The sequence below is a fragment of the Podarcis melisellensis genome, assembly GCF_964234715.1.
Source record: "Podarcis melisellensis genome assembly, chromosome: 3".
NCBI lineage: Eukaryota > Metazoa > Chordata > Lepidosauria > Squamata > Lacertidae > Podarcis > Podarcis melisellensis.
The window spans coordinates 101762213-101834301 of record NC_138530.1 but is presented as its reverse complement, the minus strand read 5'-3'; the positions used below and the strand labels follow the sequence as shown (position 1 = coordinate 101834301).

At 43.3% G+C, this 72089-nt stretch overlaps 1 long non-coding RNA gene across 3 annotated transcripts; it reads right to left on the bottom strand.

Moving 5' to 3' along the window:
• Positions 1-24180: 24180 nt before the first annotated feature.
• Positions 24181-65744, bottom strand: LOC309367314. 3 transcript variants are annotated; one of them, XR_014167026.1, is made up of 4 exons: positions 65659-65694; positions 62200-62244; positions 57722-57901; positions 24181-24389 (listed from the first exon to the last, which is right to left on the bottom strand). It is a non-coding gene; the product is annotated as an uncharacterized lncRNA (long non-coding RNA). The 3 variants fall into 3 exon arrangements; XR_014167025.1 differs by lacking the exon at positions 62200-62244 and having other exon boundaries at positions 65659-65744; XR_014167027.1 differs by lacking the exon at positions 65659-65694 and having other exon boundaries at positions 62091-62208.
• Between the last annotated feature and the right edge of the window lie 6345 nt (positions 65745-72089).

Below are 72089 nucleotides of genomic sequence, written 5' to 3'. Positions count from 1 at the left end.
CTTCAGGATGAGAACAGAAATCATGCTCCGGCGATGTGGCAGCAGCAGGAGGCCCCATTAGCTAAAGTGGTGCTTCAGGTTAAGAATAGTTTCAGGTTAAGAACGGACCTCCAGGACAAATTAAGTTCTTAACCCGAGGTACCACTGTACTGTACAAAGAGAAGAGTCACAACCATTGCCCCACCCACTTTTTCCTCTGGCCCCACCTACCACTGACGTGCGGCTTTTGTAAGGTTGCCCAATGTGGTTTCCAGGTTGAAAAAGGTTTCCCACCATGATACAGAGGGAGTGAAGAGACGGCATCTATTGTGTATAAATATTCCTCAGGAAGAGCAGAGGAAATCACTCTGCTGAAAAGCAAATGTTCTAAAACGTGGCGTTTGCTTGTTCACCATCTTGGATTCCCCCCCCCCCTTGCATGGTTCAACAAAACAGGAAGGGCTGGAAAGTTGTAGATAATTTTACTTTTCATTTGTGTGGCAATTTTTTTTTTGAAGGTAAATTGAAATTAAAAGATAAGGTTAGAGTTATTTTATTTCTTCCATTCATGGAAACTTTCAAATAACCCATTTGTTCCAAATGCTGGGAAAGAAATTAGACCTTTTAATCAATGGAATTGAATGCATCAAACAACTCACATTAGCAGCATCCAAATAGAGCACTTTATATTTCCACTTGTTAGAACCAGAGTTAGAAAGCCGTTTCAAGAAGATGGCAAAATGGTGAGCCCTGAACGTTCTGACAGTGAAGATTGTTAGTATGAATAATTGGCAATTTTGCTGTTTTAGATAGACACCCCTTCAAAAAGAAACCACCACTCTTCTTTTTATATAATGGAGTGTTTTCTAGCACTCCTATTTTAAAAGAATTTGCACACAAATACATCTCAGCTTTAGAGCAGGTCTGTACAACCTGTGACCCTTCCAGCCAAAATCAGCCTCACCGTCATACAGAACAGCCTGCTAAATGACCTGACAGTATTTTACGCCACCTAGGACTTGCAGTCCTAGCTTCACCAGAAGTATAAAAGGGTGAAATCCTTTTTTTAGCCTCTGCTAGGCCACCATACACGGTGGTTGGGCTTCCTTTAGCTTCGTGGCCTTGCAGTTTGTGCATCATAAAGTTGTTTGTAAAATAAGCTTTCCTAAAAGCCGGAGAAAGCATTTACTCCACTTCACTGTGATGTATAAAGGGACGCGGGTGGTGCTGTGGGTTAAACCACAGAGCCTAGGACATGCCGATCAGAAGGTCAGCGGTTTGAATCCCCGTGGTGGGGTGAGCTCCCGTTGCTTCGTCTCTCCTGCTGCCAACCTAGCAGTTCAAAAGCACGTCAAAGTGCAAGTAGATAAATAGGTACCGCTCTGGCGGGAAGGTAAACGGTGTTTCCGTGCGCTGCTCTGGTTCGCCAGAAGCGGCTTAGTCATGCTGGCCACACGACTGTACCCTGGCTCCCTCGGCCAATAAAGCGAGATGAGCGCCGCAACCCAGGAGTCGTCCGTGACTGGACCTAATGGTCAGGGGTCCTTTACCATGATGTACAGCAGTTAAAGACTAAACAATGTTTAAGAGATTCACGCAGGTCTAAAGCCCTGTTCAGGCATTGAAGGGACATGTAAGGGCATAAAGTGAGAAGCAGGTACTGAACTGGATATGGCAGTTCCATACCCCCACCCCAACATCCCCATCAGTGCTGGTTCCATCCCCGAATATTACTGCATTGAACGGTAAAGGGGATTTTTTGCCTGTGGAGCTGAGAAGCTTTCCCAGGGTAGAGAGTGGCCAGCAAGGGACGTGATTCCTGGGGGTGGAGCTACAGTAGTAGATATTGCCTCCTCCATACATATCCTCAATACTTTGCACAGGGCTTACAACAACCAAGCGGAACATTTATAAAAGCAGCAGGAAGTTTCATTTGCTCATAATTCATTTCCCTCTGCATTGAGGGTTGCACCCAGTCCTGTCAGTGTCAGAACAGAGCCTCTGAAAATCAAAGTGCTTAGGTTTGCTAAGATTAATTTAACATCCTTGATTACAGCTGGGCTTCCTCTGGGTATGACTTAGCTGAGAGACAAAATCTGGACGGCTCGAATCCAGATTTAAATAGCATTTGCTCTCGTTTAGTGGTGGCAAAAAATAAAATAAAAACAAAAAACACAGCTATGTCTTCAAGAATGAATGGCCTTCATTTGGAATTATAATCAGGGCAGTGGGCGACCAGATGGCATGGAGTTTTGTGCTGCAGGAAAGGTGGGCTGGAAGGGAGGAATATTGTAATCAAAGTACTCGCACCTTCCCCTGCTTGACATACAACACCACTTTAAACAGCAGTTTTCTATTAGAGAAAAGAACTACAGCACTTTGCCACTCGGTGATTTACATAATTTTAAAGAGCGGGAAATGTCAATGCTATTTTACTATAATTGTTGAAAATGATTAGCTGTACCATTTATACACTCCAGGAAAAAAAGAGAGCTCCATCTTTTACTCTTTAATATTAATGGGAAATAATTAAATGAGTGAGAACAAACATTAGGTGTAAAACTGAACGCACACTGCTTATCTACTCTATGGTAATTCTGAAGGCTTGACTTCGTATCTGGAAATGGTGGGCACCCGTTTGCCCCGTGTCTGTCTGTATTTCAGTTTCTACAGATTTCGAGGGGAAATCAGTCAGCCAGCACAAGGAAAGGCCATGTGGGAGTTGCTTTAAGGTTGACTTCTTGGGTCTGTAATCATGTATGAATGAACAGCTTAAGCTTCCCGTTGTGCAGTCAGATCCTTCTGCACACCGAACCCTGAAATTGGGCAACTGGATCATGCTGAGATGTACAATAATGTCATGAATTCCACCCCGCAATACCTTATCCACAGCAATTGAATTACAAACAAATGTATAGAGAAAGTCTTTTCTTCCTGGTCATTAGAGCTAGGGACTATCTGTGTTATTGAAGTTGCAGCATAATCCTACATGTGTCAACTCTAAAAGCAGGTCCTGTTGTTTTCAATAGTTCTTGCTCCCAAGGAAGAAGGTTTAGGATTGTAGCCTTCACATAACTATTCTAGACAAAAGCTTTCACTGTTGTGAAAAAGCTAGCATGATTTTTTAAATAAAATAAAAATAAAACCATGTTTTCAAGGTGCTCACATTTTTCATTTACCAGACTCATGAATTCTGCAGTTGTTATTGACAGCACTGGAGATAAGGGTTTATCTCTTGTGTTTTTGATCTTCCAAACCTAGTGCTTTTCCTGGATAAATCCTTTATGTTTCACTATACATTACTGAAGGGGGGAACTCAACTTACTCATCTCCTCACATCATCTTTTCTGTGATTCCTTGATCCTACCTCCAAACTTGGCTGTCGTAGGGTGGGTAGGAAACATAATATGGTGACATCTGGATATAGGGTAAGTCTTACACACTGTGAATTGGGAGGGTCAGAACGTTTATTATTTTTGTTAGTAGCAGTAATATGCCATTAAAATTAAAGGTGAGTGATTCTCTTCATTTTGGTTTCTTGTTTTTCTGATCTAACATTGAGCTCTCTACATATTTGTCAGGGAGGATTCGGAGGAGCAATGGACAGAAAAGGCGGAACAGGGGCTCGGGGATGCTGGAGAGCCCCGCAGTCACCCAGAGACAGAGGAAGCGGAAGAGAGGGCAGCGAGTAGCCAAGGAGAGCGGGGGCTCAGGGATGCTGAAGAGTCCTGCATCCACCCAGAGGCTGGGGAATGAAGTTCAGACTCAGGAAGGGAGAGGGTTTTCAAATCAGCACAGACAAGGAGGGAAATGAAGCGTAAGGCTCAAAGACATCTTGCGAGATTCCCACGCCTACTTTGTTGGTGCAGGAATCGTAGGAAGCCACTCCCTGAATCTGACTCAACGGGTTCGGACGCGTAATTCTGAACTGTAGCTGTTTCTTGCATACATGTAATAAAGACTGTAAATACCACACTGACTGTGCCGGAGTGTTACTGCGAAAGGAAAACGCCACCTTTACAATATTCACAAGTTTGCGAAAATTCATCAGCATTTTAAAACAAGTTTCTCCTAATATACAATTGTTTACGAAGCAGTTTTCTTTAGTACAATGCATTTTTGTATGTTACTTTCACCAATATATGCCTGCAAAATTCAGAGAAGTGAAATTTTCAAAGGGAGGCTGTGTTTTGGTTCACATACTGTTTTAGAAAGGTAGTGTTAGACAGATTCACCTTTAACTGTGATCTGATCCAGAGACAGACAAGTGGAACTCTGTGTAATGAGGCCTCCCTGGTTGCTCTTCCTTTCCCACTGCAACCTTCTGTCCCCCCACCCCCACCACCACTGCCGAAAAAAGACACTCTTGAGAGTTCAGGGACCCTCTGGAATGGCACAAACAGGAGCCACATTAGAAGAACTCAGAGGATTGGTCTTGCTCAAGAGGAAGTGTCATTTGGCTCATGCAAAATATCTCTGGATCCAAGCTACTATGTATTAATATTAAAAAATATCAGGTGTGCAATCAAATCTGAAGATGAATTAGAAAGGAAAGAAGGGGGATCTGTAAAAAGGTAGAAAGCTGGAGAAGGTGCTTAAATATAATAGGACAGAAGGTGTTTGGATATTAGGGGGAAAGGGATTCCAGAAGTTTGGAGCAACAATGGTGAAGATATACCAACAGAGAATGCAGAGGTTTCAACCTGGTGCCCTTCAAACATTTTTGGCTACAACCTCTGACCAACGGCCAGTGTCAGGATCTCAGGCAGACACAAGCAAACTCCCATAAGAATGAATGAGTCTCTGGCAGGTTTATGGTACATTTATTTACAAATAACACAAAAGGAGCAGCACCAAGCTATTCACCCTTGGTTGTAAGTTGCTCAGTCTGAATCTCTTCAGCGCGGAGCATGCCAATGTCCCGTCCTCCTTCCTTTGTACTTCTGTTGCATTTTAACCCTTTCAGCTCTCCTGGAGTGGGGATGGAATTCTCCTCCACTCTCAAACAAAGTGTCTTCTAAACTCTGCCTCTCTTCTGGTTGCATAGCAACCCCCCCAAGGCCATCTGTTCCCTCCCCTCCTGACTGCGAGCCTTCTGAGGCTACTTCTCTATCTGCGGCTGGAAACTCTGGAGGAAGGGTGGACAAACTAACCCATTCTTGCTGTGACTCTGACTGCATTCTCTCATTTCTTGAGTCAGACTCTTCCCAGGCATCTGACTCAGCCATGTCTCTGACAACCAGGGATGCTGGAGATGATGGGGTTATAGTCCAAGACAACTGAAGGTTACCATGTTGGGGAAAGCAGTGCAAAAGGACTGAATCTTGCAGAGCGATGTTTCTGGACTACAACACTCACTAGCAAAATAAGTAGTAATAGTAATACATTTGCAATTAATAAATTTGCAAATCATCATATTGGCTGGGACTGATTTGGAACCCAACAGAAAGAGGATCATGGGTGTGCCAGCCCTACAGGAGCACGGAGGTTAAAGGAGGAACATTAAGCACATGAGGAAAGAGGAGAATAATATGAGGGAAATGGCAGTTTGATATATGTAAGTAAGCCCTCTGGTCATTCCTTCCTTACATATTTATTTGTTTTAAAAGCTCTAGGTGACTAGAGCCGGTAAGTTAAAAACAATTAAAACAAAAATGACTGAAAGCAGCAAAATGCAAAAAGACAAAGAGCAGCCATTAAAAAGGAGAAGAAATCCCCCACAGCAATAAAAAAGAACTCAGGGCAGCAAGTTTAAGTGCAAAAAGTCCCATTCGTTTTCCCAAAGTCCTTCTAGACAGGAAGCTTTTAGCCATCTGTTGGAGGACTTTTTAATGGCTGGGGAGGCAGATAAACCTTCTTTGGGAGAGAATTCCAGGGCTTGTAACATATGGTTTCACTCACCTTGAAGTAGTTGGCATCTTTAGGCCTCAGTTCTCCATCTGTATAGTGACTTGTCTTACAACAGGGATGAGGAACCTGCTTCCCTTCCAGATGTCGCTGGACTCCAACTCCCATCAGCCCCACCCAGCATGGCCAATGGTCAGAGATGGTGGGAGTTTGAGTCCACCTGGATGGGGATGAACATTGGAGTTGCTTCAGAATCTACAGATAGCCTCATTCAAATAAAATAAAACACATAATAAATGAATATGTACCCTCTGGGCTCAAGGAGAGCTGTCGTCTCTTTGCCACAGCTGTTTGTGTGCCACCGCCAGCATAGAAATTGGTCTGGTGCACACTTCCCCCAGCACTACATTTCCATGTGAAAAAATGCTTCACTTGTTGGATCTCTGTGTCAGGCCGCTGTTCAGGAACAGGGCCAGAAAGAAGGGGAAAGGTGGTGCAGCCCTAAACTCATTTGTTGAATCAGTTAAATATATGCCTGCAGTAGAGTAGGGCCATTGCAATAACACAGCTTTGCCTGATTATCAAGTTTGAGACCACAACTTCAAAATCCTCATACAAGCAATGTCTTGAATTTTAGTGAAAAGTATACTTAAAAATAAGGACGCGGGTGGTGCTGTGGGTTAAACCACAGAGCCTAGGACTTGCCGATCAGAAGGTTGGTGGTTCAAATCACCGTGACGGGGTGAGCTCCCATTGCTCGGTCCCTGCTCCTGCCCACCTAGCAGTTCGAAAGCACGTCAAAGTGCAAGTAGATAAATAGGTACCGCTCTGGCGGGAAGGTAAACGGCGTTTCCATGTGCTGCTCTGGTTCGCCAGAAGCGGCTTAGTAATGCTGGCCACATGACCTGGAAGCTGTACGCCAGCTCCCTCGGCCAATAAAGTGAAATGAGTGCCACAACCCCAGAGTCGGTCACGACTGGACCTAATGGTCAGGGGTCCCTTTACCTTTACTTATACTTAAAAATAAGAATAAAGAAAGTCACCATGGGATAGTACTTACTACCGCTTCAAGACTCCACCTAATTGTGTGCGGTCAGTGGGCTAGGGGGACTAAGCTGCTTCCCGAAATGATTGCCTGGTGTCTGCTTCCCAAAGACTGGAAAGCTTCTGCTCAGCTTAGGAAGGGAGGAGTGATGCACACACGCAGAACATCAGGACATTGGAACATCATGCATGCAATGTTGCCCCCTCCATCACCCTCGCAAGCTGGCACCTCTGGCCCTGTTTCCCTACAAAAAAAATTCCACTGCATGCCACTGATTCAGCCATCTCATTCTGTGGCATGTTAAGATCAGCTCTTACAGAGTTTCCTGGGAAGAGAAGAAGAAGAAGAGTTTGGATTTGATATCCCGCTTTATCACTACCCTAAGGAGTCTCAAAGCCGCTAACATTCTCCTTTTCCTTCCTCCCCCACAACAAACACTCTGTGAGGTGAGTGGGGCTGAGAGACTTCAAAGAAGTGTGACTGGCCCAAGGTCACCCAGCAGCTGCATGTGGAGGAGCGGAGATGTGAACCCGGTTCACCAGATTACGAGTCTATCGCTCTTAACCACTACACCACACTGGCTCGCTGTTAAACCACTCTGTGAACTGAAGCTTTTAGTGGGAAACAGGGGTTTCCAAACAACTCTCAGCATCCTTAAACTATGTTTCCCAGGATTCCCTGTGGGGAGCCATGACTATTTAAAGCGACATGATCTTGCTTTGAATGTATAATGCAGTTGGGGCCTTACTGAAACCATGATATCTGCCATGCATGCAGTTTTAGTGTTATCATCCATGCTACTTCTCTGAAATTATGTCTTCTATTTAGGGAATTGTGTGTCTTCCATTCTAGCATTTACAATGACATTTAAAGTTAAATTTTGTCTCTCCCCAACTTTGGTGCGATTTATTTTTGACTGTAACATAAAGACCCTTTTGTGTATTTCAGACTTCCTCTATATTTAACACATAGGCCTTCATAAATATTGGTTTTTTAAGCATACATCACAGAAGGGCACTTGCATTTTAAACTTGAATCTCCACAAACACCCCAAAGTGGCCTGGTGCATCTCTTTAATGATTCATTCAGAGGTACAAAAAAATATTGATAAGAATAATATGGCAGTTCATTGTAGCGTGCTAATGCCCAAGGCTTAATTAAAACGAAAGCTGGTTGAAGGATAGAAAAGGGTTTGAAAGCATATCACACCGAAGTTCTTTCCTAATATATTTCCTGTCTATCACATTGATTATTGCAGGGTGGGATGACAGGTTAATTATGTACTTGCAAAAGAACCGATACAAAGGATATTACAGTTTCAAAAGCAAACCCTTATAATCATTTTATCTAAACAGAAGATAGCCTCACCTTGAAGAAAGTCTACATTTAGAGAACATTTCACAGACAGCAGCATGCCCCTCGCAGTGAGCCACAACACTGACTTTCTTGGAGCCTGGGGAAAATGCCCTCTGGTGGATTTTCCCCTCAGTTAATGGGCCCTGTTATCCAGCAACAGTGGCAGGCAGCAGCAGCAGCAGCAGGACTCCAAGCAGCTCCAGGTGGCTGGGGCCTGCCATTTTTATTTCCCACAATGCCCCAGAATGATGCTGCATTGGCAGTATGGTGTGTGTGTGTGTGTGTGTGTAAATAGATGCAGCTGCCCAAGGGAGCTGGGAGTGTCAGGGTGGGACCTGCCAGGGTGCTGGGCCCCAGAAACTAAGGATATTGGGTGTTGAAGCCAACCCCGAACCCTGCACATCAACATGGCTGCTGGCCACTACTCCTGTTGAGCACCCTCTTGTCACCTGCTCATCGATCATGTGAAGGGCTTTGCTGGAAAATTCTCCATGTGCCACTGAAGCATCTGTTAAGTAGAGCAGGTTCAATTATTGTTTCACTGGTACAAGATATGAAAACATTACAGTGGTACCTCAGGTTACATACGCTTCAGGTTACATACACTTCAGGTTACAGATTCCGCTAACCCAGGAATATTACCTTGGGTTAAGAACTTTGCTTCAGGATGAGAACAGAAATTGTGCAGTGAGGGCGCAGCGGCAGCAGGAGGCTCCATTAGCTAAAGTGGTGCTTCAAGTTAAGAACAGTTTCAGGTTAAGAACAGGCCTCCAGAACGAATTAAGTTCTTAACCCGAAGTACCACTGTACTTAGAAGACGCCTTCCTTTTCAAGTACTAAGTATGTGGTGTACACAAAGGACTTGATTTCATTGTGTGGCATCTTGTGCCTTTCAGACTCACTGAAACCATTACCATTATTTGATAGTGAGTAGAGTTACCCATGGTTGTGAAGCATGAATAGAACCTAACCATGAAGAAGAGCACTGCTGAAAATACCTTCCTATTCTTCATGTTGATGTCTAGCTTTATGGGAAGTATGTGTCAGGGACTGGCTGGATGAGGAAGACTAGTAGGAGCCACCCACCCAAAAGCCCCCCCCAGGGGGGCACAGAAGATGATGACTGAGATCCTAGATTCTGGTGGTGGGACACTGAAGAGCAGTCAGCAGAAGGGATGAGCTGGGAGGTGCTAGAAGCAGGGGGTTTGAGCAACCAAGAGGGGTCAGTAGAAGAAGGGTCTTCCAGAAGAGGGTGAGAGAGTGAGAGTCACAGTGTAAGCACAGACTCAACTAGAGAGGAGTCAGGGGTTGGTTCTGCTGCATAGCAGCAGGGCAGTCTCAGTCCCGCTGGCTCACATCCCCCTCTGACACCCCGATCAAGGAGAGTCCTGCACGCTGCTGAGGCCCAGAGGAGGAGCATGCCAGAGAGGCCCAAAGAAGGAGCTCACCCCTTTGACCCAGCCTTTATCTGCTTCTGTGGGATCCAGAGTCAAAGGCCAGAAGGGGAAGGGCAGAGCTAGTGCTCTGTTTCTGCAAAGTCTTAGCTGGATTAAGGTGAACCAGAGGACCCTGCTGTGTCATTTTCTTAACAAAGAACTAATTGCATTCCAGGCCTGCCATTTGTGTGCCAACATTGCTTGAACACATCGGCAATTCTATGCAGGGGTGCCGACTTGAATAAAATATTGGGGTGGCAGGTAAGCCCTGCCCCATATAATCGGTCATATGACATGGCACACACACACCATTCAATGGCAATGCCCATCAACTTGGGGGGTGGGGCTGGCCCCCTTAAATATTGCATTGGGAATGCGAAGGGACCTTGGCCCCTAGGAGTTGGCTCCTATGATTCTACAGGTGGAGGGGTGTCGCCTTCAAGCACAACCCAGGTTCTTCCTTCGAAAGACTCTTTACACCTTAGCCAGAGAAACAGGATAGACCAAACGAGCCGGGGAACATCCAACTCACTACTTAGCAAATGCCCCATTGTGATTTTTGTATTTGAAAGAAAGCAGTCGTATGCGGATGACAATATAGCAATATTCCGTTGCTTTTGCGGGCTGTGCAGTAGCAGAAAACACGGGCTATGTTCAAGAAGGACCTGAAGGAGGGGGCCCATTTTCAAATTGTTTCCTCTCTTCTAGAAGCATATCTGCTTTTGTTCATTGTGAGCTATTCAAGTGGTTAATCTGTACAACGGATGTTGCTGAGAGCGTAATGCAATGCCAACTGGGGCATTAATACGCTCTTGTATAATTTATTTATTTTGTCTTATTGTTAGTGTCTCATTCTCAGCTGGAAGACCAAATAGTATACTACTGTAAAAAAATAATAAAAAATGCAAGCCGTAATTTAATGGTAGTGCTGAAGCATTCGACATAAATAGGCTTGATTTTCAGCACTGAGCGGTTTCATCTAACAAACCTGTGAACCAATTCCACTGCAGCGATGTGGGTGTGAATGGGAAAATATGGGGGGGGGAGCAGTATTCTATTTACACTGAATAGAGGAGGTGGCAGTTCTTTATTTGAAACTGATTTGCATAATGCTTCCTTTAAATCAATCCAAAGAGCAAAGGTCCAGAAAAGAAATACTATTTGAGCTTAATTAGCCTGTTTTTGTGGAGAAAGGGGACAATTTTGATTAATTCATTTGAAAGCTTTGTCAGATCATAGTATCATTCCAAATCCCATAATTTCGAACATCTACAAACAAATGAGAACAATCCAGAACTATTTAATGGAATAACAGATTTGTCATTCTCCCTCTCTCCCTCTCTCCCTGTCCTTAAAAACTCTTTGCCAATCATTATTTGTGTCTCTCCCTATGCTGCATTTGACCAAAAGGGGGCAGCACCCCATCTGTCATTTCTAGATTTTGTTGTATGCATTAATGGCATTGCCCTCTATAATTCCCTTCCCTCCAAAGTGTGTGCAAGAAACATTAATTACAAATCAGGAAGTCAGCCATTTTGCATAGAAAAGCAAAGTTGCCTGAGCTTACTTCACTCCCATAGGAGAGATTAACTGGAATCTTTTGAAATTTGATCTTACAAAACACTGAACATCTCCTAAAAGCAGATTAGTCCTCAGTAATATTCATTTACACGCAGAAAGCAGAAAGTTATTCCACCCTTTAAGGTGGTTTAAGGAATAAATGGGATTTAAATGGTACTACACGAGCATTAACACACGGGGCTGTGAGTGTTACACGTTCCTCTCTAAGTCATTGATAAATGATGTGTCCCCCATCATTTGCCAAGTGTGTCCCCCCACTCATTGCCAAAGGCAATACCTTTGTATCAACCTCCTAGTCGAAACCAGGTACAATTGGTGCTGGCCTTGGTCGTGCAATGGATCTTGGCAGGAAAACAGGAAAGAGCATTGGGGCCCATCGCAAGGGTGAGAAGATGATGCAACTCTGCCACCTATCCACCACATTGCAAGGAAGGTGGTGCTGACACACATGAATGTTGACGTGACAATAGCTCTATTCGAGAATTTACAGGGCCAACATGAAGCATCCTGGTTGTCATTACTGAGTTATAGTGGATGCAGAACAGCAGATGAGATGTGGGACCAGAGAATGGTCTTTAAGAATATTATGTGGTTCAGAAGAAGAAGCTAAAGGGAAACCTGACCCTCATCAATGTCTGAAGGCCACCTGGAAGCCCTAGCTAAGTCACTCTGATCTTCTTGAAGAACAGAAAGGATGTATGTGTGATGCGTAGGGATGGGCGAAGAAGGCCAACTCTGTTCGCATTTAAAGGTGACGCTATCAAATTCACACCTTTCAAAACAAGATGTGAATTGAAAAACATCATAAAACATGTATTGCTGGATTTGCCCCTTGATCAAGCAAACCTTCTGAGTGTGCTTCTCCAATATTGCTAAATGCTAAAACATGCCATTCCAAGATTTAATGGCGGCTTCCTCTAAATAATTCCTCTAAATACTTGCTTCCATGAACAAGAAGCAAATTCATTGATGATGATGATGATGATAATTGTATCCTTTATTTGGGGCATTCCAGACTTTCTAAGGAACCAGGGAGGTTATAGACCAGGGATGGGGGTCTTGTGTCCCTCCTGACATTGTTTGACTTCAACTCCCATAATCCCCAGACAGCAATGACCAGGAATGATGGGAGTTGGAGTTCAATAACACCTGGAGGACCACAGGTTCCTCAGGCCTGGAGTAGGCAAAAGATTCGCCTTGTAATAAGATTAGGCTCCTCAACAATGTTACCCTAAAACTCACTGGGGGATATTCCCACCATAGTAATATGTTCCTTTTCTTGCCCTACATTTCCAGCTCTAGGGAGAGACTGTGTAAAAGAGCCTGACCAGCATGTATTGCCACCTAAAAACTATTTTAAGTGTCACTTCTCTGGTCTGGACAGAGACAGAGCATATTGGTGCTGTATCCCAAAGTTGGTTGGGAAAATATTGTACTTCGTTTTACATCTCTCTAAATAAAATAAGAATTCTTAACAATGGGGGGAAAAACATGTCCCCAGAGTCCCAAAAGCAAGGGATTTGTGTTCATAAAGAAGAGGATGTGCTTGCACATTTCAGCCAATTCCCTCCCCCCCCAAAAAAAAAATATATTTCAGAAAACAATTTTTACAATTGGATTACAGGGGGGAGGGAAATCAGCACAAATAACATTTCAGTCTCTCATATGAAAACATCCTTCTGCATTTGTTTTCCTTGGGAACAGAATGAAAGTAAATGAAGACAGATAGATGTCCTGCTGAGCAAAATGTTCAAACTATCTATGCATAAAGAGTGTATTATATATAAAATGATTGCAGCACATTTAAAATAATGTGTGGTGCATATGTTTCCTTAAAAAAAAGTACATCATTTTTCTTCATTTTAAAAACAAGCGGCTGTGTCCCTGCTCGCTCCCCTTATCAATCCCTACTTTCCACTCCTATTAACTGCTTAAAGTTTCTCCTTCCCACCCCATGCTACTACTAAATTCACTTTCCACCCCCTAATCCCATCTCTGAAGCTGCTTTAGTTTTTTTGTCCTGCAGCCCTGCTTTCATTTTCACTTTCCCCTCCACATTCATGCCTTTTCGTGCAACCCCACCTTGTAGCCACCTGCACTTCCTCTTCCCATATGTTGCAACTTCCAAGCACCATTTCCATCTCCCTTCTTTTTTGCAACTCCCTCTGCACCCCTTTCATCCCCCCTTTTTCCTCCACCATCCTCCTTACTTTCATCAGCCTTCTCTTGAACACAGACCACCTCTGTTTCCATGCCTCCCTCTCTCTTATTCTGTAGCCCCCTCAACTATGCTGGTATATCTTACTGTATATTGGACACGGGTGGCGCTGTGGTCTAAACTAGGGAGCCTCTTGGGCTTGCCGATCGGAAGGTCGGCAGTTCAAATCCCCAAGACAGGGTGAGCTGCCATTGCTCTGGCCCAGCTCCTGCCAACCTAGCAGTTCGAAAGCACACCAGTGCAAGTAGATAAATAGGTACTCGTGCGGCGGGAAGGTAAACGTCATTTCCGTGTGCTCTAGCTTCCATCACGGTGTCCCATTGCACCAGAAGTGGTTTAGTCATGCTGGCCACATGAACCAGAAAGCTGTCTGTGCACAAATGTCGGCTCCCTCAGACTGCACCCCATAGTCGTCTTTGACTGGACTTAACAGTCCAGGGGTCCTTTATGTTTACTTTTACGATGGTACCTCGGGTTAAGTACTTAATTCGTTCTGGAGATCCGTTCTTCACCTGAAACTGTTCTTAACCTGAAGCACCACTTTAGCTAATGGGACCTCCTGCTGCCGCTGCGCCGCTGGAGTATGATTTCTGTTCTCATCCTGAAGCAACATTCTTAACCTGAAGCACTATTTCTGGGTTAGCGGAGTCTGTAACCTGGAGCGTATGTAACCTGAAGCATATGTAACCCAATGTACCACTGTACTGTATATTTCAGATGAATAGAATTTTATGAGCAAACCTGCCAGTTCGCCGGTTCAGTTAGGATGGATGTACATATAATAGTGTTTGCTTGTTAATAAAACATCTCTTCTAAATGACCACATTATATCTGGAACTTCATGTTGAAGATAAGGCATGGTACTAGGAGTGAAATATGTTGTGTGATGGTACTTTGGAATGTTTGGGGACTCCAAATCTTTTGTTCCTCTCACATAATGAAGCCGAGGAATGGAAGAGGACTTTTTATTTCAGTGTCTGCCCCATTTCACTATACTCAAACCCTGGGAGAAGTTTGAGTAAAGTGGAAGTGGAGATACACTGAGGCAAAAATTGTGGTTTAAAACAACAGCAGAGGTTTGCATAAAGTAGAAAGCATGTTCTCCTTCAGGGAGAGCACGTGTTGCGGTGGGGTCTACTGAGCCACCCCTTTGTTGCTGGGTAAATTCTCCAAGATGGCCAGGGGGCATTGATTGGATTGCCGAGTTGCTGGGGCAAAAGTTATGTTGCAATTTTGGTGGGAGGGGTAAAAGGTTTAAATACTCTGCACGCAGCCTTGTACTTTCTCTTTTGCTGCGTGCAACGGATCACCCGCCCACCCGCCCTAGAATAAGGGGTTTGTTGCGTTGACCTTGCTATGCCTGTCATGGGGTCGTCTGCCTTTGAGCAGGGGCCTGGCAAATTTCCACCTGGCAAATTGGCTGGCTGGGTGGTTTTTGCCTACTGCGTAGCAAATCGTCACAACTTGTAAGGTTGTGGTTAGGCATTGGTTATAAATCTGGTGGAGGAGGGGTTAGGATAGGCTGGGCCTACCCCTCCATGGAGGGGTTCAGGATAGGCTGGGCCTGCCCCTCCATGGTTGCTGCGGAAAGGAAATTACGTTAAAGGAATCCTGGGGCTTGCCATCTTTTCGTCCAATCCCTGGAATGGGACTAGGGCCGGCAAGCCTTCGGGGAGCAGGCGGGTGAGAGTTGAGGGTCTGTGTCTCAGCTCCAATTCTTCCCCGACTTGCTTTCCCCCGCACTGTCTTTCAGTGGTGCCCGGAAGTCAGTTCTGTCCCCAGGCGGGGGGACAGATAGTCTTAACCAATGCCTAAACAATCACTCACAGTTTGTATTTTAATAAAGTTGTGGCCAAAATCATGCCAAAAATCTTAAACAAAAATTACGTGTCCGTTGTGAGTTATTTTGGGGGGTGGATTAGGGACCTCAACACGCAACTGGGATAACGTTGAGGGATTGTTTTTCAAAGATGCAAACATATAAACAAACACATTTTAAGAAGGAGAAATAGCAGAGATTGATACAACATAGAAGCTATTACCAAAAAGGTAATTAAACAGAGCCTTTCCCAATTCATTTCTTGTTGTACTCAAACCTTGTTTTAAACTGCCACTGCCCCCTTCAGTGTCACCCCCACTCACTTTACTCAAACCTCTGCCGTTGTTTAAAATTGCCTTCTTTTCTCCTCTCAATTTTCCTACATCCCTGGGTCATCGTCCCCCCAAAATCTCTGCTGTTGTTCCAAACAATTTTTATTTGCTGTGTGCAACATGTCCTCTCTGCTGCTGCCCCCCCTCTCCAAATCCAGGGTTGTGATGCAGCACTGCAAATTCTCCAATGGGGGGGGGGGCTGTGTGATGATCACCTTACATTTTTATGTACATACGAAGATATTGCATGTTTTGTCATGCAAACAGGAAAAATATATATATTCTGTTTTTCTGGGAAATTTGGGTGCAGGGTTTGCCGTGCATCCAAATGAACCATTATTAGAGGCGATTTTGAGAAACTAGGACCTTTTTTTCTCTCTTCCCCCTTGCTGCTTATTAATCACTTGAAGTGAGAATGCTGTTTATGACATTGCCTCTGATTGAAGATGTCAGGGCTGTCACAAACAAGATGTGAAGATGTCTAGTGTAGGAACAGAGCTTTCATGCAAATTGCCCCACAAAAGTGTTGATAAAAATATGCGGAACTGTCTTTTGAAAAGAGTGTTCTGGTTGTATTCTTGCAGGCTCAGCAGCTCTTTTGACTGCTTCTTATTCTTATTATTATTTTGGAAAGAAGCCAAGGAGAAAGACTACCCCAAAGGGGACTTCTCGATCCTTTTCCGCCTGTTCTGAAGCAGCCATTTTAGTGCTATCTCTGGACAACGCAAGGGGCAGCGTCAAAGTCATTGTCATATTCCAGTGTCCCTTCCCAGTGAATTCTGATGATCTGTTCAGAGTTTTGTGTGAGTGGAGGTAGAGAATACCAAGGGACTGCATGCTGCAGAATATATATATATATATATATATATATATATATATATATGGCAAAAATTCAGCAGAAGCAACCTGCTACACAGGACAGGACGGTAGTTTGAGTATATCACAAACACTCTCTCATACACGCAACAGAGTCAGCCTTTTAGTCATGCATACAACAAAAAGAGAACAGAAAAGTAGGGGGAGGATGTGGAATGGAGTGCAAGGAAGTCTAGTAAAGTTCAAAATTTTCTCATGATGACTACTTTGATGCTGTTTTTGAAATATCAAATGTCATATATATTCCTATTTTTTTTGTGCCCCTACTTTACTGGTCCCCTATGCTTAGTCTGTCTAATTGGTAATCCAGTATGGATTCTCTTTTGGCTCTTTACCTTTAAATTGTATTTGAATTAGACAGCCCTTCAACAGAGGACTGTGATCCACAACGTGGGACACATGGCCACCCTACGCTCACTCCTCTTGTACGGCTTCCCCAAATGCATAAAGGTAAAGGTACCCCTGACCATTAGGTCCAGTCACAGATGACTCTGGGGTTGCGGCGCTCATCTCTCTCTATAGGCCAAGGGAGCCGACATTTGTCCACAGACAGCTTCCAGGTCATGTGGCCAGCATGACTAAGCAGCTTCTGGCGAACCAGAGCAGCGCACAGAAACACTGTTTACCTTCCCGCCGGAGGAGCGGTACCTATTTATCTACTTTCACTTGATGTGCTTTTGAACTGCTAGGTGAGCAGGAGCTGGGACCGAACAACGGGAGCTCACCCCGTCGCGGGGCTTCGAACCGCTGACCTTCTGATCGACAAGCCCTAGGTTCTGTTATTTAGACCACTGCGCCACCTGCATCAAATGCATACTGGGCCACAAAAAAAGGGCTTTGTTTGGCTCAGTGCAGGCATAGGCAAACTTGGCCCTCCAGACGTTTTGGGACTACAATTCCCATCATCACTGACCACTGGTCCTGTTAGCTAGGTTTGATGGGAGTTGTAGTCCCAAAACAGCTGGAGGGCTGAGTTTGCCTATGCCTGGCTTAGTGGGTCACACATTGCTGTGCAGCAAAAAAGCCTAATTCAGGCAACTTTGGTTCTTCAGACTTCTGAGCTGTGCTGCTCTCCCTGAGGTCAGCAAAAGTTTTCTCACTAACTGCAGTGGAGCAAAGAATTCTCCCTTGGATTCTTATTTGCGCTGTGGATTTAGGCACCCAGCAGGCAACACAATATGAACAACAATAAAAAAGCACACTGTGGTTTTCTTTCTTATCAGCCTCTTAGGCTAGTCCTGGATGACCTGCTTTTCTAAGCAAGGTCCTGGGTCCAAGTCTCATTCCTCACAGGAGTTTCTCGACTGATTTGTCACAGAGGAAGGGAAAGGTTAAAAATGAGTTGATTATGTAAATCTGTCTTGATCTCAACATTTGCTAGTGCTCCAAACACGCAGTGGAAAAGGGAGATCCCTATCGGCAATGGTTTAAACATCCATTTCGAGCTCTTACTATATTTTATGAGATAGCAAACCTTAATCTTTTCACCGCCAAATGGCTGCGAGTATTTCAGTGCGAAAATATTCTGAGGGGGATGCCATTTCTTTAATAACAGCAGAACAGTATTGGTGGCTAGGAAACTTATCAAATGTAAGCAGTGATGGATCAGAAGGGAAAGTAAAGGTGAAGCAATCAAAGTGGCATGTTACGTGCAATATGTTGTGTGGTTATTGCCTTTCCCCCCAAGGTATCTGTTAAAAAACAATACAATATCTGTTTTCTCTCCGTAGCAAGAATAATGCTTAGCACGTATTCAGTGCTTTGGTGGGTTCAAAGCACTTCATGTATGTTATTGATGTAATCTTAGAACCCTGTAAGAGAGGTCAGCCTTATTATCCCCATAGTCTATCATATATTGGTTTCTCTAAATAGCACTATTTTTTGGAGTTCATATCTGTGGAAAAGGCATTAGATGTCCTCAGTGGCTTGCCTGAGGTCATGCAATATGTTCATATCAAAGGTGACATTTGAACTGGGTGCTTCCTAGAACCATAGCTCAGCCCACCATCTGCACGCTAGTCACATCAAGTTCTCAAGATGCAAATTTTTCTTCAGCATGGAGCTTACTACACTATAGCGCTACCTATTTTGGCCGGAGTGCACATCTGTGGCTCTTAACTTGAGAGCTGGATTTTACAACTTTGCTCTCATGTGCCAGTGTTTTATGCAAGACAAGAGACAAGATGGCCTATCAGCCCCAGTCAGTATGGTCAATGGTGAAGGCGGTGGTGTAGCATGGAGGGGGGCAGGGGAGCCATTGCCCCGGGCACACATTCGGGGGGGGCACACCAGGTGCCTCCCGCAGAGATCCCCATTGCACGCCCTCCGTACCCTGCCCCGTCCCTGCCTGGGATGTGAGTGCCTGCCTGGTGGTGAGGACTGGGTGAGCATGCTCTGTCCCTGCCTGATGCATTTCCAAATGCACCCATCTCGGGCGCTGGCAAACAGCACTATGCCACTGAGTCAAGGATGTTGGGAGCAGTTAACAACATCTGAAGGTCACAGTGGTTTAGCATGTGCAGTGGTGGCGTAAGGGGTGCAGGGGGCAGCTTGCCCCAGGTGTCATCTCTGAGGGGGGGGTGACAAGAAGGCACCCCACGGGGGGCTCGCCCCACTGCCCCTGGGCACGGCGGCGTGAACCGCCGCCATCGCCCCGCTGCAGCTGTGAGCAGAGGATCCTCCACCCGTGGCTGCACCCTCTGTCACCCTCCGTATAGCGCTCAAGCAGCGCCTGGTACTGTGCATGCGCGGCACTCCTCAAGCACTGTATAGACGGTGGCAGTATCTGTGCCACTAAGTACTGTGCATGCATGTGCCATAAGGACAGCAGCGGAATCCCGCCACCGCTGCAGCCGCAAGCAGAGAATCCGCTGCTGTATGTATGGTGTGTATTCATGTGCGGTGTGTAACAACGCATGCATATGCTCTGTGCTTACGGCATATGTGTGTGCACTGTGTGTACAGCACACACGCACATGCTGGTAGGTGGTTTGCCCCGCTCCCGACACCCTGCCACTGGTGCCGGTTCTCCTTCCTTTGCCCCTGAGCATGTGAGTATGTGTTTGCAGGGCACTTGTGTGACTATGCTAAATATTCACAACTGTTAGCTTTAGGGTTTTAGCGCCAATCCACTTTCCAAGTAGGTTTACAGCCCTTTTGGGCTGCTGCTCCAAACCTCTTTTTTTTTTTTAACCCACTTTCTTTTAGCTCCTAGGACTTAGATCTCATCCGATCAAAGACTATATTGTGAATGCTGTAATGGGACCATCCAGGCACTGCTTATTGGAGGAGAGAAGTGACTAGAGAGGGTGGGGCCAATGGCAGTCTTCCAAATTCCAAATATGCCAACAGGTTGGCAACCTTGGGGGCAGATCTACGCTCATGGTTTTTAAAGCTAAGAAAGAGTTAAGGAATAACCATATAACCACAAGGTGTTCTGTTCTTAACATTATTAAAATGTGGCACCAGAACGTGCTGCAGAGAAACCAGAAACCAGTGAGGCAGCGGAGAGAAAGCAAAAGAGAACATTTCCAGCTTTGACAGAGGTAAGAAACACTTTATTTTCAGGAGTATGCCCTGTGATGTTTCAGAACAATATTTCTATTATTGTTCTAATAACGTTTAAAAGGTCAGTGTAGATGCAGTCCTGAAGGCACATGAAGCAACCATCTTGCTGGGTCTGGCCTGGGTTTGGATGGGAGACCTCCTGGGAACCACAAGTATTTTGCCTCAGAAGAAAAGTGGGATACAGTGGTACCTCGGGTTATAGACGCTTCAGGTTACATACACTTCAGGTTATAGACTCCGCTAACCCAGAAATATTACCTCAGGTTAAGAACTTTGCTTCAGGATGAGAACAGAAATCGGGCTCCGGTGGCGCGGCGGCAGCAGGAGGCCCCATTAGCTAAAGTGATGCTTCAGGTTAAGAACAGTTTCAGGTTAAGAACGGACCTCCGGAACGAATTAAGTACTTAACCCGAGGTACCACTGTATATGCATGCAAGAAAGGAAGCGCACAAAAGGATAACCTCTGAGTAAATTGTCATTGGTCTTCTTACCCTAAAAGTTTTTTTTTATTCTCCCCCTTTTTTTGCTAAACTGACTCATAAAACAAGTTCGGTGAACTATTCCAGCAATTCAGGCATTTGCCTGGGCATGACAAGCTGGTAAACTGATTACAGTCTTGAATAACTGAGAGCTAGTAGATAATGAGATTTCCATGTGCCATATGGGCACACAAATGTTTTCTATTTCTCTCTCTCTCTGGATGCTATCTGCTCCACTTGATAACAACACATGATAGAAATGTTTTATATATTTTTGTTTTGAGGGGAGGGATACTTCCTGCAGACCCTGGCTGTGAGATAACAAAATATGCAAGGTTAAGTGATAAAAGACAATAGCTCCAATGTGAGATGTTCCATTACATTCATAAATCCAAAGCGAATGGGGCACTAATGTGATTTCAAGCACGTTACATGCTAAGGGCAGCACATCAAGAATGGAACAGAATCTGCTCAGGAGGAATGAATTGAAAAAGCTAGAAAGCTCAAGAGCTCTTACCCTTCCTTTAAGGTAAGAGTTCCACAAAGGCTATAAACATATCTAATATTTTCTACTTCAAACAGTGGTGCATGTATGTTTTGTGTAAGCACAATGTTGTTGTTTAGTCGTTTAGTCGTGTCCGACTCTTCGCGACCCCATGGACCAGTGCACACCAAGCACTCCTGTCTTCCACTGCCTCTTGCAGTTGGGTCAAACTCATGTTGGTAGTTTCGAGAACACTGTCCAACCATCTCGTCCTCTGTTGTCCCCTTCTCCTTGTGCCCTCCATCTTTCCCAACATCAGGGTCTTTTCCAGGGAGTCTTCTCTTCTCATGAGGTGGCCAAAGTATTGGAGCCTCAGCTTCAGCATCTGTCCTTCTAGTGAGCACTCAGGGCTGATTTCCTTCAGAATGGAGAGGTTTGATCTTCTTGCATTCCATCGGACTTTCAAGAGTCTCCTCCAGCACCATAATTCAAAAGCATCAATTCTTCGACAATCAGCCTTCTTTATGGTCCAGCTCTCACATCGTCATTTATCGTTTTTCTGGGTTCTCTTTCACTTCCCCACACACCCCAATTGTTATACGTTTAACAAAAGTGATCAGAAAACACCAAGAGACCTGTTATTATAATCCAGTCTTCCTCAGCCTGATACCCTCCAGGTGTTCTGAGCTACAACTCTCATCAGACCCCTGGAGCATGGCCAATACATGCCCTGCAGGGCACCAGGTTGGGGAGGCTGTTATAATCAATGTGCTGAAGACAGGAAACTGACCTACTGAGAGGGTCAATCCAACTAGGTGTAAGGCAGCCTTTTGAGATAGCACATTTTGGTTGACATCAAGGATGGCAAATTGTCAGAACGCAGACTTTTGTTTCATCCAGCCTATGGGTAGTTCGAAAGGTGCTGTCTAGACATTGACTCCAATTCCCAGCAGCTCCAGCCAGCATGGCCAATGGTCATGGATGTTGGAGCTGTAGTCTAACAACATCTGGATGGCAGCATGTTAGCACCCGTAGGCTAGTCCATGGTTTCTTGCCCTCTTTATTGATTACTATGGGGTGAATTGGGATGCGGGTGGCACTGTGGGTTAAACCACTGAGCCTAGGACTTGTCGATCAGAAGGTTGATGTTTCGAATCCCCATGACGGGGTGAGCTCCCATTGCTCGGTCCCTGCTTCTGCCGACCTAGCAGTTCGAAAGCATGTCAAAGTGCAAGTAGATAAATGGGAACCGCTCCAGCAGGAAGGTAAACGGCGTTTCCATGCGCTGCTCTGGTTCGCCAGAAGTGGCTTATTCATGCTGGCCACATGACCCGGAAACTGTATGCCGGCTCCCTCGGCCAATAAAGCGAGATGAGCGCCGCAACTCCAGAGTTGGTAACGACTGGACCTAATGGTCAGGGTCCCTTTTTTATGGGGTGAATTTAGATATACCAGAATTTTTGGTGTAAGTTACACAGAGATTTGTAGGTGGGGGCAGTGAAATAAGGAAGTTAGACTGCAGTATAACTTTGTTTATACCTCTCCCCAACAAACCCATTCCCCACACTTGACATGCCCCCTCCTTTTGCCCTCTACCCTGGAGTTACTTCTGCCAGCTTAATTTCTTAACACCATGTCATCCTAACATTTCCCAGCCACTGTATCTGGAGTTGAGGACTATACTGATATGTATTAATCACCAGTCACCTTTCTGAGTTCCCTTATTTTCTCAGGAGCTCTTCGGCAATTGCCAAGGTTAGATTGGTTTATTAAAACAAACAGCTCTACAGTCCAGACTAGAATAAAGGCAAGCATTATCTGTTCATTCTTTCTTGCAATTGGAATATTTCAAAGGCCTCCCTTTTCTATCTGAATTATATTTCCTTTTTGTTTAAGTTAAAAAGAAAAGAAGTTTGGGAGAGTTGGAGAAGTCATGATCAGCAAAAATTATAATTCATGCACTTTCCTAGTTAATAACCTCTTATGCACTTTAATAATTTAAGCTAATTATCAGTGGGACTGACTTCTGTGTATACTTCAATTATTGCTTTTAGTACATTTTCTCTCTTTTCTTTCATGTTAGCAATGCCACATGTCTTCAATGTGTCTCTCGTGCCCATTATTGCTGCTCTTCTCATATGATAAACTTATTATCTGTGAGAATATGACCTTGACACAGCAGAGGGGAGGGGGGGAGTCTTTAAAGGATAGCTCAATTAAAATCAAATACCTCTGCTTAGGTCTGCATGCCATTACTATTCATAAGACTGTGCAACATGATTCGAGCCAGAAGTGCTCATGCAACTTGAATGTTTGTTCTGAAGGAATCATTTTGAAAATGTTTGTGCTGCCATATGCTCTGTTCGTTTCAGTCACTTTGGTTGGCTTAACATAGAATCTGATGAACATCAGTTCCTTCTTTCAGATGTTCAATTAGCAGATGTGGGGCAGGAGAAGGGTTGTGCAGTCTGTTCCCATCTCTGACCCCCATATTATCATTAGGCTCAGCATCTGTTGTTCCTTCCTTTCCCCAGCCTTCTGTACCAAGCATGGAAGTCAAGGAGGAGTGGAGGAGGACCAAGGAGCTGGGACGCCTCTGAAGGCTGAATTTGGAGTGTGATCTGAAGGCTCCCTTTCCTTGCCAAAAGATGACTTGTCCTCAACCCATGGCCTTTATGTTTACTTAGGAGTAACAATACTCCTGGTAGGCATCTGATGACCACTGTGCGAGGAGATGTAGTGATGTCCACCAACAGGAATGGCTTTGAAAGAAGAGTTGATGCAGATTATCTAGACCCATTTCTTTCTGGATTCAGACAGAGGTATGGCCCTGAAACAGCCTTGGTTTCTTTGACTTATGAGAAAGGAGAAAGATGTGAGTGGGACATAGCAGAAGACAGCTTTCTCGTGTAGACAGCATAACCAGAAACACCATTCCTTGGATTCTCGATCTCAGTCATGCTTATTGCCCTCCACATACTGAGCTTTCTAAAATATATTAATCCTTTGTGAGAATCCAGTTTAAGGGGCAATTTATATATAACTGATATATATATTCGGAAGTACTTACAGGTGTGATTAATTTATTCTGTAATGCAATATGTGTAAAACAGTGCTGGAAGCCAAAGTTTAAAAAAGTAATTAATTGGTGGAGTACATAATTTGGAGTTGAGTAATTATATTGTGTTTGAATTCAGTATATGATGATAGAATGTCTAATTTCTTATTCCTGCAGCTTGATTATCCTGGATAATGATGTGCAATTAATGCTGCTGTTTCAACTATAGTTTGAGTTGTTTTGCCTTCGGATCAAGCTTAATTCCCACTGGTCATTCAGTTCCCCGGTTATCTTCCAGCAAGGCTAACTCACCTGTAGAACAGAACGAGTTTTATTAGCTGTGCGGATCCATCCCGCGGAATAAGAATGAGAAATACTGAGCCCAAATGGACAAATGGTACCAAGAGCAAGTGCAATGTTAGGGCTAAGAGCCTTGATTTTGAACCAGCCAACCAAATCTCACCTCAGCCTTAGGTAAGCTGCCTCTCCTCACAATGACTGGTGACTCTGCACACTTCATATGCTAGCACCAGCCAATACAACTGATAACAGGCTTACTCAAGCCATGCCTTCACCCCACCAGCATAAGTAGCTAAGCACTGTGTGAAGACACCCTTTCTCAACAGAAGGAAGCAAGGGCTTTCTCTGAAGCAATGCCTTCAGCCACACACACTGAGGAGAGGGCTGACAGCGATGGCAGGATGTTGGGGCCCCAGTGTAACACCCTGTACACCATAGCAGCCTCACCAAGGTCCACTGTCCACCACAAACCCATTATTTTGAAGAGGAGTGTGTTCGTTTCTACTTTTGGGGAATCAGTTTGAGGATGTTGCTTCTTTTCTTTCTCTGTGTGTTTTCTCTGAGTTCTGTGCATGTAGGTGGTTCTGACTATCACCTGCTTTTCTTCTGTGAAATGGCTACTTTTGTGCTGCCTGCAACAGATTTTTAGATTTCCAAATATACCCCCAGGTCCAAATAGGTTGAGCACCGCTGATAAAACTGGTGCTTAAGCCCAGTCAGGTCCAGATGCTTATTTAAGATTTGACGGACCAACTCTGAATCATTGTGCTCAAGGTCTGGGAGTTTCCCTGAGTGTTGGCTATGCAGTTCCATGAACTATGATTAGTGTCCTGGATGTGGATGAACAAAGGAGCACAACAGCTTTGGTTTTCATCTTTCCCCCTCTGCCATAGCATCAAGTTTTATCGGACAGGTGCTTTTGAGACTCAACTCTTTTGCCATGTAAGTGCTTCAAAAGCAGAAGCCCAAAGCTCCCTTGGAACAAGTCACCCATGTAATAATGGGCAAATCCGTCAATTTCAGTTTCTCTCCATTTCTTGCTTTTTCCAGTCCTAAGTTCAGGCCTCCAAATTTCTAAATTTGTGTGCTTTTTGTTGTTGAAAACAAAGTCCACATGAAAATTCACCAACATTTTAGCGCAGATTTATTCTAATATGTACATTTTTGTACACATTCTTGCAAAGCTGTATCCCTCAGTATAATGCATCTTTGTATGTTATTTTCTGGGAAAACCATAGCTATGGTTTTCCCAGTACAGTGGTGCCCCGCAAGACGAACGCCTCGCAAGACGAAAAACCCGCTAGACGAAAGGGTTTTCCGTTTTGGAGGCGCTTCGCAAAACGAATTCCCCTATGGGGTTGCTTCGCAAGACGAAAAAAATCTTGCATCCCCCCACAGGTTTTTTTCACTTTTTTCGCCCTTTTCTTAAGCCGCTAAGCCGCTTATCAGCTGTTCCGCTGATAAGCCGCTTAACAGCTGATCGCTGGAAGCCGCTTGACAGCTGTAGCGCTAATCCGCTAAGCTGTCAATGGGCTTGCTTCGCAAGACGAAAAAACCGCTATACGAAGAGCCTCACGGAACGGATTAATTTCGTCTTGCGAGGCACCACTGTAGTGATGTATGGAAGTGAGAGCTGGACCATAAAGAAGGCTGATCGCTGAAGAATTGATGCTTTTGAATTATGGTGTTGGAGGAGACTCTTGAGAGTCCCATGGACTGCAAGAAGATCAAACCTATCCATTGTTAAGGAAATCAGCCCTGAGTGCTCACTGGAAGGACAGATTGTGAAGCTGAGACTCCAATATTTTGGCCACCTCATGAGAAGAGAAGACTCCCTGGAAAAGACCCTAATGTTGGGAAAGATGGAGGGCACAAGAAGGGGCGACAGAGGACGGGATGGTTGGATAGTGTTCTCGAAGCTACCAGCATGAGTTTGACTAAACTGCGGGAGGCAGTGGAAGACAGAAGTGCCTGGCGTGCTCTAGTCCATGGGGTCATGAAGAGTCGGACACGACTAAACAACAACAACAACATGTTATTTTCACTAATACAGTACATACATTTTATGCACATTTGCACCCTAGTACACACACTTCTGGACATGTTGCTTGGCTGGAGAACTGCTATGCAAAATTCAGATAATTACAAATTCCAATGATTGGCCCTGTTTTGGTTCACATACTGTTTCAGTAAGCGCAAATTAGGTAGGTTCACCTTGGAATGTGAAGTGAATCAAATTTCTCCCTCACCCACGCACCCAATGCATGGGCTGTGATTCTGTCTGTGGTTCATTGGAGTTGTTTTTCTCAAGAGCAGAAGCCAAGCCAATTTTATACATTGCTACTGTCTTCCTTCTTCTTTTTAAAAATCTACTCTAGAGATTTTACTTGTGGAAGTATCAGTGCAGGGAGCAAGAATCACTGCTATGCTATAATGTTTGCTTATGAGAAAAGTCATTAAAAATCTTCTAAAGTCTTTTTAATGAATAATTTCAGCTTTGCTGTAGCAATTATCTGCACGGTTATTTTCAGTGGATTAAGACATGTTTCAGGGAGTTCATTTTCCTTGCTTCTGACCAAGGCCAATGTTCTACAGATTTTGCTATCCACTTTGCAAGACTTGGTTTCATTTCCCAAGAAATGAAATAATTTCTCTTGCTCTGGATAGGAATGGAAAGAACGCAGGGGTTGTGCCTTATTCTTTATTACAAGATGTCCAAGGCAATTGCTTTAGTAGGTCAGCGATCATAATTACATACAATATTGTAGTTAATAAAATGCATGCAAGAGATATATAGTCTATGAATATTAACTCCATTATGACCCATTCATCACTTTCTTATCTTGTACCTGTGAAAGTTGGCACATTTTACATGTTTTCAAAATGAATACAATTAATTTTTGTCCGCATGAAGGAAGATAGCTTTATTAATTTGTTTGGCCTCAATCCTGTGACTTATGGGGCAAGGAACAGATTGTGAACCTATGGATAAGCCCACTGACTTCACTGAAACAATTTCATGGTGATTGCCACCAGAGGTTCATGAATGCTTTGCCCCAGCTGAAACCAGACCAGCAGCAGGAGCAAAGAAGCCCTGTCTGGGACTTGCATTTTCTGGACACAGTAGGCGCAGAACAATTTGTAGCTGTGAGCTAATATATGAGTATTTGCTTCTGGATAAACTCACTTGCCCACAGATGTCTGTGCAGCCATTTGTAGTACATTGAAAGCCTAGATGAAGCTTTTCCCAGTCTATTTCTGTTACTTGGTTTGGTGACCTATTGGTGTTTTTTACTTGGTAGGGATTCAGATAAGAGAATATCATTGGAGAAGCCTGCAACTACGGTGAGAACTTATTATATGCAATGCATGTGCTCAGTTGTGTGGTTTGGGGAGAGTTCTGAGGGCAAGAGAGAAAGGACTGGAGCATCGCATTTGGCTCCCGAGCCTGAGGTTGCTTATCTCCACTTTCCTAACTTGCAGTCAGCCCTCTGTTTGAGTGCCACATGTCTCATCACTCAAACTGAAGGAGAAACAGCTCCTTTCCCTTCTCTCTCTCTCCCTCTCCTTCCCTCCCTCCCCCCTCTCTCTCACACACACGAGGCAGGCAAGTAATAACATTGCCTCAGTATTGAACATACTACGCATGATCAAGAGTTTGCAGAGGCAAACAAGTAACAACTCAGAACACAGTGTTATTAAGGAGCGGTATTCTGTGTTTTATTTTGTTTTGCCTTTTGATAGCACCTTTGAGTCTCGTTTAATTAAGGAATTTTTAATTCCTCCCAGGCAACAGTGAAGCTATCATGTCAGGCACAAATGATGTGTTGAGCCCAACATAATTGTAGACCTTTGCACATGGCATTTGTTTAAGGTTATTATCGAGAAATGATAGACTGCACCAACCTCTCAACAATAAAGCCAAACATTCGCAGGAGTTACGCTGAGCAGGAGGGAGGTGCGCCACACATAAAAGTGACATTTTTGTTTCTATTTAAAGTTCCCCTAAGCAGCGCCATTCCGGTGGAGATTTTCCAGCATTTATGCCTTTGTAACCTTTATTTGCGATTTTGGGGGGGGAAAGAAAGAAAACCCTTATGTAAACTGTCTCAGAAATAAATGAAAATTCTGCTCATGTGGAAATGCCACCAGCATCAGTGGGCAAATCTATAGAAAGTTCTTTTGTGTTTTGTCTTTTTAAAAAAATCCTGTTTGTGGTATTTGCAGAAACACTGGTTAATTATGAAGAATATAAAGTTTGTTTTGACAGGATGCTAAAGAAGGGGGAATAAAAACAAGAAATTACATATAAAGTAGGTACGGTAAAGGTACACTTGATTGTTACCAAGTGTTCGTTTTTGTGTAATACATTTCATCTCATTCGAAAACACCTAGTAAGGTCATGACTATAGCTGAATAAAGAATCATTATTTACACAGATCTTCAAATGGTAGGCCCAGTAAGGGAAAACAGAGAAGCTATTTCCATTAGTTTTATTGGAATCAAACCTACTCTCAAATATGGAATAATTCTGACTCATGAGCTTGCATATATAATTTGGCACTTCTGAAGCTGCCTTATATTTCATGGTTAATTGTTGAACCATCTGATCCAATATGGTCCTGTGGTCCTCCAACTCCCATTAGCACCAGCCAGGATGACCAGTGGTCAGGGATAATGGGAGTCAATCAATCAATCAATCAATCACCAACTAGAGCAGGGGTAGGTAAACTAAGGCCCAGGGGCCGGATGCGGCCAAATCGCCTTCTCAATCTAGCCTGCAGACCATATGGGAATCAGGGTGTTTTTACATGAGTAGAAGGTGTCTTTTTATTAAAAATGCATCTGTGGGTTATTTGTGGGGCCTGCCTGGTGTTTTTACATGAGTGGAATATGTGCTTTTATTTAAAATGCATCTGTGGGTTATTTGTGGGGCATAGGAATTCATTCATTATTATTTTTTTTCAAAATATAATCCAGCCCACCACATGGTCTGAGGGACAGTGGACCGGCCCACAGCTGAAAAAGGTTGCTGACCCCTGAATTAGAGGGCTGTGATTGTTTTTCTTAACAATCAACCATGTTTTGTGGGAGGAGGACTAAAAGATCTGGGAATTGGGGCATAGAGCAGTGAAACATGTGTAATACAATATTATTTCCCCCTGCCATCTCATAAGTGAGTGACCAGAAGACTGGAGGATCAAGTCCAAATACACCTGTCATTTGTCTATTTGTGGGACGCGGGTGGTGCTGTCGTCTAAACCACTGAGCCTCTTGGACTTGCTGATTGGAAGATCGGCAGTTCGAATCCCTGCAACGGAGTGAGTTCCCATTGCTCTGTCCCAGCTACTGCCAACCCAGCACTTTGAAAGCACACCTGTTCAAGTAGATAAATAGGTACCACTGTGGTGGGAAGGTAAACAGCGTTTCCATGCACTCTGACCTGCCTGTTTTGGTATTTGTTTTTGTGTGAAACACTAACAGACATGGAATTACAAAAGAGTGAGACGGAATAGGTCCTATGCTGGAAGTGAGGTGGTTGCAGCGATGGTCTTCTTGACTTCTTGAGCCTGTAACAATCCTCAGCTTGAGATCTTTTGACTTACCTGGAAGGCAAGTGAACTTGGTGGGGTGGCAGAAAGACTGGTGTCTTTAGACCCATGTGAGACCTGAGAACTCATTGGCTAAAGCAAAGATGGAGAACCGCAGCCCTGAGAGACAGATGCAGCCCCACCCCAGGGTTTCCATCTCATCCTTGGGACTCTGCCCCTTCCCTATCCAAGCTAGCTGTACCACCTTCCCAGCTCAAATCCATTTTGAGCAGGACAGTGGCAGGAAAGAACATTATCAATGGGCACAAAAGAACAGCTTTTGCTCTTTAATGTGCTACAGAATAACTCCAGGGTGCTCATCATACGGCTTCATGATTTGTTTAGTATTTCACAGTGTGTCCTCAGCATCTTTACCACAAAATTGTTATAATTTAAGGCAGTTTTACACAGGAGTTACTCTTTTCTAATCAGAATCTTAGATATGATTGTTTCTGGAAGAAACATCTTAGCAACTGTATTTTTAAGCTTAGGCAGCCATTCAGAATCTGATTACCTTTCCACAGTTTCAAACAAAATGGATTAACGTGTCTCAGCTTTTATTACATTTTCGACACCTGTCATTTGGCATTAAGCTGACACTATGCAGATCTATTGCAGATCAGTATGAATGGACAGAATGTAATGGTATATTATACATAGGAAATGGTGATGGATAAAGCGAGGGTAATTTATGTTATGTTCCTATTAGAGTGAAATATTTCTGGGAGAGCCTTACACGCTTTAGGCAAATCAACTTTTCTGTGGAGTTTAGCAGTAGGAAGGCAACTAATTAATAACTGTTGTTATTGGGTGAGATCCAATGTAGCAGGAGAAAGTGTCGGCTCATACAATAGGGCTTTCCCTTCTCCCCCTTGCAACCTTCTGAACACTCCCAAAATCTACTGTGGGGTTGAAGAGAAATCTTCTCATTGCAGAAACAGATTTCCATTACACAAGCAAGCAGAAATCATTGGATGTCACCCTTTAGCTTTATTTATTCATTGCCTTATACAGTCCTACCTTGGTTCGCGAACACCTTGCTAGTTGAATGTTTTCGCTCCCGAATGCCACAAACCCAGAGGTGAGTGCTCCAGTTTGCGAATGTTCTTTGGAACCCAAATGTCTGACATGGCTTCCATGGCTTCCAATTGACTACAGGAGCTTCCAGCAGCCAATCAGAAGCCATGCCTTGGTTTCTGAACATTTTGAAAGTCGTACGGACTTCCAGACCCGATCCCGCTCAACTTCCGAGATGCCACTGTAGCACAAGAAGTTTCAAGATGACTCAACATCAACAAATGCAATGGCATTATGAAATTAAATGACAGTTAAGTTGGTAAAGGTCAAGGGTAACCTGGATGGTTAAGTCCAGTCAAAGGTGACTATGGAGTGTGGCACTCATCTCACTTTTCAGGATGAGGGAGCCGACGTTTGTTCACAGATAGCTTTCTGGGCCATGTGGCTAAACCGCTTCTGGTACAACGGCACACTGTGACGAGTGCCAGAGTGCACAGAAATGCCGTTTACCTTCCCACCGCAACATAATGGCATTATGTTGGTGTTGGTGCTGACCTTTAAAGCCCTAAACGGCCTCTGCCCAGTATACCTGAAGGAGCGTCTCCACCCCCACAGTTCAGCCTCTGAGGTCCAGCTCCGAGGGCCTTCTGGCAGCTCCCTCACTGTGAGAAGTGAGGTTACAGGGAACCAGACAGAGGGCCTTCTCGGTAGTGGCACCTGCCCTGTGGAACGCCCTCCCATCAGCTGTCAAGGTAATAAACAACTATCTGACTTTTAGAAGACATCTGAAGGCAGCCCTGTTTAGGGAAGTTTTTAATGTTTGATGTTTTATTACATTGTTGTTGTTGTTGTTGTTATGATGATGATGATGATGTTGGGAGCTGTTTAGAGTGGCTGGGGAAACCCAGCCAGATGCACGGGGTATAAATAAATTATTATTATCATTGTTATTATTATTATTATTAAAAATTAAGTATAATAAGGGAAGACTGAAAATCTGCAACAATTAAAACACATCAACGGCCTCCCTAAAATGTCAGCATGATCAACACTAAAGTACCAGCCAGCAGCTAACTACAGCACAGCAGAAAGAAGAAAATTAAAAATTAAATGCTTGGGAGAAAAGGAAAGTGCTCAGAATATACCATGACTTTATGACTGAGCTACAAGTCTTTCAAACTAGTGTTACTTTCAGACTTAGGACACCCCAATGCACCACCAATCTCATTTACTGCAAGTGTCATTTATGTTGGGAGTGGTTTGCTTGCTGCCAAATTCGGAATCTCTATCCTGCCCTGGACCTTATACCTTCTCTGCAATTCATTTCTGTGAAAATGAGGTGTGAAGAAAACAAGCAGAAGTGCAATTGATTGCAAGCTTTCAGACTTTTAAGAGAATTTATTCATCTATTGTTTCAAAACAATAAAGCAGCCCTTACATTAAGCCACTCATTGCAAAACATTTCCCCTCTTTCTGTCATTTTCAAAAAGCATTCCAGACTGACAAGAATCTTCTGCTCTAGTGTGCAAGGGAACAATTGTGAAGTGAAGCAATGCAAGCAGCTGACTGGTGTTCTGCATTGTTGTACATCCCATTATTCCCTCCTTTTTTTGAATTTCACACTCAAGAAAAGTAAGTTTTCAAAAGATGACCTTAACATTCTTTGTACTAATACAACTGCTAAACAGTTAATTTCTATTGCACACATTTTTGTGACAGAAGGACGAGACACACAGCAGGCCTAGTTCTGACCTCAGACGTGTAACAAGACTGTGTGGCCCTGGAATAGAACAGTATTTGGCACCTAAAGAAATACACAGAAATGCTTTCTCAGATGCGGATTTTAGGAATCATGGTTTATCGCCGTGTAGGAGTTTAGGTGATACACGTAGCTAACATTACAAATTGTGCCTAAAAGTGGACCAGCAACTGGTGTAACTGAAACGATAATGAACCTGAATGCTTCCTTGACCAAATACTTGTCAAAACTCTTGCAAAAGCTTTTTGTCCTAGAGGAAGTTTACAGAATAGGATGGCAGCCTTCCTGACCGACAGCACATTTGTCCTGTTCAAATTAAGTTTTGTCCTGCTCACCTAACTCTGACATGAAGCAATTGTTTGATACCATTAGTATGCACTTTCCTAATCATGAAGAAGTCGACTCAGAACCAAGAGCACCTTGTCAAGAAAGTCTGGACTGGATTTTTCTGTCCCACTTGCCCATTCTGATGTACGGGTGTTGTTTTTGTTTTTGTGTGGGTAACAACACCTAGTAGGGGAGGGTTTATTTTAATGCCCCTGGATAATAGGAACTTTATACTGATGCATCAGGGCTCCTTGGCTTGAAACACCGGCTGAATTCAAGGGGAGATTTCACAGAGCAATGTAGGCAAATGCAGAATTAAATGAGAAATGATAGGATGACATTCTAAAAATCCTTGCTCCAAATTATTCTAAAAGTCACGGTGCAAGAGGTATAATTGGCAGGAAAGCATAGAGCTTGTCAGTCCACTGCACTAATTACCCAGTCAAGAGCTTGGAGTGAACTCCTACCAGCCTATGTCGCGGGTCTCTTCCGTCTTAGACAGATCTGCTTCTTTTTCACTTCAGCTCCAACACATTATTCTGAATTTTTAAAAACAGCATCTTCAATTTTTCAGACAAAGATCACCCCTCCCCTGCCGCCTGCTAATATACAAATGTTACTGAGGATTGGCTACTGGCCTCATATTTTGTTTGGAAGCAAGATGGGAGATTAAGTGCAAAGTATATTTTATATAAGAGAGCCAGACGTCAGTCTCTCTCTCTCTCTCTCTCTCTCTCTCTCTCTCTCTCTCTCTCTCTCTCTCTCTCTCTCTCTCTGAATGAAACATGCAAAATGGCATTAAATGTATTTCACTGTGTCACCAAGAATTCAGTGGAGCCAGCAGTAATGAATATGCTTTTCTCCTCAGCTGGATGAGTGTTTCATTTCTGCCTGACAAGATCATCCGACAAGCAGACCTTGCACTGGCAATGTTGTATATTTTCAAAGGCATGTAAATTAGGTTGACAGGCTCATAAACATAAATTGGCAGGCATCCCACAGCAATGCTCGTTAAGATGCACTAATGCCATATAATAAATACATACTGGTATAATATCTCCATCCATACAGGCACACACAGCTAGGCAGAACATAAGGTGACCTACAATGCGTTTTGTACACTGCAGCATGTGGTGGCATTTAATGGCAACTGCAGAATTACTAAAGCGGTCCTTAGCCCTCGTAGTCAGGCTGATCTGTTTTCCAAGTAAGAAATGCAAAGAGGTCACATTGGGCTGGTGAGCGCATTTGGGATTCCTCTCACACACATCTTGTTAGGAGCGTTTGTTTGTCGAATGCTACAAGCGTTGGCTATTATTTATCACTCCTGCTGTTATTTGTAGCACTATTACTTTCAGTTTTACACATATCTTTATGGTCTTGTGTTCACCTTCACAACAACCCTGCATCATTCTCATTCTCATTTTACGGACAGGGCAACAACTGCTGAGATATACAGTTTTGTTAAATGCATCCTGGAAAATTCCAAGGCTGAAGAAACAGGCCGCTAACATGTGCCCCTCAGGCTTATGCTCGCTGCAGTGGCGTAGCATCCTTTATTGGCACCCGGGGCGTTTGTCTGCATGCACACTAGGTAGGTCCAGGGATTGGGCACAAAGGGTGAACAAAACCCATTACAGCAGCTGAACCGTCACCACCACCACTGGGCAGGCACAGGTCATGGAGGGTTCACAGGGTTGTACTGCACCACCCGCCCATGCAGGGGGGAGCCCAGCCAGCCGACATAGCCCTTGGCGGGCACATCCCCCCAACACTAGCCAGGTGGCCATTCAGCGAGGGGGCAGGAGGCACTTTGGCAAGGCTCTGAGGCCCAGAAACCCTTGGCAGCAAGCAGGGCAGGGATACCTGCATAGGTGCACCTGGCTCACACACCCTCAAAACCGTGTGCCTGGGGTTATGGCCCCCATGGCCCTCCCCACATTATGCTCTTGGTTCACTGAGCCTTATCTAGTTTCCAAATATAGGCCAGATCAACTTTATTCAGTGGGCCGATCTATTTTTAGCCAAGGTCTAAGTATAAGTGCCACCTAACTGTGCACTGCAGGACAAATGCAGTTTCCCATAACTTCCCATAAGTTTTGCAGCTAATTTCAGAGTCAGACAAAAGGGTGCCAATTGAATAAAATATATGGGGGGGCCCAGGCAAGACCCACCCTGCATAATCGATCACAAGATGCAGCACATGCACACCATGTGAATGGCATGCCCATCAACTTCAGGTAGGAGTTGGCTCCTATGGTCAAACAACATTAGCACAGTACAGGAGAGGTGGTATCTCTGCCACAGATTTTCCTGCGCATATTTTAGCTGTAAGTCATCAAAAACAGTCCATCCAGTAATGGTTATGTAGTGTGCTGATTATAAGCAAAGCATTTCATAGTACAGTGGTACCTCAGGTTACAGACGCTTCAGGTTACAGACACTTCAAGTTACAGACTCCGCTAAGCCAGAGATAGTACCTCAGGTTAAGAACTTTGCTTCAGGATGAGAACAGAAATCGCACAGTGGCGGCAGTGCAGCAGCAGTGGGAGGCCCCATTAGCTAAAGTGGCACCTCAGGTTAAGAACAGTTTCAGGTTAAGAACGGACCTCCGGAATGAATTAAGTTCTTAACCCGAGGTACCACAGCATAATATAAAGCAAGCCATGTAGAGGCTGTATCCACTGATGCGGTCCTGTTTGCGCAATGACTCTCGCTTGTGTAATGAGACATCCCTTCCTCTCTGTGCCTCGCAAATCTACTCTGAAGGGTTAGGGGACACCCTCAGAAAAAAAATTGGGAGGAGAGGGAGTTCCATTGTGTGAGCAGTAGTCCTTGCATAATTGGGAAGACTTCATTGGATATAAGTACCAGCGGGGCTTTTTTCAGGGGGAACTTGCCAGAACGAGGGAGGTGTTCGTGGTGGGTTCCGGCACCTCTTTTTCTAGAAAAATAGCACTGAGAACCAGTCATGACAGATTAGCTCCAAAGGGGTAAAGGAGGAGAATTTAGGGCCAGAGCAGATGATATTGTTATTATTTATACCACGCCCATTTGACTGGGTTGCCCCAGCCACTATGGCTAGCTTCGAACACATCTAAAAAACATAATAAAATGTAGCTATTAAAACGCAAACACACACAACTCAGATTTGTGAGATGCAGCCACCCATTTCATGTATCGTCTAGTCTGGTCTTCAGACTTTGTTTCCTATTGTCTACTGCATCCCTCTGTACAAAATATTGTCTATGGTTGAAACACCCAACTGGAGCCATGTTTTAAGGGAGCAAAAGTCTCAACAGATTGGCAAGACTTTGCTTCGTAAAGTGTACACCCATACTAATTTAAGTTCTGCTATATACTGTATTGCAGTGGGAGCGAATTAAGCCCTATCTTTCTATAAACAAACAAAAAAACCTTAGATCAAGTAAAAACTAGATCTATACGGCAACAGCCTATGAAACTATCAAGAGATTTTGACATTATGTTTTGCAATTTTCAATAGAATGAAAAACAATAATACAACAAATGGCTACAACTCTCTTGTGTTAATCTTACAGCATATGATTGGAAAAAGCGATATGCATATAAAATAAAATAAAGAACAAATAAGACAACTATCTGATATAGCCACTGCAAAACCAAGCATGATTTTTTCTTCAAATTTAATTTCAAAGAACCTACTTTTTATCAGTTAGCTCTAGAATAGCCTTGGAAAAGCTCCTTGGAAACCCCTCAGTTATTTGGCCATTTATATACACGAGCCAACCAGGAATTTGCGTAGAGTCTATCCATCGCAACCATACCTGTCAAAAATAATTTTGGTAGGTTTATATCTTCTATAATCTTGTAATCCAAGCCAGTAACCAAAGAACATAAACCTAATTTCAGATGTCACTAAATTCTCTACAGAGGTTAGCGAATAATACAATGTGAAAACAGGCACTAATATGCCAATAAAAGTGTATATAGCAGTGTATATCCATCAGGTTTTTGAAATGAATTTTATAGCTGTGAGCCACTCAGAGGACTGTAAAGTCAAAAAGCACTACAGCGATGCTTAAGTGAACAAAAATAAGAATAAGTCTCCGGCACAGACTGTAACACCAGAAGTGGCAAATTTAGATTGTAATATCTGAGCATTCACTGCAAATGAGGATCAGGAAGAGCAGGCACCCCAGAAGCTGAGCAGAGGGTTCAGTAATACAGGGAAGGTGCTAGTGACACAGCACCCAACAGGATTGCACTAAAGAGGTCAATCCTGCTGACTGCAGGCTGCTGCTGTTGTGGAAGCATGTTCCCTACATTGAAGGTGCTTGCAAAGCAGCACCCAGCAGGATGGCACAGTCTGCTTGCCAGCTGGTGAGCGGAGGGTTCAATCTTGCTGGTTGCAGGGGTCTGCTTTGCAATTGTATTCCCTGCAGGGCTACCACTGCCGCACCCAGCAGGATTGAAGCCTCCTACTCTGTGCAGTGCAATTGAGGGGCGGAGTTGCAATCTATTTCTCCCCCTTCTCATTTACGTGTTTAACTTAAAATAAAACCTAATTATACATCAACCCCAAACCAGAATAGATTGGAGGCTGGATCTGGGTCAGGTCAAATTTTTCCTGGGCTGCCTACATTCTGGCACACCCAGAGTCCTGGGTAAAGGTAGATAAAGGACCCCTGGATAGTTGAGTCCAGCCAAAGGTGATGATGGGGTTGTGGCGCTCATTTTGCTTTCAGGCTGAGGGAGCCAGCATTTGTCCATAGACAGCTTTCCAGGTAATGTGGCCAACATGACTAAACTGCTTCTGGCACAATGGGACACCAGGACAGAAACCAGAGTGCACGGAAATGCTGTTTACCTTCCCACCACAGCGGTACCTATTTATCGGCTTGCACTGGCATGCTTTCGAACTGCTGGGTTGGCAGAAGCTGGGACAGACGTTGGCGGAAAGACCATAGCTCAATGTGAGAGTTTTCAAATTAGAGACATGCCTTCCAACGTAGCAAAAATTAATTGCATTTGACACTTTTAATTTCAGGACCACTTAAGAACAGTTAATACTCTCTGAATCGGGCTTGTCTATTTTTCTTTATATTGTTGTAAGTTTGGGGCCAGGTGTATGTGTGCCGAACCTCTCTAATTCCTGGATCCAGCATGTGTTAAAAGCTAATCAAGCTTTCTTGTTCCAGAAAGTAGCTAAACTAGCTTCCTGGTAAGGTGATGGGAGATTAAGGGGCTTGGTGCAAGAGGGCAGAAAGGTGGCAGGCCCTCCCTCAACAGGCAAAGATAGTTGGGAGCGGAGGTCTAGCAATGATGAGACCTAGAAGCAAAGCAGGATACAGTGGTACCTCGGGTTAAGTACTTAATTCGTTCCGGAGGTCCGTTCTTAACCTGAAACTGTTCTTAACCTGAAGCACCACTTTAGCTAATGGGACCGCCCACTGCCGCCGTGCCACGGGAGCACGATTTCTGTTCTCATCCTGAAGCGAAGTTCTTAACCTGAGGTACTGTTTTTGGGTTAGAGGAGTCTGTAACCTGAAGTGTATGTAACCTGAAGCATATGTAACCCAAGGTACCACTGTATTGGAGAGCGAGAGAACCAGTAGAAATGTTTGAGAGCAATGCTTAATTTCTGTTTGAATCCTAGGACACAGCCATGGGAGAAACAAGGCCCTTTTGAAGTGCTAAGGTTGCATATATGTGTAAATAAACCATATATCATAAAGACACCACAGTCTCCAATGTGCCTCATTTCCAAAAGGAAACATAAACCCTGGGCAAGCACCCTGGAAACTTGTACCGTTAGGAGATTGTGGTGGCATGCAACAATATTGTTCATTGTAAAAAGACAAATTTTATGGATTTGATAGTTAAATGTGGCTACTAAATCAGAGTTGTCTGAATGCCTGATTCCAAACAGAAAGGGTAGAGTCTGACAGGAATCCTAGGCATGTTTGTACTCAGAAATAAGCTCCATGGAGCTACCTCCATAGCGAGTTTACAATTTCACTGCACATAATGAAAATTATCCAACGAGTATGCAATAAGCATCTGAACTTATACCACTCAAGCAAAACTTTTTGACACTGTCAAACGTTCCCTACAAGTTTCCATTCACAGTTATTACATTTTTTTAAAAAAAAAATGTTCCAGGTTACACCATATGTATGCTGTACATAAATAACATATTTATTCTGTTCCATTGGTGTATTTTAATAAGCATTGCTTTGGGACACCATGCCTGACAATTTAGGTTTATGAGGCTGTCAACAGAATTTACATGGTTAGGAAAATGTGATACAAAGTTGCCAGAGTAAGCTGCTGTCTGTCAAACGTAGCTGTCATGGAGAAATGAAACTTATAGAAGCTTGTACAGGCAGGACCGAATCGAATATGACAGAAAGGGTTTCCCCTTCCTTAGGAAATGCAAAAGATGTGGGGTGCCTGTGATTGTGAGTCACATTGTATCATTCATTTTCATCAGAAACACTTCTTTAAATATATTATCAAAAAGCAACATATTCTCCTTGGTGGGACGTGTTGTGTCATGCATACTCTGAGGCAAAAGTCACCAACTCTTTTGGCACATTTGGAATTATGAGAGAGTTGCTGTGGGTATAAGTCACCAAATGGCTGTTGTGGAGGGTGTGTGGTAACATAAAATGGATGCCATGGAGCCATGGCTTAACACAAAATGGCCAGCTCATCTAAAAGATGTGAAAAAGCAAAATCAGAAACTGAAAAAACACAACTTAAGAACTACCGCCCCATCTCCCTTCTAAATGTGGATTACAAAATATTTGCTGATGTTTTAGCAGGCAGACTTAAAAGAGTTTTAAATGAAGTAATTCATAAAGACCAGGCCGGCTTTCTCCCAGGTAGACACATGTTTGCAAACACAAGGAACATTATTGACATTTTGGAACTTTTGCAAACAGATATAAACACTAAAGCAGTACTGATATTTATAGACGCGGAGAAGGCCTTTGACAACATCTCTTGGAAATTTATGAAGGGAAATTTAAAAGAAATGGGAGTGGGGCGGGGTTTTGAAAATGGGATTGATGCAATATATTCAGAACAAAAAGCTAAATTGATAGTTAACAATGTGGTAACAGAAGAATTTAAAATTGAAAAAGGAACACGACAAGGCTGCCCGATTTCCCCTCTGTTATTTATCTCAGTTCTAGAGGTGCTCTTGAATTTGATTAGAGGGGACCGGCTGGTGCAGGGGATCCAGGTCGGAGCGAAACAATATAAACTAAAAGCTTTTGCAGATGACCTAGTATTGACATTGCAGGAGCCAGAATCTAGTACGAAAAGAGTATTACAACTGATACATGATTTTGGTCAGGTGGCAGGATTTAAGTTAAATAAACAAAAAACGAAGGTGCTAGGGAAAAACATGACAGACACAGAGTCAGAACGGTTTCAGAGAGAAACAGAATTATCGCTAGTGAAAAGGGTAAAATACCTAGGGGTTAACATAACAGCCAAAAATCTGAGTCTATTTAAAGATAATTATGAAAAATGTTGGTCGGAAATTAAGAGAGACTTGGAAAGTTGGGCAAAGCTGAAGCTTTCTTTGTTAGGCCGAATTGCTGCAATTAAGATGAATGTGCTGCCAAAGATGTTGTTTTTGTTTCAAACATTGCAAATTGTGGACAAAACAGAGTGTTTCCGGAGGTGGCAGAGAGATATTTCCAAATTTGTCTGGCAGGGCAAAAAGCCCAGAATCAAGTTTAAGATATTAACAGATGCAAAGGAAAGAGGGGGCTTTGCCCTGCCAGACTTAAGGTTGTATTATGAAGCCGCAGCTTTCTGCTGGCTAAAGGATTGGCTACTTCTTGAGGACACTGATGTGCTAGATCTTGAAGGTTACAACAATGCTTTTGGTTGGCATGCATATTTGTGGTATGATAAAGTTAAGATCAATAAGGCCTTTAAGAACCATATTGTCAGAAAAGCAGTGTTTAATGTCTGGATTAAATATAAAGACTTACTGGAAAATAAAACACCAAGGTGGCTTTCACCTTTGGAAGCTAAGGCCCGAAAAGGAACCAATATGGAAGCCTACTGGCCAAAATATTGGGAACTGTTAGAAAAAGACGGAGATAATTGGAAATTGCAGAGTATGGAGAAAATGAAGGACAAAGTGCGAGACTGGTTACACTACGCTCAGATTAAGCAAACTTTTAAAAGCGACAAAAAGTTAGGATTCCAGGTGGAGAAATCGAAGTTGGAAACAGAACTGTTAGAACCCAAGACCAAGGTACTTTCAAGAATGTATAACTTGCTGTTGAAATGGAATACACAAGACGAAATGGTTAAGTCGGCTATGATAAAATGGGCACAGGATATTGGGCATAATATTATGTTTGAGGATTGGGAAAGGTTGTGGACCACTGGGTTGAACTTTACTGCATGTAATGCTTTGAAAGAAAATGTAATGAAAATGATATACAGATGGTACATGACCCCAGTTAAACTTGCTAAAATATACCATTCGTCAGATAACAAATGTTGGAAATGTAAGGAAAATTAAGGAACATTCTACCACCTCTGGTGGACTTGCCCTAAGGTGAAGGCCTTCTGGGAAATGATATATAATGAGTTGAAAAAGGTATTTAAGTATACCTTCACCAAGAAACCAGAGGCCTTTCTTTTGGGCATTGTCGACCAGAAGGTGCTAAAGAAAGATAGAACATTCTTTATGTATGCGACAACAGCAGCAAGGATACTACTCGCTAAGAATTGGAAAACTCAAGATCTACCCACACTGGAAGAATGGCAGATGCAACTGATGGACTATATGCAACTGGCGGAGATGACTGGCAGAATCCGAGACCTGGGAGAAGAAAGGATGGAAGAAGATTGGAAGAAATTTAAGATTTACTTACAAAAACATTATGAATTATTGGAATGTTAAAAAAGATGCTTAGTTATAAATAATTGGCCATCACTAAAATAGATTAGGAACTGATGACAAGAGAGATTAAGAAAAACAAATTTGCAGGAGAACAATTTTATTGTAACTAAATAAGCGGTTTTAAAATTTGGAAATAAGATGATAATTTGCTGGACAAGATTTATTAATGATGCAAATGGGAGTGGGAGGCGTGAGGAAGTCCAAAGAGGATATGAAATTTTGTCAAACAAAGTAATATTGTTTATTGTTATTGGATGCTTTTTTTTTTCTCTTTTCTGTAAAAACCTTAATAAATATTTATTAAAAAAAATAATAAAAGATGTGAAAAAGAAGAAGAACCACAAAAAGCATACCCCTATGAAGTGCCATATCCCTCAAGAATGGTGGGGGAAAGGCACCTACATCAACTACAGACAGAAAAGAGCTCTTTCCACTTCTCACCTGTTCAGAATGGAATGGTGAGTGGCAAGGATGCCAACTTGAATAAAATATTGGGGTGTGTGTCTGTGGCAGGGACATCCCATCCCATATAATTGATCACAAGACATACACACCATTTGAATGGCAAAGCCCATCAGCTTTAGGGCCTCCCTTCCCCCAGCCCCATCAAAATATTTTTTTTTGGGGGGGGGAAGAGACCTCAGCCCCTAGGAATTGGCTCCTATGTTAGGCGCATGTCCAAACCTGACATTCATTTAAATGTGGACGTGTCTAGGGAGGCATATTCAATGCAGGAGAGGCTGAGCCAATTCAAACCAGACCGGAGCATGACGACCAAACAGTCTTTCATGGATTTTTGAGGGGATATTTACTGAGAGCTTTTACAGGTGCCATATTGACAGGGGGTATTGGTGCTTGCTTGTGAGTGCCTGTTTGGTGACCCTTGCTCTGAGGCCTTCTGTTAACATATCGTTCTTCTGACCAGAGCCAGGTCCCAATTTGAAGGTCCTCTAAGTGCCCTCTGGATTCCCTGTCAGTGGTCCCTGGTACCTTCCCTGATGGTGGGGATAAACAGCCACCATTTACATTTTCCACAATGCCCCAGAATGGTGCTGTAATGGTGTGGGAAAACAAAACGATGACTATACTCAGTTACCAGCTGCTACCTGGCATACCAGACTTTTTTGTTAAGGATAGCAAAGGCTGGTGTCAGCTGGGGGCCTTGTTGTTGCTGAGGAGACCAGCAGCTGCTCCTGACATTTGTTTTACAGGTGAGTAGACAGTGGTTTGTTAGCAGATAGCAATTAGTAACACTGCGCCAAAGATTTTACCCACACACACCCTCCCTCAACCGTTCTCCATCAATTAATGAGAAAAAAAAGAAGTTGCATTTGAAAATGATTAAAGGAAAGAAAACAGCTCAGTGAACTTCTTGGTGGTGCTGGGAAGAGGGGTTTTTTGTGCTTCACCTATTTTTCAAGGCAGTCAGGGAGTGATCTGCAGCCTTTCTGGGTGCTTGCCTTTCTTGAAAACCATGTGGCATCCTCAGGCGGGCTTTCCTATAAGCACAGGAAATCTGGAAGTCTGTCTGCTGTGTGTCTTAAATCTGTTCACTATTAGTCACTATTACCTGTGTGTAAAAAGTCTTTTTACTGTTTAAGGTAAAAGGAGAGACTTCCCTTCGAAACAAAATCAGCAAGCACACCAATCTCAGTTGTCAAGTGTCGCCAGCATCCAATGCTTCAGTGGAAGACATCATGAGGGAACACATTCAATTTTTTTTGTTTTCTTTTTCAGACCAGGAAGCCAGGAAGGCTACAGAGTTCTGGAGAAATATTTATTGAAAAGAAACCACACACACATACCACCCGTGTCCACCATGCAACCATAAAATGGTTTCCCCATGTGGATGAATAGTTTTCTCCTGTGGGTTGCTGCTTTGTATTGTTTTTAATTTTGTCTCCTGCTATTCTCTGAGTTCCCTTTAACTGCTTTCTAGTCGTTTTTATTGTATTTTGAACATCTTCTTGAGACATGTATGTGGCAGGCAATAAGTAAGTAAGTAAGTAAGGTAAACTCGACCCCACACCCTCCAACATTCAATTAACTCTAAAGTGCTCTGACAATGAGGTGGAAAAGCAGAAACCCCTTTTAGGGGTGAAGAACTCTTTTGAGAAATTGGAGTACAGGTTTTAGCCCAGTGATAGCTATTATCATCACCAACTGACTATTTTTTTATTTTTACAAGCTATACAGTACTCAGGCTATTTTTAAACCTAATAGCTTGATGTACGAACCCTGACTCAACCTCCCTTGTCCTCGCCGCCCCCAATTGCTTATTTGGCAATAAGGACTGCATGGAGTCCAAAGAACAAGGAGAATCAGGATGATTCATTGGTCTCTCCCCCCCCCCCCAAAAAAGTAAAAGCATTATGTCAATCCCTCTACCCTGTGCCAAATCAGGGTCTCCACAAAGTCACAGAGCATTCTGCCACTCTGTTTTTAACCACTCTGCTTGGTTAAAGTTTTTTAAAATAAATAAATAAATAAATCCCAATTGCTCAAGCAAAAATCAGACACCCGGAGCTCTTTAGAACCCTGCAGGTGGTGTTCTAGACAGAGACATTTTAAGCCTGAACACCCCTAGAATCCCCTTTCAGACATCCCCTCTTGATGCGAGGATGTCTGAAATGAAGCCATCTAGTGTGTGGACATTGGAGGGAAGGCTTGCTAATTCACCTCTTCTCCTCCCTACATTCAGGGCACACACTTTTAGGTGATGACTGAATCAGACTAGTTCAGGGTCCCTTCGCCTAACTCAGTCAATGTGCTGGTCAGCTCTCACTGGAGACAAAACAAAAACGGTTCACATTGAACCGCATTGACTTTCTGCAAAGGCCCTTTTCAACTACCCAGGACAAATGTGTGTGGGTCAAAAGTGGGGTTGGGGAGAAATGCTGCACCAAATGGTTTGTGTGAAAGGCGCTGACACCACAGATCCAAAAAGTTAATGGAACAATTTTAAATATGCTGCTCCAACTCAACTTGCTAATCTACATTTAACTAATCCTCCCACTTTATAATGTGACTAAAAATGGCATTCTCTCCCTCACTTGTCGCAAAGGTTTAACAGGAGAGCCACTGAAATGAGAAATAATAATAATGCTCAGCTTCATTATTTTTTCAAAACCTATGTGCTGTGCATTGACAAGTGCAAAGGGTTATAAATAATTGAAGCGGAATCTGCATTGTTAAGCTAAATGTCACCCTACACGTTTGCTCACTTCCTTACTAATTCATCAGATTTGAGAAATTCGCATGGGGGTCTTTAATATGACTTGGATTGACAAAGTCCTACTGAAGTAATATTTTACCGAGCCAAGAGGGGGAAAGGAGTGTGGCGAAAGAACCAGAGTGGATTATTTTTTCATCTAAAGCAAATCCTAGTTTTGCTATTCTCTAGAGTAATCTTTCTGTAGGCATCATCATGTGACTTTTAGGCCAAACACTGAATGGGCATATGTAAGTCACAGAAAGGCCACTGTATCATGACATGGAGGAGTAATTAAAAATAAACAAATACATGCATTAATTGATTTTTGGACTATTGAGGAGATAAAAGGAACGGGCAGTGTCTGTATTGTTGGGCCTACTCTGATCCCATACCCTCCAACATTTCTCTGATGAAAATAGGGACATCCCTTTCCATAAGGAGAATTTTACTATTTACACCCCACACATCTGACTGGTTGCCCCAGCCACTCTGAGCAGCTTCCAACATCTATAAAAACATAATAAAACATTAAACATTAAAAAGCTTCCTTATACAGGGCTACCTTCAGATAGCTTGGGCACTGGCTAATTCAATTACCCTCCAACATTTCTCCAATGAAAATAGGGACATCCTAAGGAAAAGTGGGACATTCTGGGATTAAATCAGAAACCGGGACAGCTTCTCTAAATCAGGAACTGTGCCTGGAAAATAGGGACACTTGGAGGGTCTGAGATACTAATCTGAGGATTGGAGTGATCTCTTCTACTCCAATTGTCAGATTGTAAATTAAAACAGTATCACCTAAAAATAAGTGGTTTTTTTATATTGGTCATGTATTGGCTCAGATAGTATGATATCAATGTGTGTGTGTGTTTGTGTTTGTGTGTGGAATATAATGTGCTTCCTGAACTATTCCCTCAAGAGGAATGTTGCTCTTTCGCCAATGCAATAACCTCTATATGATAAATACACAAAGTCACTCTCTTTCCTTAAAAGTCAGGCTGTATGAAAATATTTTTGCCACCATTTGGTTAATGCTTAGTGAACAACCTTAGGCCCTGTAAAGTTATTTAGGAGCCAGATCTGGCAATGGCCAGCACTGCGTTAAATTTACAACAAGGATTTAAGATGCTGATCCAATATAAGAAACGTGGACTTTACCATCTCCACCTAGAATAAATCATAGAATCTCTGACAGCACAGAACCTTAAAAATGGATCTTTCTAAGGAGAAGCTCTCACATCTTCCTCTTCTTGAAGGCATTCTTTCTGGGACCAAATAATCATGTACCCCTTATTACTTTGCTTTCCTCTGTTCTGTGTGATTGATCCCTGGCTACCCTTGAACATATTTCATTTCCTGATGCTACCTGGAGCCTCTGTGCGAAAAGCACACCCAGCGCTTCAATTCTTGACCAGCTGTACTGGACTACAATTCCCATCATCCCTGGCCATTGGACATGTTGGCTGAGAATGATTTGCATTGGAGTGCAACAAAATCAGAAGGTCCATAGGTTTTCCACTTTTGTTCTAGGGTAGGTGCATGCATTTTTAACTCTAACATGCATTAAATAAATGAAGGCATACCTCTGAGTAAACTGTATGGGATTCTCATGCTGCGAGTCTTTCCTCCTGACCATTAGGTCCAGTCGTGACCGACTCTGGGGTTGTGCGCTCATCTCACTCTATAGGCCGAGGGAGCCGCCATTTGTCCGCAGATAGCTTCCGGGTCATGTGGCCAGCATGACTAAGCCGCTTCTGGTGAACCAGAGAAGCACACGGAAACGCCGTTTACCTTCCCGCCGGAGCGGTACCTATTTATCTACTTGCACTTTGATGTGCTTTCGAACTGCTAGGTTGGCAGGAGCAGGGACCGAACAACAGGAGCTCACCCCGTTGCGGGGATTCGAACCGCCGACCTTCTGATCAGCAAGTCCTAGGCTCTGTGGTTTAACCCACAGCACCACCCGCGCCCCTCTTTCCTCCTTTATTTGCTTTAAAACAAACAAACAAAAAACACCTTAGTATTAAGTAGCATCATCCAATCCAGAAGCAGACTTTAAAGCTATAACGCCTGCCACGCTATTAAACTGCCCCTTGTGTAGTGCAAAAGAAAACTGAATGTTCCCCGTTTCTTTCAGCCCAAGGTGACCAACATACATCAGCTGCTTTGATGTGAAAAGGAAAGCTGTAATATGTTTGCAGAGAATTTATGAGCTCAAAGGACTGTAAATTATCACAATCCTAGTGGGTTTCAGGCCCGTATTGCCCAATGTACAAAAAGGAAGAAGGTAAAATATAATGGGTCCCCATATTTTAAGCCTGTATACAACTAACATCTCACATAGCAAAAACTTTAATGTCATTTCCTATCTCAGTCAACAATCCGATACAACATTTTTTCCAAAACTTTCTGGGCACCTATTAGGGTTTTCAACTTGTATCTGAATTTCTTAAACTCTTTGTGCTTTTGTGGGTTGCTAAGTCATTACAAAATAGCAAAATTAACGGTATTTTAAAGGTATATGCAAGGTACACCAAAGAGAAATAGCAACAACAGCCAGGAAGAATATGATTTTTTAAAACAGTTTCAAATTCTGCACAGTCCTATGCATGCCTACTCAAAGGTGAATCCCGCTGAGTTCAGTGGGACTTATTTCCTGTTGTGTCTGTAGGAACACAGCTTTTAATCCTGAGAATTTTGCAAATAACACATCCCTTCCCTTTTCTGCATGCCTTTACTGATAGTTCTTCTTTCCTTCCAACAGCTAACTCAGACTGTAAGCGCCAACAGGCATGTAGTCAAAACAAGGCTGCTGAGAAACAAGAGTGAGGGGTCAGCATAGCTGCAGGAGGATAAGGTTTCCAAAGTTTGCTGGGGTAACAAAAAATATTAAAGGGGGAAAAAATCTTAAGGGGATAGCAAAATAAAACAAAAACACCCCCTCCTGAAGTGGGCAGTATGTTCATTAATTACAATCTGAAAACATATGTTGGAGGGGAAATGGAATGGAATATTCTGAAAAAGAGTGTGGTTGGTTGGTTGGTTGGTTGGTTGTCTGGCTGGAATACTAAACCAGAGTCTCCCATACTGCACCATTCCTAAAATAAAATAAAAACCCTGTGCTTTAGTCTAGTAGTTATTTCCCCAAGCCACAGAAGAACCTGTAAGTTAACTGCTGTTTTTCAGAGAGAGAGAGCGAGCGCACACAAGCTAAGAGGAAAAGCAAGCCGATTTCCCGTCGCAAGTGCAAGTCCCATCTGAAACATGCTTCAGTACGTTTCAAGCTTCATAACATAATGCTGCCTCAGACATATGAGCAAAACACTCTATTAACAGTTTTGCGAAATGGAGTGCTGAGCTAGGCTGCGATCTACACTTACTCATTTACTTGTATTTCTAAACATTTCAAATTCAAGTGCTCAGGTCCAGACCTTTCTGGTCTCTGAGACAGCAAAAAGTTCTGAAGCATGAAATGACTTGGTTGCAAGGCTGCAATTTTTGCTGAAATGTCATTTATTCTTACATGGTACAAGAACCTACAAGCTATTGATTTATTTGGTGTCCTCTTTAAGAAAATTTTAGCTTGAACGGCATGTTTAATGGGTTCATATTTTGTTTCGCATTTCGGCTGCCCCATATTTCTTCAGCCGCACGGCAGCTCACGGGGACTGCAGAGCTCAGGCAAACAGTTACTGTCAGGATGTGTGTATTCCCTACTCCCCCGCCCCCCCCCGATAAAAGTTGCTCATCTTAGCAAAATGACTTCTGCTTCCTTAAACCATCTTTAGCCATTTCCCCCAAGTAGGAGCCTCTAAATTCTTCCTGCAAATTGTTTTCTTTGAAAGACAAAATTCAGTAGTGAATCCATCCATGTCCCCTACTACAGGCTTCCTCACCCTCGGCCCTCCAGATGTTTTTGGCCTACAACTCCCATGACCCCTAGCTAGCAGGACTAGTGGCCAGGGATGCTGGGAATTGTAGTCTCAAAACATCTGGAGGGCCGAGGTTGAGAAAGCCTGCCCTACTGCATAGCTCAGAGGTGGGGGAGAATCCTTTTTAGCCCAATGGTGATCACATTGCCTCCTGGCAACTTTCCGAGGGGCATATGCCAGTGGTAAAGGTAAAGGTACCCCTGACCATTAGTTCCAGTCACGGACGACTCTGGGGTTGCGGCGCTCATCACTCTCTATAGGTCGAGGGAGCTGGTGTTTGTCCGCAGACAGCTTCCGAGTCATGTGGCCAGCATGACTAAGCCACTTCTGGTGAACCAGAGCAGCGCAAGGAAATGACCTATTTATTTACTTGCACTTGACGTGTTTTTGAACTGGTAGGTGGGCTGGAGCTGGGACCGAGCAGCGGGAGCTCACCCTGTCGCAGGGATTCGAACCGCCAACCTTCTGATTGGCAAGCCCTAGGCTCTTTGGTTTAGACCACAGCGCCACCCGCGTCCCATATGCCAGTGGTAGCCAAATCCAAATCCTAAGGTGGGCAAAAAACTGAATTTTATATTTGTACAGTAGGCTATTTTCTACACACCATCTAGGCCAGTTTTTGCCCCAAACTTTGGTCTCCAGCTGTTTTGAACTGCAGTTCCCATAATACCTGACCACCTATCTTGCTAGCTAGGGATGATGGGCATTATAGTCCAAAACAAGAAGAGACCCAAGTTTGGGAAACACTGGCCCATATGGTATGTAGAAATGAATACAAAATTCATTTTTCTGCTCACCTTTGGATTTGACTACCACTGCTTAGCTTCAGCAGGCCTTGAGTGCCTTCAGATAATACGCTGGGGCTGACATGTTGGTGACTTGGCAGCCTCTGTGTTTCAACTACCACATTGCAACACCCTCTGATAAGGGTGGTGGTACCCTCCTTCTCCACCCACTCCTTGATCATCACTCAACAATGAAATTATTCTTATTCTTATTCTTATTCTTATTCTTATTCTTATTCTTATTATTTATTACTAACTGCCCATCTGGCCAGGCCTCGCCAGCCACTCTGGGTGGCTCCCAACAGAATATTAAAAACACAACATTCTTTCACCTTTGGTGGACATGACCAAGGATTAAGGTTTTCTGGGAAATGATCTACTTAAGTACACTTTCCCTAAGAAACCAGAGGCCTTTCTTCTGGGCATGGTTGGCCAATTGGTGTCAAAGAAGGATAGAACTTTCTTTATGTATGCTACAACAGCAGCAAGAATACTCATCGCAAAGTACTGGAAGACGCAAGATCTACCCACCGTGGAAGAATGGCAGATGAAGGTGAAAGACTATATGGGACTGGCAGAGATGACGAGCAGAATCCGGGACCAGAGAAGAGATACGGCGGAAGAGGATTGGGGAAAATTTAAAGAATATTTAAAGAAACACTGTAAAATTAATGAATGTTAGAAAGACGCTGGATTATAAACTAAGGGGTTAATTGCGGCAAGGGAAAATTTAAAGAAATTAAATAATACTAAAATTAGGTTAAAAGTAAGGGAAGAATTTGCTGACAATCTAATTAGAAACTAGAATACAGAAAGGGGAGGTATAAGGAAGTCGGGAAAGTAAGTTACAAGAAAGGAAAATCTGAACTTATACGTGTTTTATGTTTGCATTTTTCTTCTATATTTCTTTACTTCGTTTTTTTTCTTTTGTTGGTTATTGTGTATAAATTTGTGAAAATTTGTGAAAATTTGAATAAAAATTTATATATATAAAAAACAGAATATTAAAAACACAATAAGAAACCAAACATTAAAAAATTCCCTAAACAGGGCTGCCTTCAGATGTCTTCTAAAAGTCAGATAGTTGTTGATTTCCTTGACATCTGATGGGAGGGCGTTCCCCAGGGCAGGTACCACTACCGAGAAGGCCCTCTGCCTGGTTCCCTGTAGCCTCACTTCTCGCAGTGAAGGAACCACCAGAAGGCCCTCGGAGCTGGACCTCATTGTCCAGGCTGAATGATAGGGGTGGAGATGCTCCTTCAGGTATACTTTCAAAACGTCTCTTTAATTCCAACAAATCACTTTTCAAGATGCCACTGACTTTACCAGCTACATGCATCAACTTATTGAATAAAGTGCTTTCAGAGTTATGTTTTTTTTCTGGAGGCAAAGTGATGCAAGGCATTCAGGGATGTAAAGCAGCAAAGGTCTAATCAATAGGACACTTTTGTTGCTGACAACCATTGTGAAAAAATGATCGGTGCTAGTTCTCTTTTACCAGAGAAAGCAAATAACCTGAGTGGCATGCTTCCTCAATGCATTCCAAGTATTTATGGGTTACTTAGAAAGAGAGAAAGAATCCATAAACAAGGCCAGAACAAAAAATAAAATAAAATGCAATTTTATTGATATCCATCTGATTTATGTTTACAGCATATGCTGTAACCCCATTTGTCAGAGAAACCATCATGAATACTAAGTTGGAGTTACTGAGTCAAAACCCAAACACCCTGCATTTTCATAGAGAGACCTTCTTGGAAGAAGAAATTTCACCATGGCACTTTAGCCCAAAAGTTTTGGTATATATTTTCCTGTGTGCATGGAAGTTTGTCTAGTGTCAAGGAAGCTTCGCGTAGACCGTTCTCACTGTTTGCTTACTAAGATCTAAGCTTAAAAGAAATATTTTTGTTTTTTGCCAGGAAGATCAATGACACTAGTTCTTTCTGAAAATACAAAGTGGGACCAGGTTTATGCATAAGCTCAGCAAAATGTAGCTCTAAACCAAGTCTTGAAATCAGGGCTGTCTTACGCATATGTGGCGCCGGGGTGCAAAGATCCACCTGGCGCCCCCCTCCCAGGTTGCCCTAGGTGCACCCTCCCAGTCCTAGGTGCACAGGAGGGTGGAGCTGGCTGGCTGCCTCAGCATCTCGCTGGCTCGGTCGCCCCTGAACTCATGGCGCAGAGCTGCCCGCAGCAGAAGAGCCCACCGTGGCGCTCCAACCAATGGACGGGCTCTTCCTCAGATTCAAATCTCGGGGCCCGGACTCTCGGCCTGGTGCTCCTGAGAGCCCGGCACCCGGGTGCCTCACACCCCTAGCACCTATGGGTAAGACGGCCCTGCTTGAAGTTACAGAGATGTTGGCAAATCCAACCACCTATGTGGTCATATTTAGTTCTCCATTTACTGTGCAAGCCAAATCCTGGATCTACTGTGCTATTGGTGATAGGTTACGATGCACCTGCCTCTGCACCTTGAAGCCCGTGATGGCTAAAATATACTCTGCTAGCACAAAACGCATTTAACAGGCAGAAGTCTATCCATGTGCACAGAGCTGCCATCAGATGGGCAGAAGGGGTAGGGTTTAGAGGAGGTCTAAGGCTACCAGTTGTCTAAAACCACAGAGCCTAGGGCTTGCCGGTCAGAAGGTCTGCAGTTCGAATCCCCATGACAGGGTGAGCTACCATTGTTCGGTCCCAGCTCCCAGCCTAGCAGTTCGAAAGCATGTCAAAGTGCAAGTAGATACTGTAAATAGGTACTGCTCCAGCAGGAAGGTAAATGGCATTTCCGTGTGCTGCTCTGGTTTTAGCAGAAGCGGCTTAGTCATTGTGGCCACATGACCCGTAAACTGTCTGCGGACAAACGCCAGCTCCCTCGGCCAGTACAGCAAGATGAGTGCTGCAACCCCAGAGTCGTTCGTGACTGGACTTAACTGTCAGGGGTTCTTCACCTTTACCTAAGGCTAGCAGGGGGCACACTCTCTTAGTTTCAAAAAGAGTAATTCAGACATTTTTTGAAGGAAGAGCACAAAACACAGACATAGCCCAAATGCCCTTTCTCCACGTCCAGATTATGTCATTCCCAAGTGTGATGCCTTTACAGAATAAAACACAATTGGCTGTTATTTGTATGTTTTACTTGGAAGTAATGCCCTTGAAATAAATGAGGATTCTTTTCTGTCCTACTGAGAAAAGATTGTGATATTGCATTCCCAGCACCCCCTTTCTGGTTTCCCTTGTCCTCCATGGTCTTTGACACCAGAATGTGTGTTTTTGAGGTCTCACCCTATTCCTGTAACTGTGACTGTTCTCGACACTGACTTTTAATTTTTCCCCAGTCCAAGGTACAAGAATAAGGATGTACAAATTAGGACCTTTTCTTTTCTGAACAATTCCACATATTCTATGATCCACTACTGAGCCAAGTCCTAAATTGAAACATCAACATTCCATATAGGACTGCTAGAAAACCTCTCCCCTCCCCAAAGCCCATGGATACAAACGAGTCAATTTTCAGGAACTGCTAGCATCTGTATGTTCCAACTGATCTCATCAAGAATTTCTAATTCCCAGAGGTTATGAAAATCACGCATCTTCAATTAAATTGACGAGGTAAACATTTCAGAGTGACACAGAGCACATTCTCTGAGTGAACTCCTTGTTGTTATGGTGCTTCGACTGAGAGAAATGGAATAAGTGTGCAATATGCCTTTCTTCCTACCAAATGGTACAATGCCTCCCCCCTACCCAACAACAAAATGCACCAAACTCAGTTTTGGAATCTAGCTAGAAGAATGTTTCTTTTATAACGTTAGGATATCAAGAGGCATTTTATTTCATTTCTGCATTTTGAGACAATGCATACTTGTTGTTTCAGGGCAATATGTCTCGGAGGCTCCAAAAATGCTCATCAGAAAGAAAGACAGCCACCTGGCTGATCTGAATTTCCCTTTTGAATCAGGTTCTACAATGTTGGAGTAACATTCAACTTCTGTCCATTTCCCCAAGCAGAAAGAAAGGACTACAATCTGTGCAAAGTGGGACTTAATTAAAGAGAAGAGCAAAACCACAAAGCCACCACTTCTGCCCCTGTCAATTGAAGTTTTGAAAATGGGAGTTTTGGAGTGCCCTGTTGCACTTGATCTTTTGCCAGCGGCGCAGCTTGCAGAGATGGTACAAGAGCAGGACCGTCATGCTGCCCTATTTCAGACCTACTGTGGTTTAAAAAGAGTCTGGACTACAAGTAGTGATGAACTCAGAAATGGTCATTCTGGAGCCCCCACGGGCAAATTGGAGTAATGGAAGTGTGCGGAAAGCATTTGTGCAAGAAGGTCTCTCCTCCTTCCGGAGGGGAGGTACTGTGAGTGGGAGACGATTCCCGCGTCATGCAGGGCTCGGGTGGCGGTTAGGCATTGGAATGTGTTGATGGTGTTTGGAAGGGCAAGGTGTGACCATCGCCTACCCCTTCAATTTTGGGTATTCTGTTAAAGGAATCCGGTGGTCGTGGATCCTGTCCGATGCCTGTGCGGCTGGGGGCCATGGCACGACCTTCGGTGACATCAGGGGAGAGCTTATAGTTGTATTGGCATCAACAGGCTCCCCCGACTGGTGGTTAACCCCTCATCAGACTCACCCCTCTCCAAGTGGGTGGAGTCAAATCTTCCGTGGTCCAGTGCCTAAGCCAATACCTTCTCACATGCTGTAATCAATAAAGTTGTGGCCTTTTCTTGCCCATTAACCTTATATACCATGTCCACCTGTCTTTATTCCCCAAGTGGGGATCGGGTCCTCAAATCACAAGCTCTGGACGTAATCCAAGAGTGCATAAACCATTTCTCCCATTTTGGTCTGCTTCCTGAACTCAGCAGAATCTCAAAACTTTTCCAGCCCAGAATATATTTGGGAGAAGGTGAGAAATGGAGTTTGCAGCATTTTCGTCCTCTCTATGCCCTCTCAGAGGTTGGGCTACCTCAGACCTCCAGGACTGACATGAATTTTCCATTATGAGCATCTTGCAGACAGTGTTGCAACATTTACTTTGATGGCCATTTTCTATTGATGTGCCAGAATACCTCCTCAGATAAAAGTTCTCATACCCAAGGCTCCCTAGAAGAAATGCCAAGCCTATTTTACAGTTGCATACTCAAACTTTAGACCTTTCCTACCCAGCTGTAAATGCCAGGCACGTTCTCCATCCTGTTCTTCTTGCGTTTTGTTTTCTATTTTGGCACATTGACATATTCCATTTTGTCATGGGCTTCTGAGTACATATTTGAAAATACCAAGTGCCTAGTTAATGCCCTGCAAAATTTCCACTCGCAACTCTGCGTCACCAGCTGGACTTCTGAAGCAGGGCCAGGGGCTGAGTCAAGGGTTGGCATTATTGGACAGCATCCAAGACCCGTTCCTCTACGGGTGTGTGTGTCCATTGGCAATCCCTGAACCCTGCAGGCCTGATGTTCATTTTCCTTCTTATTGCTGCTTCTTTGCCTGCCCTCCTAAGTGAATGAGAAAGTGCAAGAGAAAGAAAAAAGCAGAGCTGTTGCTACTGCTGCTCATCTCTCTCCCTGGACAGTGAGTCTCACTGGGCCCAGAGGGAGAGGAAAGGCTATTGAGCAGTAGTGGAAGAAGGAGATGATGGAGCCACTGACAAAGACCTCCTGAAACCTGGAGTGGATGTGGGGTGGGGAATGAACATAGCTGGAGAGGGGACCCCCCATTCTGAACTAATGGAGAACCAGTGTGGTGTAGTGGTTAAGAGTGATAGACTCTTAATCTGAGGAACCGGGTTCTCGTCTCAGCTCTTCCACATGCAGCTGCTGGGTGACCTTGGGCTAGTCATACTTCTCTGAAGTCTCTCAGCCCCACTCACCCCACAGAGTGTTTGTTGTGGGGGAGGAAGGGAAAGGAGAATGTTAGCCGATTTGAGACTCCTCCGGGTAGTGATAAAGCGGGATATCAAATCCAAACTACTACTACTACTACTACTCTTCTTCTTCTTCTTCTTCTTCTTCTTCTTCTTCTTCTTCTTCTTCTTCTTCTTCTTCTTCTTCTTCTTCTTCATGGATAGGGATAGCATGAGGATACAGAAATCAGTAAGAAACACTACCCACTGCCAGGAGGTCCTACACATGAGTAGGAATCCGGTAGAGACACATGCCTGACTGGCATGTTCTCTCCCTCCTGGTCGGTCGGGAGATTTAAAAGCTTTCTCCAGCCCGAACATCACAGCGACTGATACCAAGAGACAACAGCACACTTCAGAATCAGCAGAGTACAGACAGTCAGCATACAGTCTCAGTAGCGCAGCTTTATGGCTAAAGGTAAAGGTAAGGGTACCCCTGCCCGTACGGGCCAGTCTTGACAGACTCTGGGGTTGTGCGCCCATCTCACTTAAGAGGCCAGGGGCCAGCGCTGTCCGGAGACACTTCCGGGTCACATGGCCAGTGTGACATCGCTGCTCTGGCGAGCCAGAGCTGCACACGGAAACGCCGTTTACCTTCCCACTGGTAAGCGGTCCCTATTTATCTACTTGCACCCGGAGGTGCTTTCGAACTGCTAGGTTGGCAGGCGCTGGGACCGAGCAGCGGGAGCGCACCCCGCAGCAGGGATTCGAACCGCCGACCTTTCGATCAGCAAGTCCTAGGCGCTGAGGCTTTAACCCATAGTTTATGGCTAAACTATGTTTATTTACATATACACACGTGGAGCATCGTAACTGAGCTCCTTCCTCTTCAGCATCAGACAGCAAAGAGAGAAAGAACAAAAGGACAAATGTCCTATATCATGGAAACAGAGTAATAAAAACATCCTGTCTCCGTCACTTCCTACAATGCGGAATGAAAACATACACCGTCATGTGATAAAAACAATCCCATGACTGCAACGTGGGGAATGAATCCTAACATCCACATCCTTAAAGCTACAACAATTCACTTTCCATTTCTCTCTAATTCCAGACTGAGCTGGTCCAGGATCCATTGGGTCCCAAGCTCATCTCACAGCCATAGTGCAACAGCACCAGGCCTGATCTGAGCCTGGTCACCCTGCCCTCCTCCTTTCACTGGGGCTGGCATAACTTGCAGGTGTGGTGGTTTTCCTTCTCCTCTGCAAATCCCTGCTGGCGGTGGGTGGGAGATACGATTGTGCTATGTGTAACTCTCTCCTCGCCGCTCTGAGTCCAACTTTCTGAGAATTGAATTTTTTAAAACATGCTTGCTCTCATGCTTACTCACTTGCTTTTTAATTTGCTCTCTCTCTTTTGTCTCAGCCTGCTCACACAAATAGCCTCTGGTAGTCTAGAGAATATGTCACAAGACAGAATACATCACAGTTACTTTCAAAACCTTGATCAACAAAGGGCATTGGTTCTCTTAATAACGGTGTAGTTAATTGGCTTTTCATCCATTAAGTATGACTTCTCCACGCCCCTCCTTTTTTTCCACAGGGGTCTACAAAATTCAGGTGATCTTGCTGTCCAAGCTCAAAACCGTAGTCACCCCAATCCCCTCCCTTCCATCCAGGGAAGTTCTTCCCCAGTAGATTGTGGAAAAGGTATTGGGGTGCCTTTGCTATAAACCAGCAGGGCTCTTCTTATAAGGCCACACCTGTGGGTGAGTCTGCCATTATAATGGAAAATCAGCAGGGAGGGCAGGAGGCAGGGGGAGAAAGTGGATTCTGTGGCTTATGAATAAAAGAAAATGGTTCAATGGACTGATTTAAAAGTTGACAGGGTAGGAGAGGCAAGTCTGAGGATAGCCCATTCCAAATTAGGGGTAGAAGGATAAGAAAGGACTTACTTTGAAAGCAGTGTACAGGCTGATAATAATTTGTTTGCCAACTGGTAGCTTCCTTTAGTGGGCATGCTGCTACATGAAGAAATGGTTGTCTGTCTCTTTAGCATCTCATCTGGTCATCACATCAGGCATGCATTTTGACCGAACATTTACACAAAACCAGAAATCCAGGGAACCAGAGGACTGTTTAATAACAAACAAAACAAAACAAAGAACCCTTGCCATTTGGGAAAATGCTACAGTTTACCACCTACATCACAGGAACTGTGGCTAGTCATTACCAAGTGGTCAGTTTGTGTTCACCTCTTGTTATGATTTTGGTTTTGCATGCCTTTTAAACAAGGCTCTTGACTTGTAATGTTAGATGGTAAGATTCTGGGTTGCATGGGGCATCATCTCCACTGAATAGAGGTAAAGTAAAGGGTAAAGGGACCCCTGACTGTTAGGTCCAGTCGTGGCCGACTCTGGGGTTGCGGCGCTCATCTCACTTTATTGGCCGAGGGAGCCGGCGTACAGCTTCCGGGTCATGTGGCCAGAATGACTAAGCTGCTTCTGGCGAACCAGAGCAGTGCACGGAAACACCGTTTACCTTCCCGCCAGAGCGGTAGCTATTTATCTACTTGCACTTTGACGTGCTTTTGAACTGCTAGGTTGGCAGGAGCAACAGGAGCTCACCCCGTTGCGGGGATTCGAACTGCCAACCTTCTGATCGGCAAGTCCTAGGCTCTGTGGTTTAACCCACAGCGCCACCCGCGTCCCTGAATAGAGGTAGGAAGCAGAAAAACAAGAACCTCTTAACTTTAGATGCAGTATAAACCAAAAGAGCCAAGGATTAGCAGTAAGCACTTGTTTTACCTGACGGTAAGAATGATGATTGTCGATGCTACATTAACCAAGTTGTGTTGCTATTTCCCCGAGTTTCTGCTCAGTATGGACAACAAGAAAAGCTGCATCAGCAAAACTAACTCTAGAGTAAGCTGTTCAGTCTGAGTTTATTTTTTTCCCTCTTTTTTTTACCTTCAGGCATGACAGATTAAAGAGTTTATCTATAGACATGGGAAGCATATTTCTCCCTTCGTTTCTTTTTCTTTTTTTCTTTCTTTTGCCAGAAGAGTAGCTTTAAGAATAGAATAGAATTGCCAGGGGTGGGAGAGAGAGAGAGAGAGAGAGGGACAGTGAAATTGAAAAAGGCGTGTGCATTCACATAATAACCTTTGGCTGGTTGTTTGTTGCTGCAGCAAACAGAACTCAGCAAACCACCAATTGCACGTTGATATTTCCTGCACCGTTCGCAAAGAGCAAGAGATAGAAAACCACACTGAAAATAAAGTTATATTCTTTCTCTTTTCATCATAGGAATGGGAAGATAATGATATGAAGAGTTAATGTGGCTGACACAAACAGAAGCACAGCACACCCTTCTCCCTCTCCTCCTTCCCTGACACGAGTCAAAGAATTCCTTTACTTATTCTGGGCAACCCATGATACCTTTCCTGGGATGCTGCAACTAAAACAGCTGACATTTGGGTGAGTGTGTGCATACATTTAAAATAGTAGATCTGTGTGCTGAAGACCATATTCCTTATCTCCAGCAAATGTCAATGGAATTAATAGTGTTTTGTTTGCTTATTTATATTTTAATGTGAGATTAAGCAGGTTAGTGCACAGGAAACAGATTTGAAGAAGTTTTTTGTGTGTGTGGTGTGTGTTTTCATATCATGACTGCATCACTGGACGTTTATTGTTTGGTTAGTACCTTCCCATCTGGTGCAACACCAGTAATTTGGGAAAGACCTATGCAGTGATGTTTTTCCAGAAAAAGAGGTGCCCAAACACCTCCCTTGTTCCCTCAGCGCCCACCTGAGAGGTGCAGGAACTGAGTTCCGGTGAGTTCTGGCTGAAAAAAAAGGCCCTGGACCTCTGTGACTGGACTCTGCTTATGCTGATGCTATATTCAATGATTTGTCAAAGCTAACGTCATGGGGAAACAGTGCCCTTAGTCCTTATAATGTGTGTGAGAACTACTTGAAGCAAAGAGAACACGTCTACAGCCCAAACCATGTCGACTCAGAAGTACTTTTTCCTACAAAAGTGGAGTTACGACTAAATCCTATGATGCTATGATTCCATGAGGGTATTCAGATGATATTATTATTATTATTATTATTATTATTATTATTATTATTATTATTAACCCATTCATAATATGATTATGCTATTATGCAGAAATGTTCTTCCTACTAATAGTTAACACTTTTTATTTTATGTTTAAATCTACCAGTAAATCACCATGTGATGAAAGTTTCAGGTAGCTTGATTATCAGTAGAATTAGGAACCATTACCTGAACATTACAGTTGTCTGAATGTCCCTGGCCTGTGCGAGGAACATGGGTGCATGAAGTTGCCTTCTACTGACACAGAGGTACATCTAGATAATATTTTAATGGTCTGACTGGCCATGATGGCCCAGGGTCTCAAGCCAGCATATTTTCAGCCCTATCTAAAATATATTTTTGTTGAAGGTCTTTATACATCGAAAGCATTTGCTATGGCACTGAACTATGGTCCTGCCACTGGCTTCCTACATTGGTTATGAACTGTTGTCTTCACTGGTGACTAGAAGTCAAAGATTACTTAAACTTACGAACAACAAAGCATTTGTAACATAGAATAATAGAATCTTAGAGTTGGAAGGGCCCCAAGGGTCATCTAGTCCAGCCCCTGCAGTGCAGGAATCTCAGCTAAAGGATCCACAAGAGATGGCCATCCAACCTCTGCTTAAAAACCTCCAAGGAAGGAGAGTCCACTACGTCTCGTGGGAATCTGTTCCACTGCTGAACATCTCTTACTGTCAGAAAGTTTTTCCGAATGTTTAGTCGGAATCTCTTTTCTTGCAACTTGAAGCCATTGGTTTGAGTCCTACCCTCCTCCAGAGCAGGAGAAAACAAGCATGCTCCTTCTCCATGTAACAACCCTTGAGATATTTGAAGATGGCTATCCTATCTCCCTCTCACACTCCTCGTTTTCAGGCTAAACAAACTCAGCTCCCTCAAGTGCTCTTCATAAGACTTAGTTTCCAGACCATTGATCATCTTGGTTGCCCTCCTCTGCACATGTTCCAGCTTGTCAAAATCCTTCTTAAATTGTGGTGCCCGGAACTGGACACAGTATCCCAAGCGTGGTCAGACTAAGGCAGAATAAGATAAAGGTAAAGGGACCCTGACCATTAGGTCTAGTCGTGTCCGACTCTGGGGTTGTAGCGCCCATCTCACTTTATTGGCCGAGGGAGCCGGCCTACAGCTTCCGGGTCATGTGGCCAGCATGACTAAGCTGCTTCTGGCAAACCAGAGCAGTGCACGGAAACACCGTTTACTTCCCGCCAGAGCGATAGCTATTTATCTACTTGCACTTTGACGTGCTTTTGAACTGCTAGGTTGGCAGGAGCAGGGACCGAGCAACAGGAGCTCACCCTGTTGCGGGGATTCGAACTGCCAACCTTCTGATTGACAAGTCCTAGGCTCTGTGGTTTAACCCACAGCACCATAGAGTGCCCTAGGCTCTGTGGTTTAACCCACAGCGCCATGGAGTGGTACTATTACTTCCCTTGATCTGGACACTATACTTGCATGATCAGTTGCAGGATGAAGCGGACGGTAGGGAACTTAGATGTACCTAATGAAGTGGATTCTAGTCCACAGAAGTTTATGTAGTTCATATGTAACAGACTACCATGGCTCCCCCTTCGGGAATTCCCAAGTAAGACACACAAATTGCAGAATTGTCACCAGGACAGTTTATTAGTTTAACTCTGGCTTGTGAAGTCTGATATATGTCACGTGTTTCTAAATAGCAGTCAGCAAATTAGAAGGCTGTTGTGGAGTAACCCAATAATCCATCCAACCAGCAAAAGTAATTTAACTAAGATGGAGTGAGGGCTTACTACGGAACAATCTATCACTAATGACTGGAACAGGTGCACAAAGTGTCTTAATAAATCAGTAACCTGAAAAGCACATAAATTACTTTGAAGGTTAATGTATTTTCCCCTTGTTTCCCAAACATCTTGGAGGTATTTTCATGAATATTTCAGACACTGCACAGAAAACCTCTGCGGAATATGCTTGAGGTGCTAGATAAAGGAAGACATAGAAATGATGATGCTTTCCTAAGTGAGGATCATTATGGACCATTGCCTCTGCAGATCTTCCTAGTAGTGAAACCTACTGAACTATAAACTTTAAAGAAGACTGTTGGATTCACATTATTAACTTCGCTTAAAATCGGATTTTTCAGATCCTTTCAATTGGTAGTCTAGAAATATTTTTTTTAAATGATAATCTGCTGAAGTTTAAATGAGGTTCAGCTGAGTACCTTTCTCCCAATCCCCAGTGCAGGAACCAGAATATTCTGAGATTGTCTGCATTCACATGTCTGAATCTTAACATTGGGGGGGTGACACCCTTTCAACATATATATTTACCACTTTCTCAGTCCACTGCATACATCTGATCAAGTACAGTGGTACCTTGGGTTACATACGCTTCAGGTTACATACGTTTCAGGTTACAGACTCCGCTAACCCAGAAATAGTGCTTCAGGTTAAGAACTGTGCTTCAGGATGAGAACAGAAATCGTGCAGCGGTGGTGCAGCGGCAGCAGGAGGTCCCATTAGCTAAAGTGGTGCTTCAGGTTAAGAACAGTTTCAGGTTAAGAACGGACCTCCGGAACGAATTAAGTACTTAACCCGAGGTACCACTGTAGGCTGTTTACTGAAAAATACAACATAACTTACTTAGTTTCTTAGGAGCTGCCTGGGCAAAAATGGACAACCTTGGGATCTGTGTAAGGATGTCCCATACGATGAGCTGCAGAACTGTACACAGGAACATCTGCTTGTGCAATATCATATTTCCAGGATCTGGCCTGGCCCCATCCATCCCAACTGTCCATTGAGAGCCAGTGTGGTGTGGTGGTTAGATTGTTACATTCTATGTTACATTATAATTAGAGTGAACATTTTCATAGGGGCTTGCTGCATTGATGAATAATTTAAACTTATGTCTTCCATATTGAACCTACAGCAGCATTATACGCTATGTGGTAAGCCCAAAATTGTATTGAGGTTTAAATGGAAAAGTGGAGAATTATAGGTTTTTAGCCTCTTTAATAAAAGCCTCTTTTTTGTATTTTTTAAGAAGATCTAAGTTCACACACAAGCAGGAACTCTCCAAATAGATGCCACTGAAGAAGACGGAGTCAAAACACATTTGACAAGCCATTTGCAATGCAGCTTTTGTAATCAATGTGTTTCAAGACTTTGGACACAAACAACTTTGTTCGTGTGAGATAATACACCATGTGTTGCATGTAAATGTTGGAAAGCCACACAAGATTATTCAGCTGTTATTGCAGGGGTCAGCAAACTTTTTCAGCAGAATGCCAGTTCACTGTCCCTCAGACCTTGTGGGGGGGGGGCGGACTATATTTTTTTTGGGGGGGGCGAATGAAAATTCCTATGCCCCACAAATAACCCAGAGATGCATTTTAAATAGAATCATAGAATCATAGAGTTGGAAGAGACCACAAGGGCCATCGAGTCCAACCCCCTGCCAAGCAGGAAACACCATCAGAGCACTCCTGACATATGGTTGTCAAGCCTCTGCTTAAAGACCTCCAAAGAAGGAGACTCCACCACACGGAAACCTACGGAAACCTTGTTACGACTTTTACTGCCTCTAGATAGTCAAGTTTGACCGTCTTCTCGTAAACACATATTCTACTCATGTAAAAACATGCTGATTCCTGGACCGTCTGTGGGCTGGATTTAGAAGGAGCTTGGGCCGGATCCAGCCCCCAGGCCTTAGTTTGCCTACCCATGTATTATTGCATATTCTATTGGCTATCAGCTATAGATTGCATTTTGGTATAGTTTTAAATTCTTGCATATATAGCTTAAAGAAATATATTATGTTCAACTAGACCTTGACTTCACTTGTTTGTCTCAAATCCCCACTCAACCATGAAACTAAGTAGGTGACCTAAAATGGAGGGGGGGACCACGTATGCCACCTTGAGCTCCTGAGACAACGACAACAAAAATAAGAAGTAATGGCCTTCTGGGGAAAAGGGCTATAAAAGCCTTCATGTTTGTGCTGGGATGTTCTTGAGTAACTGGCCTGCTTCTGGTATGTTCTCGTGTGATCTTCAGCTCTGCCCTTTGGTCATCTTCCATACTTCTTGCTTGCCTTCTCGTTCTAGTTACTGCTTGTCTTTTAACTCTGTCTCCTAACTGGTTCCTCAGCTTTGATTTCATGGCTTGTTCCTCAGCTTTAGTTTCCTGCCTCAACTTCTTGCTCCTGGTTTATGACTCCTGAGTTATCTTCTACAGCAGCCCACAAGTCACCTCTGACTGACAGGGGCAGTTTCTGTATAGAGCCAGCGTTTATCATTGAAAAGAACAAAACTCTATTGGAGAATTTGGGTCAAATATGAGGTCAGCAATCATAAGCAGATGAGCTGCGACTGTCTGGCTTTACATATAGTATATATATAAGGCTGCAAGACCAGTCTTATAAGGAGAAATTAGTCCCAATGTCTCTTTTCCATTTTTGCCTCTAGATATAGTTAAAGCCATGGTTTTCCCAGTAGTGATGTATGGAAGTGAGAGCTGGACCATAAAGAAGGCTGATCGCCGAAGAATTGATGCTTTTGAATTATGGTGCTGGAGGAGACTCTTGAGAGTCCCATGGACTGCAAGAAGATCAAACCTATCCATTCTTAAGGAAATTAGCCCTGAGTGCTCACTGGAAGGACAGATCCTGAAGCTGAGGCTCCAATACTTTGGCCACCTCATGAGAAGAGAAGACTCCCTGGAAAAGACCATGATGTTGGGAAAGATTGGGGGCACAAGAAGAAGGGGACGACAGAGGATGAGATGGTTGGACAGTGTTCTCGAAGCTACAAACATGAATCTGACCAAACTGCGGGAGGCAGTGGAAGACAGGAGTGCCTGGCGTGCTCTGGTCCATGGGGTCACAAAGAGTCGGACACAACTAAATGACTAAACAACAACAAGGTTCTGCCTTATTTAGTTTTTAAAATAATAAATATATTTCGCCTAGTAAACTTTTCATCTTATCAGAGGTAGGCATACTCTGGAATTCTGTCGTCCCCAAATATGATGATATATTTAATATTTCTTGAGGGTGCACAAAGTATCCTATGTTAAAAAATATTGGAACAGAGAAAGTCAATTTCCACCCTGCTTTTCACCACTTCTCGAAGTGATATTGTTCGATTATCAATTATTAAGGGACCAAGCTTTAAGAAATTGCACATATATTATATTTGCCAATATATTCCTGAGAGGGATTTGCTTATAACAGAAGACAAAAACGAGGGCTCAGTTTGTGTTTAAACTTATATTACACCAATAAAATACTTATAACAGAGGATACATTACAATTTTCAATATCTATTCTCTTATTGTCATACTGTAGGAAACTTAATAATGGATGAGCAAATTTCTCTTGTTCAGCAGAAAAAAACTTTCCTACTTTTCTAAAGTAAACCAATTTGTTATAGCTGATAACTTTATTGCCTAATACTACATGAAAATACAAGTGGAAGAAGTAGGTAAACCCTCTTCGTCATCTAACTTGTGTTTGAATAGGGAGTTTGCCAATATTCTCAAGGAGTTTACCCTGCCAAATGAACTTCAAAATTTTCTTAAAAGACTCCAGCTCTCTTTGAAGTTATTTGAGTCAGGCCCTAAATTAGTGGGAGGATAAAAGTAAACAATAGGCTCTAAACATAATGAAGCTGTCAATAAAACAATCAGACTAGCCATCCGCAAGAAAAAATAGACATTAAAAGAACATTAAGGTTGTGGTGCAAAAACAATAGACGTGAAAAAGAATTAGTTAAGGGTGACACTTACCATATGTTTTTGCAATGTATTGTCATGCTGAAGTAAATTTTAAAGGTAGTTAAGGAGAAACCCTGTTGTGCCTAGGTGCAAAGTACCATATGTTAATTCTTCTTTTACATCACAATGGGGGTGCCATCTTGTCCTTTGCTTCAGACATGCTGGCCCTGACTGCACCATAGATTTGTATAATGGCTTTATTAAACCCCTATTAAACAGCCCACATTGATTTTGTTAGGCTCCAACACTCTTCCTAAATTTTGAGGGCATGTTAAAAAAAAAGTGAGCGCTTTAAAAGCAAGCCGGTTAAAGATCAATTTGTTTTTCATTCAACTTGTTGCTCCATCTCTTACTGCCTATGGTGATTGTTTGTCTATGTTTAAAATCAAATGGCACAAAGCATGGCTCCATGGAGCCCTCAGGCATAGGAGACAACTCTTAGGGGCTGAGGGGTCTTCGCCCCCCACAGAAAATATTTTAAGGGGCTGCCCCCCAAGGTTGATGGGCATTGCCATTCAAATGGTGTGCGTGCACCGTGTCATATGATTGATTATGTGGGGTGGGGCTTACTTGCCCCCTATATTTTATTCAAGTTAGCACCCCTGCCCTCAGGGTAAGGTAAAGGTAAAGGGACCCCTGACCATTAGGTCCAGTCGTGACTGACTCTGGGGTTGCAGCACTCATCTTGCTTTATTGCCGGAGGGAGCCGATGTACAGCTTCTGGGTCATGTGTCCAGCATGACTAAGCCGCTTCTGGAGAACCAGAGCAGCGCACGGGGACGCCGTTTACCTTCCCGCTGGAGCGGTACCTATTTATCTACTTGCACTTTGACGTGCTTTCAAACTGTTAGGTTGGCAAGAGCAGGGACCAGGCAACGGGAGCTCACCCCGTCGCGGGGATTCGAACCACCGACCTTCTGATCAGCAAGTCCTAGGTTCTGTGGTTTAACCCACAGCGCCAGCCGCGTCCCACCCCCAGGGTAGCTACGAACTAAATGAAGCAACAGCAAAACCATATAAAATCAATGAGGGAGTGGACTACAGATCATGTTTTCCATGTAGAAGGTCCAAGGTCCAAACACTGACATTACTGTTACTGATGGCTCCAGGACAATTGCAGCAGATAGATGAAATCAATCTTACTTTGAATTGCTCACCAAGTGGCCCCCACAGGCTGGAGACAGCAGTCTACAGGGCATTGATCTTAGAGATGAATTTTTTGTGGCCTTGAAAGGCCAGGTAAAAGAAGGACATTTGATCAAGATTATAGGTGCCAATTCTCTGGGTCCCTGGGTACCCAAGCACCCACAAAATTCCTCATGAAGGGGCCAGGCACTCACAAATTTGCTCTCAAGATATGCATTTGTAAATGTATTTTCACCCCAAATACACATTTTAGAATGCATTTTGTTATAGTCAAGAACTGTGCTGGAATATCTGATTTCCCAGTTCTGATTGTCATATTAGTCCTGAAGACAAGGATCATTTTGGCTCCTATCAGAATCCCCACAGATCAAATTCCTCAAACATGCTGTCTAGGAAGTCCATCCTAGCAATACATCTAAAACTTTTGCATCCAAGGTGACTCCTGTTGAGACAAGTTATCATTCACATGCCTGCTATCTGATGGAAGGCCCCTTCAATCTTTGCAGCATTTCAGAATTTTGAACCTTTCTGAGCTGCAGTGGAAATATATTTAAGGACTGCTGTTGTAGGGCTTTTCTTCTTACCCATTTCCTCAGAGGGATCAGTGCATCTTCACACAGTAAATATCTTTCTCAGATGTGAAGACACAAAACTTTTAGCAGAGCTGCCAGAACCAAACATCACCTATTTTCTTTTTATCAATGTGATAACAGACCCTAACAACTCCGTATAGCTTCTGGGTTCTCAAGTGCAGCATAACCTTCTAGCTAGGCATTAAGAATAACAATTGTATGATGTTTGTCTAGCATCTTGTATCCAGTCTGATTAAAAATCATTTGTCTGAATTGAAAATGTGCTTTGTGTTATTGAAGTTTATCTTATTGTATTGTATTTATTAGTTGGTCCCCGCCCCCCCCCCAAAAAAAGCAACTTACCAAAATGATGAGAGCCATTTATAATCATGGGTTTATCTGTCATCATCCCACATTCAACAAAACTACTAGTTGCAAAATGACCCACTGTTATTCTTTTTCTAACTAAATTAAGAATCTAGCCTAGTGGAGGAGGAACTTACAGCTATTCCTTATTAGATAACCACGCCTCTGCATCAATATATTTCATAATAAAATAAATAAAATAATTATTTTAAAACATAAAATAGAATGAATGGGTTGTTTGTGTCCACCACTCCGCTCTTCCACAATAGATTTTCTGCCACACGTCCATTAAAACTCGATATTAAAGCACAGAAACCAGATTCAACCAATGAAGGAGCTTTTTCCCATTTAGCAGTCTTGATTAACACATCACACTGCTCTGTATATATAGAAAAAATTAGTGTTAATAATTTTATTAAAACTATAAACCCTTGGGTTATACTAAATGCAAAAGTTGTGCCCTTTCTTTTATTTTCTAACAAAGATGAAAGAGGAAGCGGCTCTGTAGATCTTTTATTTAAAAATATTAACTACCCCTTAATTTGGACTGGAAGCATCATTAATATTCATTTGTATATAATTGTCTTAATTTTTTGTAATAATGACTTCAGTAACCAACTGTTTGATTGATGGAACTCATGTCTTCTCTGTGAAGGAAATAGGTTGTCTTATAAATTAAAAAAAGGCAAGGAAACTGCCATATATTCATGCATGATATTTTTAGCTGCCCTTAATTACAAGCTAGCTAAATACGCATGCAAACAGTGCTGTGATTGATAGGCTCTTTCTGCTGAAGTGATTGTTTGTCATAAAATGGGAAGGTGTGCAAGTCAACTGTGTTCTAAAATAAATTGGACTGGAATCAGCCGGGTCCTCAAATCACTGCCTGCAAAACTAAATGGCACCAGCAAAGACAAGGACATCTGGGGTAGGATCACACAATGCCATGCCACATACAACCTACTCAATACATTTTGAAGTCTGCTAGTGTCACAGGGGAGCTGATAGCTCAGGGCTGTGACTTCTACTATTCCTTGCCCCCCTGACTCCCAACTTCCAGTATTTCCCAGCTCTTTTCCTCCTCTGGGGTGTATCCTGTTTCCCAACACCACAAACCTGGGCCCAGACCACCCTCTTCTGCACTCTCCCTGGAAGCTTCTTGGCAAGATGGTCTCCACCACTCCATCTCATCTAGCCAGTCCCTGACAGCTAGGTTCTTGACAAACAAATATATACAGTGCCAGAGGGACAAGTGAAATAGGAGATGTATCAAATCCCTGGTGGCGGGTAGCCAAATATGACTAGTGCTCTGACTTCAGCTGGATGTAACCCAAGTGACCAACTGTGACCAACGGCTGAGATGAGTGTCACATTTGAATATGGGAAGCTCAGATTCAAACTTTTGCTCAGTCACTGTACTGACCTTGCTTCAGCAAGCCAGCACTGTGCCTAAGTCTAATCTACATTTCAGAATTGGTGCAAAGATAAAAAAAATAGACAATTCCATGAAACCACCATGAGCTTCTTGAAGAAGAAGGGAGGGATACAAGTGTGAAAAACAATACATAACTCAGTGTTATATTTCCTCTCAACAAAATATTAAAATACAGTAATCCATCAAACATTAAAAGCTTCCCTAAATAGGGCTGCCTTCAGATGTTTTCTAAAAGTCTGGTAGTTGTTCTCTTTGACATCTGGTAGGAGGGTGTTCCACAGGGCGGGTGCCACTACTGAGAAGGCCCTCTGCCTGGTTCCCTGTAACTTGGCTTCTCGCAGTGAGGGAACCGCCAGAAGGCCCTCAATGTTGGACCTCAGTGTCTGGGTAGAACAATGGGAGTGGAGACGCTCTTTCAGATATACTGGACCAAGGCAGTTTAAGGCTTTAAAGTCAGAACCAGCACTTTGAATTGTGCTTGGGAACATACTGGGAGCCAATGTAGGTCTTTCAAGACCAGTGTTATGTGGTCTCGGCAACCACTCCCAGTCACCAGTCTAGCTGCTGCATTCTGGATTAGTTGTAGTTTCCGGGTCACCTTCAAAGGTAGCATAGTCCTGCATTGCAGGGGGTTGGACTATTGTAGATGATCTTCAGAGTCCCTTCCAACTTTATGATTCTATGCTAATAAAGTCTGCAAACAAGGTGTCTGTACCACACATTTTTCCCAGCTCACAGTACTAGATGATGGCGACGACAATAAGTTATCTGAGATCAGGAGTTTGTATGTTGCTTCAGTTAATTCTGCAGGCTTTGTGTAATTGGTCTGTAAGAACAATAGCAATAGATGATTGATGTCTACTAGTTTTTATTAGGTAGGAGTCAGTCATTTGTACTCTGAAACTCTTACTGAATTTATAATGAATAACAAGACATTTCTCAAGCCAGTGCCTGACATTTGTCCCTGCACATCACGAACCATCAGATCAGATGCCACCATGGCTGGTACATACTCAGTTTTACTCAAACTTGTTGAGAAATTACTATTCCTTTCTCGTGGCTGCATTTTAGTCCAGCTTTAGCAACACATTGTTAGCAGGAAGCTTCCCAACCTAATTCAAGGCTCATCTACATTATACATTTAAAGCAGTATCATGCCACTTTGAACAGTTATGGTGTTCTCTAAAGAATCCTGAGAACTTTAATGTGCAAGGGTGCTGAGAGTTGTTAGAAAATCCTTATTCTCCTCGCAAAGCTACAATTCCCAGAGTTCTCTGGGAAGAGGAATTGATTGTTAAACCAGTCTGACAATACCGGGGTGCCAAGAAAATGTAATGAAAATGTTTTACAGATGGTATATAACGCCAGTTAAACTGGCCAAAATGTATAAAACATGCAATAAGTGTTGGAAATGTAAAGAAAAAGAAGGTACTTTCTATCATATGTGGTGGGAGTGTAAAAAGGTGAAAGACTTCTGGGAAATGATATACAATGAATTGAAAAAGATGTTGAAATATACGTTCGTTAAAAAACCAGAAGCCTTTCTATTAGGAATGGTAGGGAATGAAATCAATAAGAGAGACTGTAAACTGTTTCAATATGGAGTGACTGCCGCAAGATTACTTCTGGCCCAAAGATGGAAACAGGAAGAAATTCCAACAATGGAAGAATGGAGAAGGAAATTGACCGAATATGCAGAACTGGACAAATTGACTGGGAAGATTCGATACCAAAAAGACCAAAAGTTTATCGAGGACTGGGGAAAATTTACAGAATATCTGAAAAATATATGTGATACACAGACAACGCTTGTTGGTTTTGAAGAGACTCTGTGAAATAGTAAGAAATACTGCAAAAAAGAGAGTAAGAGGAAAAGGAGTGGGGAAAGGCAATATCATGTTTAGAAATGCGTTAATAAATAGAAATTTTCCGAAAGATTGACAGAGAAACTGAGGGAAGTCAAAAATTGAAGCATGAGTGTAAAATAATTTGTTGACTGTATAAAACTTGTTTGGAAAATGAATAAAAATTATTTAAAAAACAAACAAACGACAATACCGGGGTGCCTGCATTTGCCATCGTTACAAGACAGAAAAGAACTTCTGGAACCTTCCCCAATGCTAAAAAGTATCACACTAATTCCATGTCAAGTTGAGAACAGTTTGTGCATCACTATGTCCAAGTTAGAATGGGGTGTATTGTGGAATAATGGTGCCTTTTAAGTGTCCATTGCGGAACAATGATGAGGAAAGAGTAGTCAAAATGACTTGCGAACCTTCTCCATGGCTGAAGGTGCTTGAAGCATTTCCACTGAGGAGAAATGAGAACCAAGGAGGGAAAAGACAAAAGTTTTGGGATGCCCTCTCAAAAGACTGGAATTTGGGCTCTTAAATGAATAAGAAGGAGTTTAGGAATGGAAAACGGGAATTATTATGTCAGACAGCACATAGTTAATGTATGAAATCCACTGCCCTAGTTTAGGGGCTCTTTAAATTTTACTCAAGCTGTGCAAAGCGACATTTCCATGAGTGGCTCATCTGTGGGCAGGGTAATGCTTGAGTGAATCAACCACATAGCTGAGGGCCAATGGCAAGTCTTACCCATTCTGAATCTATCATTGTATCCCAGTGTGATCCAGCAGGGCTCTTTTTTATGTTCTTGTGCTAGCGAGGAAGCAGAGCCTGAATGTTCTACTAATGTCTATTGGAATTGCAGGAAGTGACTTGCAAGTGTTCTGAAGGCCCTGTGTTCATGCCTCCTGGAAAATATCACTTGCAATGCATGAATATGTTATTGAGATTCAGAGGGAGGGAAATATTCATGCAATCAGGACCTTTGTGGGTGAGGATCCCAGTCTCTCCAGCTGCTTGCTGTTTCTTTCATCCTCTTCTAAAATATCACATCATCGTGCTTGTGACACCCAA